This window comes from Bidens hawaiensis, unplaced genomic scaffold (genome assembly GCF_021521415.1).
Source record: "Bidens hawaiensis isolate Kalapana, Puna unplaced genomic scaffold, B.hawaiensis_p1.1 tig00055074_1, whole genome shotgun sequence".
Lineage (NCBI taxonomy): Eukaryota > Viridiplantae > Streptophyta > Magnoliopsida > Asterales > Asteraceae > Bidens > Bidens hawaiensis.
The window spans coordinates 39,934-109,052 of NW_027499944.1; the positions used below are offsets into that span (position 1 = coordinate 39,934).

Here is a 69,119-nt window from a genome sequence, read left to right on the forward strand (position 1 = left end):
TGGTGTTTTTAAAAAGGAACAATTTATAATGTGTTTGGCAAACACAAAAATATATATATATATATATATATATTAACTTTTTGAAAAGATAAAAAGAAGTTTTTCAAAAGCCTCAAATCCTAGTTTTTCAAATTGTTTTTTTAAAAAGTCAGTAAGCCTTTTTCAAACTCAATCCCAAACATGCTCTAAACTTTGCCAACAAGTACGCTTACGAGTTACGATTTGTGTTGAAAACTAATCTCTGGAAACACATTGTTTATCTGCATTAAGACGAAGGAGTCTCCAAACTAAACCACTACCATTTTTAACGGCTAACTAGAACTAGTTGTCAGGTGATATTAAAAGGTTTATTACTCCCCAAACACAAACCTCACATGAGCGAATAAACCATACCACCTCCAACGAGTTAGGGGGTGTTTGGGTGAGCTTTTAAAACTTGTTTATTTCATATTTGTTTTTTGAAAAGCAAAAGTAAAGCAAATCAAAAAACATCAAAATAAATCTTTTCAAAAATTATTTTTGTTTTTCAAAAAGCAAATAAGCAAAAAAAGTAAAAGTGATTCGCATTTCCATAACCTACTTCTACTTATGATCATCTGAGACACACAATCTTCTAACTAGGCTAATGCTTACCTACAAGTATTTAATAAGATCTACTCATCAAAGAAACAAACAAATCACCTGCAAGACCTCATCAAGCAGCAGCACATGCGTAAACTGATCCCTTTTCTTCGACAACAGCCTCTGCAAATGCCAAACCGCCACCATAACCGAATGCAGCTGGTCCATACAACTTCCCATCCTCTACCACAATGCCTCCTTCGCCTTACCTCCACTCCCAATTTGCGGCGTCCCGCTGCTCTGTATCCCCCAGGACCCACAAACCCCCCACCCCCCCCCCCCCCGACGCCGAAATCGCCATCATATCCAACGCCACACTCACGCTCTTCACACCTGTATTCTTATACTTATTAATCAAGCCATCAACCGTAAGCCGCAACTCCCCTAAATTATAAAAGACCCGCAACCCCGCACCGACCTCGGCCTGATTAAAGCCTTGGAGCCCCCGCTCCAACGCCGTCATTCCTTGGGTGCGCAGCCCCCGGCTTCGAACACGAGCTTCAGCTCCTCGTCAACCGACAGGATTCCTTGGGTGTGCAGCCTTTGCCCGGCTCTGTCCGCCTACGGCGGTTTAGCCCTGTCCGAAGCCCAAAAACGCCTCCTACATAAAGTTTTGGGCATTTTTATGTTTTTTCAGCACTTTTTATGTTTTTATTTTTGGGTTTTTGTTCGGCCCATGGCCCATTTTAGGCCCATTTCGTATTAGACTCTTTATTTATATGCTGGTTATGTAATTTCAAAAGACAGACTTTAATTTTATAATAATTACTTTTTCTCTTCATTTTCCCTGACCTTTGGGTGGGATTTTTATGGTTCTGAAGTACATCTCGGGTATTTGTTGAATCAACGTGATTCGATCTTCATTTTCGTTTTACCGCTGCATCAGTTTGACTGGTCAATGTGGGAGGCTTATGTTGCGGCTAATAAGTTATTCTCCCAAAAGATTATTGAAGTAATCAACCCTGAGTACGACTTCGTCTGGATACACGAATACCATCTAATGGTGTTGCCTCCCTTTTTAAGAAGAAGGTTTAACCGTCTAAGAATGGGTTTTTTTCTCCACAGCCCCTTTCCATCTTCCGAGATCTACCGAACACTTCCGGTTCGCGAAGAAATCCTCAAAGCGCTACTGAACTCCGACTGTATTGGTTTCCACACGTTTGATTACGAGCGTCATTTTCTTTCGTGTTGCAGTCGGATGTTCGGTTTGGAGTACCAATCGAAACGAGGGTATATTGGGTTGGATTATTATAGAAGAACGGTTGGGATCAAGATAATGCATGTTGGATCCACATGGGTCAAATCGAGTCGGTTATGAAACTTGCTGATATAGAGTGGCGAGTCGAGGAACTTAAGCGAGAATTTGATGGAAAAACCGTGTTTCTTGGAGTCGATGAGATGGACGTGTTTAAAAACATCAATTTAAAACTTCTAGCGATGGAACAGTTGTTGAAAACGCATACATCATGGCAGGGTCGTGCGGTTCTTGTGCAAATTTCAAATCCCGTCAGGGGTAAAGGCGGAATTTACTTGGATGAAATACAAGTCGAGATACAAGAAAGCTAAGCGCATCAATAATCAGTTCGGTAAACCTGGGTATCAACCGCTCGTTTACATCGACACCCCTCTCGGGATCAATGAGCGTGTTCCTTATTACAGTATAGCCGAATGCGTTGTCGTGACAGCGGTTCGTGATGGTTTGAATTTAACTCCTTATGAGTATATCGTGTGTCGTGAGGGTGTTTCAGGCTCGGATTCAAACAAGCCTAAAAAGAGTATGTTGGTTGTGTCAGAGTTTATTGGGTGTTCACCGTCTTTAAGCGGTGCGATTCGTGTGAACCCATGGAACGTTGAAGCGACAGCTGAGGGGATGAACGAGGCTATATCTATGAGTGAGCCTGAGAAGCAGCTAAGGCACGAGAAGCATTATCGTTACGTTAGTACGCATAATGTCGGTTATTGGTCTAAAAGATTCTTGCAAGATATGGAACGAACGTGTGCAGATCATTTTAGGAAAAGATGCTGGGGAATCGGTTTGGGATTCGGGTTCCGGGCCGTGGCCTTTGATCCTAATTTTAGGAATCTTTCGATTGATAATATTGTATCGGCTTCTGAGGCTCGGGCTCGGCCATGACGTCTCGAAGCTTCTTGGACAAGCGGAGCACGCGGACGGTGGACTGGCATAAATGAAGGGTGAGGTGTAGGTTGGAGAGCAGGATCGTTTTTGATCGAATCTGGCGGTTGGGTCAACGATCTCAGATCTGACCCTGTGGACGGAGGACTGGAGGGTGGAGACGGTTGAGCGGATGGCGGAGAGAGAGTCGTCGGCGTCCTTGACGGAGGAGAGCTGTGAGAGGAGGTCATCGTGGCGGGAGTGGACCTCGGAGCGGAGTTGCTTATAGATGAGGCGGATGCCGTCTTGGATCTTCTCTGCGCGGGTTGCTGCGGTGCCAGAGGGGAATGCGTTGGAGGAGAACTGGGTGGAATTGAAGTCTGTGGAGAGGAATTTAGAGAAGATGGGGTCGAAAGAGAAGGACTCTAGGAGGCTGCTGCTGCTGCTTGTGGTTGTGGTGTGTTTGAAGGTGGGGAGGCGTTGGACGGAGGTGCGTTGGACCGCCGGAGACGATGACATTTTTGCTTGCTTGGTTCTCCGGCTATTGTTGTTGCCGGAGAGAAATTATTGATAAAAAGACAAGCAAATGGTAGCTACTAGCTACCGACGGGAATGTGTTTACTTTACTGCCTGTGTGGAAAGGATTTAATGGTATTGCTGCGGTTTGGTGAGATTTTAAACTAAAATTCAAAACTTCAGTTTTTAGATTATTTAAACCGTTCAGTTTTGATTTTTTCGGTTTCGGTTTTTGCCACTTGAGATAGAAATTTTAGGCCAAAAAGAAAGTTGGCATAAAATACTATAAATAATTTTGTTAAAGGTTAACTGGTAGACTATAATGCATTTCGTCAAAAGTATTTGAGTGTATATTTATTAATTTTTTAAAATTATTTAAAATAAAAAACCAAAAATAAAAATCTACAAATTCGGTTCGTTTCGGTTTTGTTACATGCAAAAATAAAGCAAAACCGTCGGTATTTGTCTTGGTTTGGTTTTTTCGGTTTGAAGTTTTCGGTTTCTTGCATACCTATTAAATGGTACTTTGGTGTCAGTTACATTCATTACGGTACCCTCAGTTGGTAACTCCGAACATTAAGGCACTCTATTTAGTAAATTCGAGCATTACGCACCGAGTTGGCATGAAGTAGTTTGGTATTAGTTATGTTAGTTACAATATCAGTAATAAAACAAGAGAATTATATATTTAAAGATAAAAAGGACATATAAATAATCAAAAGTACCTTTGCAGCGCGAGGCTCTGATATTTATCTTCCGTTATAATTTGTAATTGCAAAAAAATGAAATATAAAATAAATATTACATATAGGGTGACTAAGAGCATGTTTGGGATTGAATTTGAAAAATACTTATTGGTTTATTGGTGTTTTTAAAAAGGAACAAGTTAAAATGTGTTTGGCAAACACAAAAAAAAAACATTTTAACTTTTTGAAAAAGTTAAAAAGCAGTTTTCAAAAGCCTCAAATCCTGGTTTTTCAAATGGTTTTTTGAAAAAGTCAGTAAGCCTTTTTCAAACTCAATCCCAAACATGCTCTATACTTTGTCAACAAGTACGCTTACGAGTTACGATTTGTGCTGAAAACGAATCTCTGGAAACACATTGTATATCTGCTTTAGGACGAAGGTGTCTCCAAACTAAACCACTACCATTTTTAACGGCTAACTAGAACTAGTTGTCAGGTGATATTAAAAGGCTTATTACTCCCCAAACATAAACCTCACATGAGCGAATAAACCATACCACCTCCAACGAGTTAGGGGGTGTTTGGGTGAGCTTTTAAAACTTGTTTATTTCATATTTGTTTTTTGAAAAGCAAAAGATGTTTGGTAAAGCAAATTAAAAAACTTCAAAATAAAGCTTTTCAAAACTTATTTTTGTTTTTCAAAAAGCAAATAAGCAAAAAAAGTAAAAGTGATTCGCATTTCCATAACCTACTTCTACTTATGATCATCTGAGACACACAATCTTCTAACTAGGCTAATGCTTACCTACAAGTATTTAATAAGATCTACTCATCAAAGAAACAAACAACTCACCTGCATGACCTCATCAAGCAGCAGCACATGCATAAACTGATCCCTTTTCTTCGACAACAGCCTCTGCAAATGCCAAACCGCCACCATAACCGAATGCAGCTGGTCCATACAACTTCCCATCCTCTACCACAACGCCTCCTTCGCCTTACCTCCACTCCCAATCTGCGGCGCCCCGCTCCTCTGTATCTCCCCGTGACCCCCAAACCCCCCACCCCCCACCCCGACGCCGAAATCGCCTTCATATCTAACGCCATGCTCACGCTCTTCACACTTGTATTCTTATACTTATTAATGAAGCCATCAACCGTAGGCCGCAACTCCCCTAAATTATAAAAAACCTGCAACCTTGCACCGACCTTGGAGCCCCCGCTCCAAGGCCGTCATTCCTTGGGTGCGCAGCCTCTGCTCGGCTTCGAACACGAGCTTCAGCTCCTCGTCAACCAACAGGATTCCTTAGGTGCGCAGCCTCTTCCCGGCTCTGCCCCCCTACGGCCGTTTGTCCCATTTGTCCAAAGCCCAAAAACGCCTCATAAATAAAGTTTTGGGCCTTTTTATGATTTTTCAGCACTTTTTATGTTTTTGTTTTTGGGTTTGTGTTCGGCCCATGGCCCATTTTAGGCCCATTTCGTATTAGACTCTTTATTTATATGCTGGTTATGTAATTTCAAAAGACAGACTTTAATTTTATAATAATTACTTTTTCTCTTCATTTTCCCTGACCTTTGGGTGGGATTTTTAGGGTTCTGAAGTACATCTCGGGTATTTGTTGAATCAACGTGATTCGATCTTCATTTTCGTTTTACCGCTGCATCAGTTTGACCGGTCAATGTGGGAGGCTTATGTTGTGGCTAATAAGTTATTCTCACAAAAGGTTATTGAAGTAATCAACCCTGAGGACGACTTCGTCTGGATACACGATTACCATCTAATGGTGTTGCCTACCTTTTTAAGAAGACGGTTTAACCGTCTAAGAATGGGCTTTTTTCTCCACGGCCCCTTTCCATCTTCCGAGGTCTACCGAACACTTCCGGTTCGCAAGGAAATCCTCAAAGCGCTACTAAACTCCGACCTTATCGGTTTCCACACGTTTGATTACGCGCGTCATTTTCTTTCGTGTTGCAGTCGGATGTTCGGTTTGGAGTACCAATCGAAACGAGGGTATATCTGTGACATTCATGACAAAACGAGGTACACTATATTCTTTACGTAACAAGTAAACGATAAATCGGTTAATTCGTAGTGCTTAAACGAGTAACCGACTGATACTAATTATGACCCGTATACATACTGAGGGGTCATATACGAGTTATATATATGTTATAGAGGCTAACATATTGATATTTAGGCCTCGGTACGTTTAAAACTCTTTAAACGAAAAAGGTTTCGTTTATCGATAAGCTATAAGCTTAAACGCAATCGTTAATATCAAAACAAGCATTGTAGCATCCGTTAAGCCGAAAAAGATTTATAAAACACTTATATGACATGTTCTAAGCCATCCGTGAAAATATTTTGGAATTTTACAACGAGTCAGTACGTTTTTCTTATTTTACAAAAACAAGCTGAAAACACACGTTTTTACGTTATTTCTCACACCCGAATTAATTTTTTTGCGAAAAACCGAACCCGAACTAAACTTGAAGTGGGCTTTTCATGTTTGGGCTTGTATGTATAATTTAATGGGCCAAAACAGCCCATTAAGGGCTTCCAAGCAGTTCCGATCGCCAGCTTTTATACCCCCACATGTTTTTCTTTTATAAAGCTTACATCCTAAGCTTTGTTATTCAATTTAACACACAACAAACTTTGAAGTCCAAGCAGCTCCCAACCTCTGCTCTATCAACTCCTTTCAAAAACCCTAAGGTAAGATTCAATTCTAACAAGTTTTAACAAAGTTTGATCCATATGATTATCATATAAACATTTTTGATTAGTGTTAAACATGTTTAACCATCCAAAAGCCCTAAAAATCAAGTAAAATTTTGTTTTGATGTTAAACATGTTTACAAACCTGGAACATATATTTTTTTGGTCAAAAACACGGATTAGAACATGAATACAACGTTTTTACAGTTAGAAAGTTCGGTTTGAACCCAAAACCGAAACCCTAATTATCAAGGCTGTTACATGGATGATTTATGCTTGGTTTGATGTTATATGATATGTAGATATACTGAGTTTGCAACCCGAGACCCGGAAAGTCGTTTAAGCTAGCAAAATTCATCGAAAACCGACAAGGTAAACCCTTAATACTCGTTTAGGGGCTGTTTGGTATTAGGATGTGACGTGCTTGTTGTTAGCTTGTGAAAATTTGCAGGGACATTAGGGATCATATAAATGAGTCCCTGTTCAAATTTGGTAATTTTTCGATAAACGGAGAATATTTGGTGAATTTATTCCCGTTTATGGGCGTTTATTTGGGAAAAATAGCAAAACATATTGAAAAATTATGAAACTTGGTTTTGGAGTTTGATATGGGATGGTAAGATCACTGGTAAAGTTTGGGAATCATTGGAAATGTCTAAGTATGGTTTGTGCAGCCATGGTTGAACCGAGTTTTAACAGCCGAAAAACGCACAAAAAGGCATTTTGTCAAAAGAGTTAGGTTCTGGAAATTTTGCAGGGGCTATGTAGTCACATTGAGGCCATTGGTAAAAATTATGGGATTTTTCGGAGGTCGTTTGATATAAACGGGCAATTTATTACATGATTATAACCTATTAAATGAATTTTTATAAATAAATAAATAATCATAAAATTACTGGAAATATTTTTATAAAATTCTCCATGTCTTAATGTATTTTTACATAAATTTACATAATTTATATGTAATTACATATTTAGTTATGATTTATTAAAGATTTAAATTATAATTGTTTTAACGAAACCGGCAGTTTTGTGTTTAACGGACTAACTGGTATGTCAAAATGTCAAAAGTGGTCAAATATCATATTTTTGAATGATATTGATAAAAACGAACTTTTTACGAGAATTCCGGACAATTCGGGTGGATTGTACGCGTTTTGTATAATCAAACCCGTGTGAAAACGGAAACGAACCCTGCGGTCAAACCAGACACCGAAACCTTAAAATTCTTTTATAAATCAAATCATTTTATCAATCAATATATTTACTTAAGTTTTATATGATCTTACCTAATCCCGAAACGTATAAACGATCAACTGAGCTAGGCTCGGAAAACGGTGAAACTGAGCCAAATCCAGTTTTAAACATTTCATAGTATACAACGTCACAATCTAAGACTATGGTCATGTTCTGGGCCTAACAGCTATACCCAGATTATCTATACAGCCCGACTTAGCTTGAACACTGTACTAGTATTAACGATACGATACCGTTTATAGGAATCAGGCTATAAACGAGACATCTGACTATCTGACACGTAATTTCTGTGCGAACTACAATAAGGTGAGTTTCACGACCCCCACTTTCTAAACTGTTTTACGAACTTTTGGGGTGAAAAGCATGTTTACATATACTGATATACTTGAAAACGTGTGATGATGTGGATTATCTAAGTACTAACACTTGACAAGTCCCCACAAACACAAGTGATTAACTTCGTGCCGGTGGCGTGTGGATAGTACTATCGGTTTGACAAACCCAACTGTGACAGAGCCGGTGGGGTAAGCCGGAACATATGTAAAACCAGTTGCACATTGTCATTATATTTACATACTGCTATGTGGTGTTAGACATAGTACATACATGGGGCAAATTGGCTGTTAAATGCCAACAGGAGTGCATGGGCAGGAGAGGCCATGCAGTGTTGCTCGTTTCGGTTTCACTTGTGGCTTGGTATAATACATCATACACAGACATATATACATACACACTGTAAACTTTACGAACTCGTGTACTGATTTCATTGATACTCGTGAAACTTGAAACTCACCAACTAGACGTAGTTGACCTGTTTTAACATGCTTTTCAGGTAAAGCAAAAGTGGAATGATTTGCTTACGTGCTTGGTGTTAGGAAGAAAGTTGAATAGCTGTGAATAGACGCTGATATAATACTGTATAAGAAGCTCGTAAACCGGTTATGTGTTTTTCACCTAGTTTGTAAACATAGTACCTACCAATGTAATATGATGTATTTTTGTGGTTGAATTTTCTTTATAAACAATGTGGTTGATACCAGTGTTATCTGTTACATTCCCGTATTACGCTTCCGCAACTACCTAGTCGGGGTGTGACAGAAGTTGGTATCAGAGCCATTGGTTATAAAGAATTAGGATGTCCCTTAGGATACCCTAAGATAACCATAGGCTCGATTAACTCTGGGAATAAAATAATATTAAATAATATACACGAATGATTCTCGTGATGAACGCGAAGGGACAAGTGGGTTATTATGGTCCGGAACGTAATAACAGGCTTGTTTGTACGAGGAAATTCGAGAAGAAGTCGATAAACAATCGAGTAGGTAAAAACAGCAACATATGTGTATAAAATATAATAATAAATAAATATTGGTGTATATAAATGATTATTTGTGCTTATGTATATAATACCTACATGTATTTTACTATAATTAATATAGAAGGATATTATTCTTACCACTAACCATTGTGCAGGAAAATGTCAAGATCTACTGATCGTGTACCTAATACTCTACCAACAAGGCCTGAGGAGGAAGAGGAGGATCCGGAAAAAGAACCAGAGGAGATACAAGAAGGTGCAGACGCGGTAATTCCTTACGAGGTACCCCCAAATCAACCCGACTTATCGGGTTACCGTTGTGACACCTACCCTCCTAGGGAATCCCCTAGGAATGTAGTAGAACAGGGAGCTACTAGTGTTTATCGTTCACCTGTTAGAGCACCCAGATCCCCTACTCCACCCGTACAGCATACACCAGTACCTCCACCCACTATTAGAAACCGTCGGACTGCTCGCATTTCAGTGCGTCCACCTGAGCACACCTTTTCCCCACCTCGATCTACGTACCATAGGGGAGAAACATCGCGTGTCCGGGTAACAGAGATACCTGTTCCTACTTGGGGTTTACCCGCCCCGGTACCCGAGCCACCTCGTCATTCTGATTCAGCATGGTTTGGTTTAGCGACTGATCAGCTCTTAGAACACTCACATACGATAAATAGCCTAAACCAGCATAGACACGATATGTATGATCACATGAGGTATATGCAGCAGGAAATCAGAATTGTACAAAGATCCAGTGCTGACAGTCACGGGCGTCAGGATCGAGCGATGATACTACTGGGGGCGTGTTTAGCAGTTAATGCGGCCCTAGTGGCTGCTGTTGTTTGGTTGTGGTTCCATGTCACAAAGAATGGATAGGACCTAGTAGTCTGGTCTTATGTATATAGTCTTTTGATATCCCAAGCAGCCTTTTGTTATAGCGTGTTGGGCTGGCTTGGGAGTTGTTTGTGGTTTTGTACTATCTCAAGCACTGGCCCTTATCGGGTTAAGTCTACATGTCACTTAGTGACAAATTTTGATACGCATATACAAGCGCTGGCCTATACCAGGTTAAGCCTATGCGCTAATTTTGGATGCATATGTACAGTAATGATTATAATTAATACAAACGTGTTTTCTTTGGCATAGTTATGTGTTGTGAAATTGAAATATTGTAAAGTTGTGCTGATTATAGTGAAACGATATTGATTATTATATAATTGATTATTTTATAGAATGGCCCCGAAGAAAGCAAACCCTTTGTCTGAGGCGGAAGTGGCCGCAATGATTGCTCGTCAACTACAAGCAGTGATACCAACAATTGTAGCCCAAGTCACTGCAGGCATACGTGCTAACAATACTGTTAATCAACCTACGGCACCACCACGGCCACTGTTAATACACCTCCGCCAGACACTAATGTAGCCCCGGGTGTTACTACCCCGGTGAATACTGATAATGTCATAAATAATAATAACACTCTCCCAACTATGAATGTCACTGGGAACCCAGAACCTGTTGTGCACCCTAATAATATCCCGAACCCTGTACCTGTTGTTAACACAACTAATAATAATAATAATAATAACCGAGAACCCTCGCGTCAGGAGTACTCATACAAACAATTTACATCATGTAAACCGATTGAGTTTAAGGGTATTGAAGGACCTAGCGGGCTGGTCAAATGGATAGAAAAGACCGAGTCAGTAATTAATATCAGTGAGTGTCCACCGAACCGCGTGGTCAAATTTGCTACCAGTATGTTTCTAGACCAAGCGCTGATGTGGTGGAACACAGTAGTCCAAATAAGGGGACAAGATGCTATTAATCGTATGTCATGGACTGAATTAAAAACCCTCATGTTAGAGCATTTTTGTCCTAAAAGTGAGATTCAGAGGTTGGAACACGAGTTATGGAATCTGGAAATGAAAGGAGCGGATCACGTGGGATACACGAATCATTTTAACGAACTGTCCCGCTTAGTTCCGTGGTTGGTTACACCGGAAGCAAAGCGAATTGAACGTTATATCTGGGGACTGACCCCTGCTGTGAGAAGTATAGTAAATTCAGTTGCCCACCCGACATTAGAAAGTGTTGTATCTCAAACGGGTGTCGTTACTTTTGATCTGATGAGAAGTGGAGTGATAAGAATGCCAGGTGAAACAACAAGTTTAAAACGAACTGATTACGGGACAAGAATGCAAGGAAACCTTCAAAACAAGCGGGTTCGTCCGAATACCCGAAGTTATGCCATGACCAGTTCTAATGTAAAACAAGAAACCTATAAAGGGACGTTACCCAAATGCAGAAGATGTAACTTTCATCATGTGGGTGATTGCAAACCGATCATCTGTCGAAAGTGTGGAAGAACGGGACACTATGCCCCCAACTGCAGAACCCCTACCAACATTGTTAACCGTCCACCGCAATCAACTCAACTCCCTCGACCTCAACCAAACCGCCCACAACTCAACCAACAAACCCCACCTACCACGAACCTCCGTGCCTGCTATGAATGTGGCGGTACGGAACTTTTTCGGAGATACTGCCCTAATTTGAACTCGAGCACAGTGAAAAGGCAGAACCAAGCACAAGCATCAACCTCCAACACAGCTAAGGGACGCGCATTTGTATTAGGACCGGGTGAAGCGCGTCAAGATCCGAATGTGGTGACAGGTACATTCTTAGTTTCGGGTCAGTATGCTTCAGTTTTGTTTGACACGGGTGCCGATAGAAGTTTCGTATCTGTTAATTTCTTACCTTTAGAAAATATGCCGGTTAGTGAACTAACAAAACCATATACTATAGAACTCGCTAACGGTAAGTCTATACTTGTTAACCGAATAGTCCGAGACTGTTCCCTTATCCTAAACGACCACCCATTCCTTATTGATTTACTTCCAGTGGAACTGGGAAGTTTCGATGTTATAGTCGGTATGGACTGGCTATCTAAGTATAAAGCTGAAATTGTCTGTAAGGATAAGACCGTTAGAATACCTCTTTTGAATGATGAAGCTATAATTGTTCAAGGTGAGAAATCGGGAACAGTACTGCTTCTCATATCTCAACTTAAGGCATTGAGATATTTACGCCAAGGTTGTACATTATACTTGGCGAGTGTAACAGTTAAGGAACCTGAGGAAAAACGATTGGAAGACATCCCAGTGGTACACGAGTATTCAGATGTATTCCCCGAAGAGTTGCCTGGTTTACCACCGACCCGACAAGTTGAATTCCGTATTGACTTGATACCGGGAGCAGCACCCATTGCTAAGGCACCTTATCGACTTGCACCTTCTGAAATGCAAGAACTGTCCAACCAGTTACAAGAGTTACTGGACAGGGGTTTTATTCGCCCTAGTTACTCACCGTGGGGAGCACCAGTGTTGTTCGTAAAGAAGAAGGATGGGAGTTTTCGAATGTGTATTGATTACCGGGAATTGAATAAAGTGACTGTAAAGAATAGATACCCCTTACCTCGAATTGATGACTTGTTTGATCAGCTCCAAGGTGCGAAGTATTTTTCAAAAATTGATCTTAGATCTGGTTATCATCAAGTGAGAATTCAGGAAGAAGACGTACCAAAAACAGCTTTCCGAACTCGGTATGGTCACTATGAATTTTTGGTTATGCCGTTTGGGTTGACAAATGCACCTGCAGTGTTTATGGACCTCATGAACCGAGTTTGCAAACCTTACCTTGACAAGTTCGTGATAGTGTTTATCGATGACATTTTGATATATTCGGGAAGTAAGGAGGAACACGAACAACATTTACGGGAAATCTTAAAATTATTGAGGCAAGAGAAGTTATACGCAAAGTTGTCCAAATGTGAGTTTTGGCTACAAGAAGTACAGTTTTTGGGACACATTGTGAACCATCAAGGGATCCAAGTAGACCCAAGTAAAATTGAGGCCATTAAGAATTGGCAAGTGCCTAAGTCACCAAGAGAAATTCGTCAATTCTTAGGACTAGCCGGGTATTATAGAAGATTCATTGAAAACTTTTCAAGTATTGCACAACCTTTAACTCTCCTAACTCAAAAAGATCGAGTATATGAATGGGGAGAAGAACAAGAAATGGCCTTTCAAACGTTAAAACAGAAGTTATGTGAAGCTCCAATATTAAGCCTTCCAGATGTAACTGATGAATTGGTGGTATATTGTGACGCATCTCGTAAAGGTTTAGGATGCGTACTGATGCAAAGAAAGAAAGTAATAGCATATGCTTCCCGACAATTAAAAGTACATGAAAAGAATTATACGACCCATGATTTGGAATTGGGAGCAGTTATCTTTGCATTGAAGATTTGGAGACATTACTTGTATGGCACTAAATGTACCATCTATACTGATCCCAAAAGCTTACAACACATATTCGATCAGAAAGAGCTAAACATGAGAAAAAGGAGATGGGTAGAACTGTTAAATGATTATGATTGTGAGATTAAATACCATCCGGGTAAGGCCAACGTAGTAGCTGATGCTTTAAGCCGAAAAGACAGAATCAGACCATTAAGGGTACGAGCACTCGGAATGATTGTTCAAAGTAGCCTAACCGAACAGGTTCGCGTTGCACAAGATGAGGCCTTGAAGGCAGATCAGCTAGAAAAAGAAGAACTACATGGAAATGAAAAGAATTTTGAGAAGAAAACCGATGAAGTATATTATTACAAAAACCGGGTCTGGATTCCAACACTTCATAAACTCCGAAAGCTGATACTTGATGAAGCACACAAATCCAAATATTCTATTCATCCAGGTGCTGATAAGATGTATAAGGACGTCAAAGAATTTTACTGGTGGCCTGGTATGAAAAAGGATATAGCCGTGTATGTAAGTAAATGTGCAACATGTGCAAGGGTAAAGGCGGAATATCAAAAACCTTCGGGAATGTTACAACAACCCGAAATTCCACAATGGAAATGGGAACAAATTACCATGGACTTTGTGACACACCTTCCTAAAACCGCTAGAGGACACAACGCAATTTGGGTAATTGTGGACCGATTAACCAAATCCGCACACTTTATTCCCATCCGTAACAACTACACCACCGAAAAACTCGCTCAAATTTACATCGATGAAATAGTATCTCGACACGGAGTACCTCTTTCGATTATTTCCGATCGAGACAGTCACTTTACTTCACATTTCTGGCAAGCAGTACAAGAAGCCTTAGGAACCCGAATCGACTTAAGTACGGCTTACCATCCCCAAACCGATGGTCAATCTGAACGAACCATCCAAACCTTAGAAGATTTACTTCGTGCTTGTGTACTGGACTTTAAAGGGAATTGGGATCAACACCTCCCGCTCATTGAATTCTCTTACAATAACAGTTATCACAGTAGTATACAAGCCGCACCTTATGAAGCTCTATACGGGCGAAAATGTAGATCACCACTATGCTGGACAGAAGTGGGTGATACTCAAATTTCAAGATCCGATTTAATTCAGGAAACCACCGATAAGATCCACCAGGTTAAACAAAAATTGAAAGCTGCCCGTGACCGACAAAAGAGTTATGCCGATATTCGCAGAAAACCGTTATCTTTTGAAATAGGTGATAAGGTATTCTTAAAAGTATCGCCATGGAAGGGTGTTATAAGATTTGGAAAGACTGGGAAACTAGCCCCGAGATACATCGGACCTTTTGAGATTATCGCAAAAATTGGTCCCGTAGCTTACCGATTAAAACTACCCTTAGAACTGAGTACTATTCACGACGTGTTTCATGTATCGAATCTGAAAAAGTGTTTGACTGATGAAACGACAATAGTACCACTGGAAGATGTTCAGATCAACGAAAAGCTCAACTTCGTAGAGGAACCGGTAGAAATTGTAGACGGGAAAACCAAACAGTTACGACACAACAAAATTTCATTGGTAAAAGTTCGGTGGAATTCAAAACAAGGACCCGAATATACTTGGGAACGAAAGGACGAATTCCGAAAGAAATACCCACACCTGTTCCCTAGAAAACCGATGACACATTAAATTTCGGGGACGAAATTTTCTTAACGGGGGGAGAATGTGACATTCATGACAAAACGAGGTACACTATATTCTTTACGTAACAAGTAAACGATAAATCGGTTAATTCGTAGTGCTTAAACGAGTAACCGACTGATACTAATTATGACCCGTATACATACTGAGGGGTCATATACGAGTTATATATATGTTATAGAGGCTAACATATTGATATTTAGGCCTCGGTACGTTTAAAACTCTTTAAACGAAAAAGGTTTCGTTTATCGATACGCTATAAGCTTAAACGCAATCGTTAATATCAAAACAAGCATTGTAGCATCCGTTAAGCCGAAAAAGATTTATAAAACACTTATATGACATGTTCTAAGCCATCCGTGAAAATATTTTGGAATTTTACAACGAGTCAGTACGTTTTTCTTATTTTACAAAAACAAGCTGAAAAACACACGTTTTTACGTTATTTCTCACACCCGAATTAATTTTTTTGCGAAAAACCGAACCCGAACTAAACTTGAAGTGGGCTTTTCATGTTTGGTCTTGTATGTATAATTTAATGGGCCAAAACAGCCCATTAAGGGCTTCCAAGCAGTTCCGATCGCCAGCTTTTATACCCCCACATGTTTTTCTTTTATAAAGCTTACATCCTAAGCTTTGTTATTCAATTTAACACACAACAAACTTTGAAGTCCAAGCAGCTCCCAACCTCTGCTCTATCAACTCCTTTCAAAAACCCTAAGGTAAGATTCAATTCTAACAAGTTTTAACAAAGTTTGATCCATATGATTATCATATAAACATGTTTTGATTAGTGTTAAACATGTTTAACCATCCAAAAGCCCTAAAAATCAAGTAAAATTTTGTTTTGATGTTAAACATGTTTACAAACCTGGAACATATATTTTTTTGGTCAAAAACACGGATTAGAACATGAATACAACGTTTTTACGGTTAGAAAGTTCGGTTTGAACCCAAAACCGAAACCCTAATTATCAAGGCTGTTACATGGATGATTTATGCTTGGTTTGATGTTATATGATATGTAGATATACTGAGTTTGCAACCCGAGACCCGGAAAGTCGTTTAAGCTAGCAAAATTCATCGAAAACCGACAAGGTAAACCCTTAATACTCGTTTAGGGGCTGTTTAGTATTAGGATGTGACGTGCTTGTTGTTAGCTTGTGAAAATTTGCAGGGACATTAGGGATCATATAAATGAGTCCCTGTTCAAATTTGGTAATTTTTCGATAAACGGAGAATATTTGGTGAATTTATTCCCGTTTATGGGCGTTTATTTGGGAAAAATAGCAAAACATATTGAAAAATTATGAAACTTGGTTTTGGAGTTTGATATGGGATGGTAAGATCACTGGTAAAGTTTGGGAATCATTGGAAATGTCTAAGTATGGTTTGTGCAGCCATGGTTGAACCGAGTTTTAACAGCCGAAAAACGCACAAAAAGGCATTTTGTCAAAAGAGTTAGGTTCTGGAAATTTTGCAGGGGCTATGTAGTCACATTGATGCCATTGGTAAAAATTATGGGATTTTTCGGAGGTCGTTTGATATAAACGGGCAATTTATTACATGATTATAACCTATTAAATGAATTTTTATAAATAAATAAATAATCATAAAATTACTGGAAATATTTTTATAAAATTCTCCATGTCTTAATGTATTTTTACAAAAATTTACATAATTTATATGTAATTACATATTTAGTTATGATTTATTAAAGATTTAAATTATAATTGTTTTAACGAAACCGGCAGTTTTGTGTTTAACGGACTAACTGGTATGTCAAAATGTCAAAAGTGGTCAAATATCATATTTTTGAATGATATTGATAAAAACGAACTTTTTACGAGAATTCCGGACAATTCGGGTGGATTGTACGCGTTTTGTATAATCAAACCCGTGTGAAAACGGAAACGAACCCTGCGGTCAAACCAGACACCGAAACCTTAAAATTCTTTTATAAATCAAATCATTTTATCAATCAATATATTTACTTAAGTTTTATATGATCTTACCTAATCCCGAAACGTATAAACGATCAACTGAGCTAGGCTCGGAAAACGGTGAAACTGAGCCAAATCCAGTTTTAAACATTTCATAGTATACAACGTCACAATCTAAGACTATGGTCATGTTCTGGGCCTAACAGCTATACCCAGATTATCTATACAGCCCGACTTAGCTTGAACACTGTACTAGTATTAACGATACGATACCGTTTATAGGAATCAGGCTATAAACGAGACATCTGACTATCTGACACGTAATTTCTGTGCGAACTACAATAAGGTGAGTTTCACGACCCCCACTTTCTAAACTGTTTTACAAACTTTTGGGGTGAAAAGCATGTTTACATATACTGATATACTTGAAAACGTGTGATAATGTGGATTATCTAAGTACTAACACTTGACAAGTCCCCACAAACACAAGTGATTAACTTCGTGCCGGTGGCGTGTGGATAGTACTATCGGTTTGACAAACCCAACTGTGACAGAGCCGGTGGGGTAAGCCGGAACATATGTAAAACCAGTTGCACATTGTCATTATATTTACATACTGCTATGTGGTGTTAGACATAGTACATACATGGGGCAAATTGGCTGTTAAATGCCAACAGGAGTGCATGGGCAGGAGAGGCCATGCAGTGTAGCTCATTTCGGTTTCACTTGTGGCTTGGTATAATACATCATACACAGACATATATACATACACACTGTAAACTTTACGAACTCGTGTACTGATTTCATTGATACTCGTGAAACTTGAAACTCACCAACTAGACGTAGTTGACCTGTTTTAACATGCTTTTCAGGTAAAGCAAAAGTGGAATGATTTGCTTACGTGCTTGGTGTTAGGAAGAAAGTTGAATAGCTGTGAATAGACGCTGATATAATACTGTATAAGAAGCTCGTAAACCGGTTATGTGTTTTTCACCTAGTTTGTAAACATAGTACCTACCAATGTAATATGATGTATTTTTGTGGTTGAATTTTCTTTATAAACAATGTGGTTGATACCAGTGTTATCTGTTACATTCCCGTATTACGCTTCCGCAACTACCTAGTCGGGGTGTGACAATATCAGGTTGGATTATTACGGAAGAACGGTTGGGATCAAGATAATGCCAGTTGGAATCCACATGGGTCAAATCGAGTCGGTTATGAAACTTGCTGATATAGAGTGACGAGTCATGGAACTTAAGCGAGCATTTGATGGGAAAACCGTGTTTCTTGGAGTTGATGACATGGACGTGTTTAAAACCATCAATTTAAAACTTCAAGCGATGGAACAGTTGTTGAAAGCGCATCCATCGTGGCAGGGTCGTGCGGTTCTTGTGCAAATTTCAAATCCCGTCAGGGGTAAAGGCGGAATTTACTTGGATGAAATACAAGCTGAGATACTAGAAAGTTGTAAGCGTATCAATAATCAGTTCGGTAAACCTGGGTATCAGCCGATCGTTTACATCGACACCCCTCTCGGGATCAACGAGCGTGTTCCTTATTACAGTATAGCCGAATGCGTTGTCATGACAGCGGGTCATGATGGTTTGAATTTAACTCCTTACGAGTATATCGTGTGTCGTGAGGGTGTTTCATGCTCGGATTCAAACAAGCTTAAAAAGAGTATGTTGGTTGTGTCAGAGTTTAACGGGTGTTCACCGTCTTTAAGCGGTGCGATTCGTGTGAACTCATGGAACATTGAAGCGACAGCTAAGGGGATGAACGAGGCTATATCCATGAGTGAGCCTGAGAAGCAGTTAAGGCACGAGAAGCATTATCGTTACGTTAGTACGCATATTGTTGATTATTGGCCTAAAAGATTCTTGCAAGATATTGAACGAACGTGTGCAGATCATTTTAGAAAAGATGCTGGGGAATCGGTTTGGGATTCGGGTTCGGGTCATGGCCTTAGATCCTAACTTTAGGAAGCTTTCGATTGATAATATTGTTTCGGCTTCTGAGGCTCGGGCTCGGCCATGACGTCTCGAAGCTTCTTGGACAAGCAGAGCATGCGGACGATGGATTGGCATAAATGAAGGTTGAGGTGTAGGTTGGGGAGCTGGATCATTTTGGATCGGATCAGGCGGTTGGGGTCAGTGATCTCGGATTTGACCCTGTGGACGGAGGACTGGAGGGTGGAGGCGGCTGAGCGGATGGTGGAGAGAGAGGCGTCGGCGTCCTTGACGGAGGAGAGCTGTAAGAGTAGGCCGTCGTGGCGGGAGAGGACCTTGGAGCGGAATTGCTCATGGAGGAGGCGGATGCCGTCTTGGATCTTCTCTGCGCGGGATGCTGCGGTGCCGGCGGACAGTGCGTCGGAGGAGAACTGGGTGGAGTTGAATTCTGGGGACAGGAATTTAGAGAAGATGGGTTCGGAGGAGAAGGACTCTAGGAAGCTGCTGCTTGTGGTTGTGGTGGGTTTGTGTGACACCCGGTAAATTCCCAATCCCATAAACCAAGTAATCAACCTAAATATTAGGTAATTATGTTATATGCGCCTTGCGCGAGCGCGCCATATTAGAATCAGCGCGTGCATTTGTTATGTGCGCCCTGCGCGAGCGCGCTATGTTAGAATCGGCGCGAGTATTTGTTATGTGCGCCCTGCGCGAGCGCGCTATGTTAGAATCGGCGCGGGTATTTGTTATGTGCACCCTGCGCGAGCGCACCATGTTAAGAACCTGTGTGGGCATATGTTATATGCGCCATGCGCGAGTGTATTGGTTTTATGTTTCTATAACTTAATGTTGTCTAATGGGCTGACCGTCTCGCATGATGCTAAGGCGGGTGCATCCCAAATCGTCTATGCGCGTGCGGAAGGGGAACTAACCTCCCCGTATGGCGGGAACATTGAGAGCTAGTTTGTCTGAAGCTCCAAGATGGAATTGACTTCAACATAACTGATCACTATGTTGAAATACCAAGACCACCTGGAGAATCTACAAATGAAACTCAATGTCCCTAACTGCGAGAAGGTTACGTGCCTACCCGCAGCAAAGAAATGTCCTTCACGCAGAAAGCTATGCGCACAAAGTGATACGCACAGAACACTCAGTCTATCCTCCAGACGTAAGGAGATTACTCCCGCCCAAAAGAAAACAGTAGCGTGTTTCAGAGATTTTCCACTTTTTACTGTACACTGACAAAAGTACCTGAAAAAGCACACTGTAACATGAAAAGTCAACTGTCAGCCACCCTATTCTCACCAACCCCAGACCTGCATGTCCTGACCAAATCAAATCAAAATCTTTTATCCACTACTCCACTTTTAAATAAATAATAATAATTCCCATACTTTATCATCATTACACCTAGATATGAAAAGATTACAATCCCCTAAAGCAAAGGATTGTGTTCCCTTGAGTTTGACTATAAATATGTAACCTAAGTTATCACCCAAACACACTTCAAACTTCTCTCTTAAGAACTGCAAACTTGCACTAATCATCTCCCAAGCATCCGATCCTGTAACTAGGTAAGCCGAGAATATAACCTTGAGATCTACCTTCCAACCCTTATATTCTCCTATTTCTTGATCTTAATATATATACTTCTTAATCGTATTCTAGACCTTCAATTCAAAGGCCAACACCAAGAAAACCCGAATCTCGATTAATCCCTTAACAAGAACCACAGGTGAGTCTCATAGCCCCTATTTTCACTATTTTCACTGTTTTTAAACTGTTTTCGGGGCGAGGGACACGTACTTAAATTAAAATTTATCATGTTATACTTACAAGTTATGCAAACGATTGTGTTTAAATTATGTTTCATGATGAGCAATGCAAACGGTTATCTATGGTTTACGATGTATGTGCGCCAGAATTCGAGTAAGTGATCACTTTACCATTGGAACTCTAAGGGTAGGGACTGCTGGTTTGATCCGCCCACTCGTAGGGGTCGCACCTCTTACACAGACGAGTGCCTAGTATGGTCATGGGGCAGTACTATGGGTTTGAGCCCGCTCGTAGAGGTCGCTCCTCTTACGCAGACGAGCGCCTTGTTTTCCGGCACAACGTCTGCGCGTAACCCGCAGGACGGTATTATTCGCTCGTAGTGGCAGCGCCACTTACACAGACGAGCACGATTTTTCAGAAGTGTCCGCGCGTAACCCTCGGGACAGTATTACTTGTTTCGCTCGTAGTGGCAGCGCCACTTACACAGACGAGCACAGTTCCCAGAAATGTTCGCGCGTAACCCGCGGAACGATTTTATCAGAATATGTTGATAGAACTATGTTTTACCAAGCATGTGTTTTAATGATGCTATCAGAATTATGTTTCAGAATGATTTTTATCAAGGTTATGATGCAATACGATTTATCAAGTTACTAAAACTTGTGAACTCACTCAGTTTATACTGATTCAAATGTTTTACGTGTCTTTCAGGAGATAACTAGGTAGCGCTTGGAGTCACACTTAGAGCACCTCACGCTGAACATCTAAAACTAGCTTTTTGGAAGATTTTAGTTCTATCCCTTCGATGCGCGTGGTTGTTCCCGCCGCGCAAGGGGATATGGCGTGGAAATCTTCAACAGTTTTTATACTTGGATGTTTTTATGTAATTTTTAAACAATGTAATGTATTTGTATTAAACATTTCATGCGCAATGAAAATCTTACTTTGAATGTTTGCAATGGCCCGTGCTTAATTATCAATTCCCACTCGCGCGCGCCCGGCTGTTTCCGCCGCTCAGGGCCGGGTGTGACAGATTGGTATCAGAGCACTGGTTATAGCGAACTAGGAAAAGAAGTTTTAACCTAGACTATAACCGTTGGGGAATCGCATGAAATACTTTTTTTCAAAGAAAATATTTTCAAAAGAAACTATACACACACTTAGGAACACGGGTCACGCAGTGTCTAGTGAATAAAGATAAAGAACATTATGTGCTCAGAGTACATGCGCTAAGTTTAATATATTTTCATTCTCTTTTAAAGCGAGAATGCCTCCAACCAGAGCCAAGGGAATTACCATGACACCCGAGGAACTCGCGGAAATAATCGCGCAGGCGATTGCGACACATGAGGCCAGCAAGGCCGAATCAAGTCAGGGTCGTCAGAACGAGACCCCAGAACCCGATTCAGGAGCCTTGGACAAAGGGTGCTCCTATAAGACATTTATGGCCTGTAGGCCTTGGCCATTCAAGGGTACCGAAGGGGCCATTGGGCTCTACAACTGGATTGACAAGATGGAGACAGTTCTCTCCATTAGCAGATGTAGTGAGAACCAGAAGGTCCTTTACGCGACCTGCATGTTCCAAGAAGCAGCTTCGTCTTGGTGGAAACTTCAAGTGAAGACTTTGGGGCGAGAAGTTGCTCTTCACAAGACCTGGGAAGAACTGAAGGAAATGATGATGAGAAAGTTCTGCTCTCGCGCAGAAATCCAGAGTCTGCAGCAGGAATTCTGGAACCACACCATGGTAGGAACGGATATCGACGCCTACAACAACCGGTTCAACGAGCTTTGCCAGTTGGTACCCGACATGGCAAACACGGAGGAAAAGAAGATCGAGAGGTATATTTTTGGGTTACCTCCTGTTGTTAGGGTTCCGCTCAACGCCGCAGCGCCTCCAACCTTTGATGAGGCGGGTAGCGCGGGCCATCACCCTTACAAGGGATACGGTCCGTGCGGGTATGTTGACTACGCGCGGAAACGAGCAGCGAACCTCTGACTCCAAGAGGAAATGGAACTCTCACCACCGAGGGTCCGACTCCAAGCAGCCACCGTTCAAGAAGCAGGAAAGCACAAGGGTTTACGCGATCCAAGCCGCGGAGCCATCTAGGAAAGGATACAGCGGGCCTTACCCATGGTGCAACAAATGCAAGTTTCACCACGAGGGTGAATGCGCGAGCGTCACGTGCGCCAAATGTAACAGGCCAGGGCACAAGAAGGTGAATTGCCGTGCTAAAGAAGCTGGAGCCAGTGACAACTGCTACGCATGCGGAAAGCCAGGGCATTTCAGTCGGGATTGCCCGCAAAGGGGAAACCAAGCTCGCGGGAGAGCTTTTGTGATCGGCGCGGGTGAAGCTAAAGAAGAGCCGAATGTGGTAACCGGTACGTTTTTGCTTAACGGCCATTTTGCATCTGTCTTATTTGATACTGGCGCTGACCTAAGTTTTATATCTGCTGAGTTTAAAGACTCCCTAGGCCTAGCAACCAGTAGGCTAGACACACCTTATACTATAGAACTAGCCAATGGTAGGCAGTTATGCGCAAGCGAAAGAACCGAACAATGTGTAATAGTCATGGGAGGTCACGGGTTCAATATTAACTTGTTGCCAATAGACTTGGGAAGTTTTGACATCGTGGTAGGTATGGATTGGTTAGTCGAGAACCGCGCGGAAGTTATTTGCCATGAGAAGCAGGTTCGGATCCCACTGTTGAACGAAGAAACCTTGGTAATTCAAGGGGAAAGAAGGGGAGTTGCGACAAAACTAATTTCGTGCCTAAAAGCGCGCAAGTGCCTAAGGAAAGGGTGCTACGCCTTCCTGGCGCATGTAGTAGAGAAGAAAGGAGATGAGCGAAGAGTTGAAGACTTACCAGTAGTGCGCGAATTTCCAGAAGTTTTTCCTGAAGATTTGCCCGGATTGCCACAGCCGCGACAAGTAGAATTTCGTATTGATTTAGTCCCAGGAGCTGCGCCAGTAGCTCGAGCGCCTTATCGATTAGCTCCATCTGAGATGCAAGAGCTATCCAATCAGTTACAGGGACTATTGGATAAGGGTTTCATACGCCCAAGCTTTTCGCCTTGGGGAGCTCCAGTACTGTTTGTTAAGAAGAAGGATGGTTCCTTCCGGATGTGTATTGACTACAGGGAGCTGAACAAGCTGACAGTCAAGAATCGGTACCCCTTACCAAGGATTGACGACTTATTTGACCAGTTGCAGGGATCCAGTTATTATTCGAAGATAGATCTACGGTCAGGATACCACCAACTTAGGGTCCACGAGGAAGATGTGCCGAAAACAGCCTTCCGAACTAGATACGGCCATTATGAGTTCTTAGTGATGCCCTTCGGGCTAACTAATGCGCCGGCTGTATTCATGGATCTGATGAACCGCGTGTGCAAACCATACTTGGACAAGTTTGTGATTGTGTTTATAGATGATATTCTGATTTACTCTCGGACCAAGGCCGAGCATGAGCAACACCTGAGATTGATTTTGGAATTGTTGCGGAAAGAAAAGTTGTATGCGAAGTTTTCCAAATGTGAGTTTTGGCTTAGAGAAGTTCACTTTCTCGGTCACGTTGTAAACGAGAAAGGAATACACGTTGATCCTTCCAAAGTCAAGGCCATCGAAAACTGGGAAGCGCCAAAAACCCCAACTGAGGTGAGGCAATTCCTAGGACTAGCTGGCTACTATCGACGCTTCATTGAGAACTTCTCCAAGATAGCTCTACCACTGACCGCGCTAACTCAGAAAGACAAGAAGTTTGTTTGGGGCGAAAATCAGGAAACAGCATTTCAAATGTTAAAACAGAAGTTATGTAGTGCGCCGATTTTGTCTCTGCCCGAGGGGACGGATGACATCGTCGTTTACTGCGACGCTTCACATCAGGGACTTGGATGTGTCCTTATGCAGCGAGACAAAGTCATAGCGTATGCCTCGCGCCAACTCAAGACCAATGAAAAGAACTACACAACGCATGATCTGGAACTTGGAGCGGTTGTCTTCGCGCTAAAGATTTGGCGCCATTACCTCTATGGTACAAAGTGTATAATTTTTACGGATCACAAGAGCCTTCAACATATATTTGATCAAAAGGATTTAAACATGAGGCAACGAAGATGGGTTGAACTGTTGAACGATTATGATTGTGAAATAAAGTATCACCCTGGAAAGGCGAATGTGGTGGCAGACGCGCTAAGCAGGAAGGAGCGAATAAAAACACTACGAGTCAAGGCTCTGAGGCTGACCATTCGCGCAGATCTCTTTACCAGCATCCGAGACGCTCAGCAAGAAGCCTTGAAACCAGAGTTTGTTAAAAACGAATGCCTTGGGGGTATGATTAAGAGTTTGGAACTTAAAGAGAACGGCAATCTATATTTCGCTAACCGCATATGGGTCCCTCTCAAGGGAGGATTGCGCGAGCAAGTATTAAACGAAGCTCACAAGACGCGGTATTCCGTACATCCTGGCGCAGACAAGATGTACCAAGATGTTAAAGCGCTGTATTGGTGGCCCAATCTTAAAGGCGCCATCGCGACGTATGTCAGTAAGTGCCTGACGTGTTCGAAGGTAAAGGCTGAATACCAGAAACCATCAGGGTTGCTTCAACAGCCAGAAATTCCCATGTGGAAGTGGGAACAAATCTCTATGGACTTCATCACCAAACTGCCAAGGACACCTGGGGGTTACGACACGATCTGGGTTATTGTGGATCGGCTAACTAAGTCAGCGCACTTCCTGCCGATCAAGGAAACCGATAAGATGGAAAAGTTAGCCCGATTGTATATTCGAGAAGTAGTTTCAAAACATGGAGTCCCAGTGTCCATCATTTCTGATAGAGATAGTCGGTTCACCTCAAGATTTTGGAGATCGTTACAAGGGGCTTTAGGTACTCGTCTTGACATGAGTACGGCATATCATCCTCAAACGGATGGGCAAAGCGAGCGAACAATCCAGACATTGGAAGATATGCTACGCGCGTGCGCAATCGATTTCGGAGGTAGCTGGGATACTCATCTCCCATTGGTTGAATTTTCTTACAACAACAGCTATCACACAAGCATCAAGGCTGCGCCATTCGAAGCTTTGTATGGGCGCAAGTGTAGATCCCCACTGTGCTGGGCTGAAGTGGGTGACAAGCAAATGACTGGTCCAGAATTGATCCAAGAAACAACAGACAAGATTTTTCAGATACGGGATCGCCTTAAGACAGCGCGCGACAGACAGAAGAGCTACGCAGATGTGCGAAGGAAACCATTGGAGTTTCAGGTAGGGGATAGAGTACTTTTGAAAGTCTCTCCATGGAAAGGAGTCCCCCGTTTCGGCAAGCGAGGAAAGTTGAATCCGCGCTACATTGGACCATTTGAGATCCTGGAAAGGATCGGTCCGGTTGCTTATAAACTCCGTTTACCCGCCGAACTCAGTGGAGTTCATGATACGTTTCATGTGTCCAACCTCAAAAAGTGTTTATCTGACGAAACGTTGATTTTGCCGTTGGAAGAGATTCACATCGACAAACAGCTGCACTTCGTAGAAGAACCTATAGCAGTAACCGATTGGAAAGAACAAAAGTTACGCAGAAGCAGAATCAAGTTAGTAAAGGTTCAATGGAACTCGAGGCGTGGGCCTGAATTCACTTGGGAAAGAGAAGACCAGATGCGCAAGAAATACCCACACCTCTTTCAGAACATGGCTTCTGCCAGCGACGTCTCCTAAATTTCGGGACGAAATTCTCTTAACAGGGGGAGAATGTGACACCCGGTAAATTCCCAATCCCTTAAACCAAGTAATCAACCTAAATATTAGGTAATTATGTTATATGCGCCTTGCGCGAGCGCGCCATATTAGAATCAGCGCGTGCATTTGTTATGTGCGCCCTGCGCGAGCGCGCTATGTTAGAATCGGCGCGGGTATTTGTTATGTGCGCCCTGCGCGAGCGCTATGTTAGAATCGGCGCGGGTATTTGTTATGTGCACCCTGCGCGAGCGCACCATGTTAAGAACCTGCGTGGGCATATGTTATATGCGCCATGCGCGAGTGTATTGGTTTTATGTTTCTATAACTTAATGTTGTCTAATGGGCTGACCGTCTCGCATGATGCTAAGGCGGGTGCATCCCAAATCGTCTATGCGCGTGCGGAAGGGGAACTAACCTCCCCGCATGGCGGGAACATTGAGAGCTAGTTTGTCTGAAGCTCCAAGATGGAATTGACTTCAACATAACTGATCACTATGTTGAAATACCAAGACCACCTGGAGAATCTACAAATGAAACTCAATGTCCCTAACTGCGAGAAGGTTACGTGCCTTCCCGCAGCAAAGAAATGTCCTTCACGCAGAAAGCTATGCGCACAAAGTGATACGCACAGAACACTCAGTCTATCCTCCAGACGTAAGGAGATTACTCCCGCCCAAAAGAAAACAGTAGCGTGTTTCAGAGATTTTCCACTTTTTACTGTACACTGACAAAAGTACCTGAAAAAGCACACTGTAACATGAAAAGTCAACTGTCAGCCACCCTATTCTCACCAACCCCAGACCTGCATGTCCTGACCAAATCAAATCAAAATCTTTTATCCACTACTCCACTTTTAAATAAATAATAATAATTCCCATACTTTATCATCATTACACCTAGATATGAAAAGATTACAATCCCCTAAAGCAAGGGATTGTGTTCCCTTGAGTTTGACTATAAATATGTAACCTAAGTTATCACCCAAACACACTTCAAACTTCTCTCTTAAGAACTGCAAACTTGCACTAATCATCTCCCAAGCATCCGATCCTGTAACTAGGTAAGCCGAGAATATAACCTTGAGATCTACCTTCCAACCCTTATATTCTCCTATTTCTTGATCTTAATATATATACTTCTTAATCGTATTCTAGACCTTCAATTCAAAGGCCAACACCAAGAAAACCCGAATCTCGATTAATCCCTTAACAAGAACCACAGGTGAGTCTCATAGCCCCTATTTTCACTATTTTCACTGTTTTTAAACTGTTTTCGGGGCGAGGGACACGTACTTAAATTACGATTTATCATGTTATACTTACAAGTTATGCAAACGATTGTGTTTAAATTATGTTTCATGATGAGCAATGCAAACGGTTATCTATGGTTTACGATGTATGTGCGCCAGAATTCGAGTAAGTGATCACTTTACCATTGGAACTCTAAGGGTAGGGACTGCTGGTTTGATCCGCCCACTCGTAGGGGTCGCACCTCTTACACAGACGAGTGCCTAGTATGGTCATGGGGCAGTACTATGGGTTTGAGCCCGCTCGTAGAGGTCGCTCCTCTTACGCAGACGAGCGCCTTGTTTTCCGGCACAACGTCTGCGCGTAACCCGCAGGACGGTATTATTCGCTCGTAGTGGCAGCGCCACTTACACAGACGAGCAAGATTTTTCAGAAGTGTCCGCGCGTAACCCGCGGGACAGTATTACTTGTTTCGCTCGTAGTGGCAGCGCCACTTACACAGACGAGCACAGTTCCCAGAAATGTTCGCGCGTAACCCGCGGAACGATTTTATCAGAATATGTTGATAGAACTATGTTTTACCAAGCATGTGTTTTAATGATGCTATCAGAATTATGTTTCAGAATGATTTTTATCAAGGTTATGATGCAATACGATTTATCAAGTTACTAAAACTTGTGAACTCACTCAGTTTATACTGATTCAAATGTTTTACGTGTCTTTCAGGAGATAACTAGGTAGCGCTTGGAGTCACACTTAGAGCACCTCACGCTGAACATCTAAAACTAGCTTTTTGGAAGATTTTAGTTCTATCCCTTCGATGCGCGTGGTTGTTCCCGCCGCGCAAGGGGATATGGCGTGGAAATCTTCAACAGTTTTTATACTTGGATGTTTTTATGTAATTTTTAAACAATGTAATGTATTTGTATTAAACATTTCATGCGCAATGAAAATCTTACTTTGAATGTTTGCAATGGCCCGTGCTTAATTATCAATTCCCACTCGCGCGCGCCCGGCTGTTTCCGCCGCTCAGGGCCGGGTGTGACAGTTTGAAGGTGGGGAGGCGTTGGACGGAGGTGCGTTGGACCGCCGGAGACGATGACATTTTTGCTTGCTTGGTTCTCCAGCTATTGTTGTTGCCGGAGAGAAATTATTGATAAAAAGACCAGGAAATGGTAGCTACTAGCTACCGACGGGAATGTGTTTACTTTACTGCCTATGTGGAAACAAAATAAAGTATTTAATGGTATTGCTGCAGTTTGGTGTGATTTTAAACTAAAAATCAAAACTTTGGTTTTTAGATTATTTAAACCATTCAGTTTTGATTTTTTTGGTTTCAGTTTTTGGCATTTGAGATAGAAAATTTAGGCCAAAAAGAAAGTTGGCATAAAATACTGTAAATAATTTTGTTAATGGTTAACTAGTAGACTATTATGCATTTCGCCAAAAGTATTTGAGTATATTTTTAGTAAATTTTTTAAATTAATTAAAATAAAAAACAAAAAATAAAAATCTACAAATTCGATTCGGTTCGGTTTTTGTTACATACAAACATAAAGCAAAACCGTCGGTATTTGTCTTGGTTTTGTTTTTTCGGTTTGAAGTTTTCGGTTTCTTGCATACCTACTAAATGGTATTTTGGTGTCGGTTACATTCATTACGGTACCCTCAGTTGGTAACTCCGAACATTAAGGCAATCTGGTTAGTAAATCCGAGCGTTACGCACCGAGTTGGCATGAAGTAGGTTGGTATTATTTATGTTAGTTACAGTATCATAACTAAAACAAGAGAATTACATATTTAAAGATAAAAAGAACATATAAATAATCAAAAGTACCTTTGTAGCGCGGGGCTCTGATATTTATCTTAAGTTATAATTTGTAATTGCAAAAAAATGAAATATAAAATAAATATTACATATAGGGTGACTAAGAGCATGTTTGGGATTGAATTTGAAAAATGCTTATTGGTTTATTGGTGTTTTTAAAAAGCAACAAGTTAAAATGTGTTTGGCAAACACAAAAAATAATATTTTAACTTTTTAAAAAAGTTAAAAAGAAGTTTTTCAAAAGCCTCAAATCCTGGTTGTTCAAATGGTTTTTTGAAAAAGTCAGTAAACCTTTTTCAAACTCAATCCCAAACATGCTCTAAACTTTGCCAACAACTACGCTTACGAGTTACGATTTGTGTTGAAAACGAAACTCTGGAAACACATAGTATATCTGCTTTAAGACGAAGGTGTCTCCAAACTAAACCACTACCATTTTTAATGGCTAACTAGAACTACTTGTCAGGTGATATTAAAAGGCTTATTACTCCCCAAACACAAACCTCACATGAGCGAATAAACCTTACCATCTCCAACGAGTTAGGGGGTGTTTGGGTGAGCTTTTAAAACTTGTTTATTTCATATTTGTTTTTTGAAAAGCAAAAGATGTTTGGTAAAGCAAATCAAAAGGCTTCAAAATAAAGCTTTTCAAAAGTTATTTTTTGTTTTTCAAAAAGCAAATAAGCAAAAAAAGTAAAAGTGATTCGCATTTCCATAACCTATTTCTACTTATGATCATCTGAGACACACAATCTTCTAACTAGCCTAATGCTTACATACAAGTAATTAATAAGATCTACTCATCAAAGAAACAAACAACTCACCTGCATGACCTCATCAAGCAGCAGCACATGCGTAAACTGATCCCTTTTCTTCGATAACACCCTTTGCAAATGCCAAACTGCCACCACAACCGAATGCAGCTGGTCATACAACTCCCAATCCTCTGCCACAACGCCTCCTTCGCCTTACCTCCACTCCCAATCTGCGGCGTCCCACTCCTCTGTATCCCCCCGGGACCCCCAAACCCCCCACCACCCGACGCCGAAATCGCCTTCATATCCAACGCCACGCTCACGCTCTTCACACATGTATTCTTATACTTATTAATCAAGCCATCAACCGCCGGCCGCAACTCCCCTGAATTATAAAAGACTTGCAACCCCGCACCGACCTCGGCCTAATTAAAGCCTTGGAGCCCCCGCTCCAAGGCCGTCATTCCTTGGGTGCGTAGCCTCTGCCCGGCTTCGAACACGAGCTTCAGCTCCTCGTCAACTGACATGATTCCTTGGGTGCGCAGCTTCTGCCCGGCTCTGCCCGCCTACGGCGGTTTGGCTCATGTCCAAAGCCCAAAAACGCCTCCTAAATAAAGTTTTGGGCATTTTTATGTTTTTTCAGCACTTTTTATGTTTTTGGGTTTGTGTTCAGACCATGGGCCATTTTAGGCCAATTTCATATTAGACTCTTTATTTATATGTTGGTTATGTAATTGCAAAAGACAAACTTGAGTTTTATAATAACTACTTTTTCTCTTCATTTTCCCTTACCTTTGGGTGGGATTATTAGGGTTTGGAAGTTCATCTCGGGTATTCGTTGAATCAACGTGATTCGATCTTCATTTTCGTTTTACCGCTGCATCAGTCTGTCCGGTCAATGTGGGAGACTTATGTTGCGGCTAATAAGTTATTCTCCCAAAAGGTTATTGAAGTAGTCAACCTTGAGGACGACTTCGTCTGGATACATGATTACCATCTAATGGTGTTGCCTGCCTTTTTAAGAAGACGGTTTAACCGTCTAAGAATGGGTTTTTTTCTCCACAGCCCCTTTCCATCTTCCGAGATCTACCGAACACTTCCGGTTCGCGAGGAAATCCTCAAAGCGCTACAGAAATCCGACCTTATCGGTTTCCACACGTTTGATTACGCGCATCATTTTCTTTCTTGTTGCAGTCGGATGTTCGGTTTGGAGTACCAATCGAAACGAGGGTATATCGGGTTGGATTATTACGGAAGAACGGTTGGGGTCAAGATAATGCCTGTTGGAATCCACATGGGTCAAATCGAGTCGGTTATGAAACTTGCTGATATAGAGTGGCGAGTCGAGGAACTTAAGCGAGAATTTGATGGGAAAACCTTGTTTCTTGGAGTTGATGACATGGACGTGTTTAAAGCCATCAATTTAAAACTTCTAGCGATGGAACAGTTGTTGAAAACGCATCCATCGTGGCAGGGTTGTGAGCTTCTTGTGCAAATTGCAAATCCCGTCAGGGGTAAAGGCGGAATTTACTTGGATGAAATACAAGCCGAGATACAAGAAAGTTGTAAGCGTATCAATAATCAGTTCGGTAAACCTGGGTATCAGCCGATCGTTTACATCGACACCCCTCTCGGGATCTACGAGCGTGTTGCTTATTACAGTATAGCCGAATGCGTTGTCGTGACAGCGGTTCATGATGGTTTGAATTTAACTCCTTACGAGTATATCATGTGTCGTGAGGGTGTTTCAGGCTCGGATTCAAACGAGCCTAAAAAGAGTATGTTGGTTGTGTTAGAGTTTATCAGGTGTTCACAGTCTTTAAGCGGTGCGATTCGTGTGAAACCATGGAACGTTGAAGCGGCAGCTGAGGGGATGAACGAGGCTATATCCATGAGTGAGCCTGAGAAGTAGTTAAGGCACTAGAAGCATTATCGTTACGTTAGTACGCATAATGTCAGTTATTGGTCTAAAAGCTTCTTGCAAGATATGGAACGAACGTGTGCAAATTATTTTAGGAAAAGATGCTGGGGAATCGGTTTGGGATTCGGGTTCCGGGTCGTGGCCTTAGATCCTAATTTTAGGAAGCTTTCGATTGATAATATTGTTTCGGCTTATATAAAGGCGAAAAACCGGGCGATTTTGTTGGATTATGACGGGACCGTGATGCCTCAGAATTCGATTATTAAGACACCGAGTCGAGAAGTTATTTCAATTCTCAATACGCTTTCGGGTGATAATAATAATAAAGTGTTTATTATCAGCGGACGAGGTCGAGAAAGTTTAAACAAGGCATTTATACCTTGCAAGAGGCTCGGGATTGCAGCCGAACATGGTTACTTCATGAAGTTTGTTTCCATGATACTGATAAAGTTGGATTTAATTTGTGATAGGGAAATGGCTGGGTGACGGGTCAACATGAGAACTAGGCCTGGAAAACCGGGCAGGTTTGGGTCAAAACGGGTCATTGTAGAAAAAAAAATTTAATTTGGTTTGGATCAAGACGGACATCCCTTTGGTTTGTGTCCGAACCGGCCATTTGAAAAAAAACATCATTTTTCATTTTTTAAAAAGGCATCAGTTTGTTTCATGTCAAAACGCGTCACTTTATAAAAAAACATCAATTTGGTTCGGGTCAAAATGGGCCGTTTAAAAAGGCATCAACTTGGTTCGGGTCAAAACGTGTCACTTAGAAAAAAAACATCAATTTGGCTCGGGTCAAAATGGGTTGTTTTAAAAAAAGCATCAATATGGTTCGGTTCAAAACGGGTCATTTTAAGAAAGCATCAATTTGGTTAGGATCAAAACGAGTCGTTTTAAAAAAGCATCAATTTTTCGTGTCAAAATGTGTCACTTTACAAAAAACATCAATTTGTTTTGGTTCAAAACGGGCCATTTAAATCATCAATTTGGACACTTTTAAATTAATAAGTTTTATAGTAGTTACAGGTTTTGACCAATGGCTAATTTAACTACACACAAATTGACCCGTTGACCACGATTTATTTTTGTTCAATCAACCACTCACTCCTTGAAACATAATAATGTCATGACAAGTAATCATAGAAAACGCGTACGTATTATGTGTCGTGTCAGGTGGCCGGGTGGCTTGGAATGGGAAACATGCGGTCACAGTAATGATTTTGGATGGATGCAAATGGCTGAGCCTGTGATGAAACTATACACCGAGTCAACGGACGGGTCTTCAATTGAAACCAAGGAAAGTGCATTGGTGTGGCAGTATCGGGACGCGGACCCGGTGTTCGGGTTTGCTCAGGCAAAGGAGATGTTAGACCATCTCGAGAGTGTATTGGCAAACGAACCCATCGCGGTCAAAAGTGGTCAGTATATTGTTGAAGTCAAACCTCAAGAAGCCAGCAAAGGTCTTGTAGCAGAGAAGATATTTAAATCAATGGCTGAAAGCGGGAAGCAGGCTGATTTTGTTCTTTGTATCGGTGATGATAGATCTGATGAAGATATGTTTGAGATTATTGGTAATTCGATTTCAAGAAACTTGCTTTCGGTGAATACCAATGTGTTTGCGTATACGGTGTGACAGAAGCCGAGTAAAGCCAAATACTATTTGGATGACACGAACGAGGTTATTTTGATGCTTGAGAATCTTGCTGAGGCTACAGATTCACCGGTCACATCTGAAGATGAGGATGAAAGTGAGTAGTAGGTCGTGTCTGTGTCTAAACGTGTTTTTTAAACGCGCATTATTCTTAATTGGGTCAGGATTTAAGGTTGTGGATTGAGGTGACTTGGTGTTGGTTCGGTTCATCTTGTTTGGTCTGCTTTTGTTTGGACATAATCTGAAAATTCATTTGTTTTGAGGAAGGTGGTTAGTTTTGTAGGATTTGTGTTTTGTTTCCTAAGATCCAATTGTATACTTGCATGTTTTGAAATTCATCTCAAGTTAATCACACATGCCCATAATATATCCTTATCCATTTGTATACATTCAAGACACACAGCAATTAAAATGGAACCAACAATTTACCATATCGATCTCGAATTTTTCATTCTTAAAACTTGGTTCCGGTGTAAAAAATGCTCGGTTCGGTACCATAGCCAAAATACGGTAAATACCGGTACCGTAACCAACATGTACCGATCCTGATTTTCTTACTAATCTTGATACCGGTATTGATTCCGAAGTTTTCGTTTCGGTACCATTTTCTCATCTCTAATTTGCAATCATGGCATGAATTTTAAGTTGTGGCACTTTCATATATGGGAACATTCAAAGAAACTCTTAATGTCCAAAATAACATGACTCAAAGGATTCGGTTAGAACACAAAGTTAGTTCCCCGTCAACAAGCCAGGCAGTCTCTCAGTCTCTTAACTATACTCTTAAAAAAGATTAATTTTTCAATAAGGTCGAGATTTTAACTTGTTATCCAACCTGCATCAAGATAGCATAAAACATCTAGCCTCATGAACAAGAAGCAAAATTGGTCATTTATATGAATAAACCACTTCAAGATAAAATACTTACAATTTATCACAAAATACCAACAATGGTATCATACACTTATAGGGCTTGGACCCACGAAACAACCCGATTTTCAACAGGAATTTTAACACATTTCGACAGGATCGTCTGAAACTCATCGCCACTTGTTGGCTCTTTCTAAATAAGAACCTCCATAATCTTGCCCATTGCTTCGTGGTTGTTTCTGAAAAGAGTTCAGCGTGTCGTGCACAGTAACTCAACGACGCCGAAAAACGATAACTTTGTTTTCAGTAGGATCGTTTTTGCCATTCAAAAGGGGGGGTGACGCAACTTGTTGCCCGCTCACTTGCCCCTCTATTGTAGTTGAATTCTTTTATTATAATATCACATGATGATGTTTCTTTAAAAAAAAAATTCATACGCAGTGTCAGAAAGATTCTTTATGGTTGCATCAATCTTCAGCAAGCTTTTCAGTCATGGAGTTTCTAGCCATCCATAAGTGTTCATGGACCGAGTTCCGACATGCCAAATGTAACTAACATCTGCAATTATGCACAGAATCAGTTAACCAACTCCCTAGCACATATTCACATTTCCACACTTGGGTGTTATAGCATTATTTTTTAAAAGGGTTAATTAAAAAAAAACATTCTACTTTGTTATTTTTCAATAGAAAGTGCCCCAACTTAATTTGATGCACTGAAATCCCTCAACTTGTAGAAAAAGTCGCTATTTTTTGTCAAAACATAAAAAGGTATGTTAAAGTCCTTAAACCTGTCTAAAACAGACGTAATTCAATCAATCATACCTATTAAAATGCACATACTTGTGAATTTTTATTTATATAATGACTTGTTAAATCTTAAATTACTCAAATTTGATAAAATGCATGTACTTGTAAACTCTTAAAATTATTAATAAAAAATTGATAGTGTTGGTTCATAAGTAACAAACCATGTTGGTTCGTTCTTAAGTTAGTGTGCCAGGTTCATTTCGTGTTGTTCCTTTGGAGTCCCATAAACATGAAAACCCATGAACCCTCACTATTGGTTGGCGGGTCGTTTAGTCGAATGTGATTTTTGATGACTTGATTAGAACTAGGTTTAAAAGCTAGAGTTGTTTTCTTCTATCAGGACCAGGTTTCACATATCCAAGGAAGGCGGTAGTAATGTGAATATTAGAGAACACCCTTTCTATAGGAAAAAAAATCACATTAAAACCTCGTACTTGAATAACACCACCTTAATTTGTCCACTCAATTTTTCAAAAAAAAAAAAAAAAAAAACAGTATAAATCCAATGACATATCATCTTAAGATTTCCTAGAAACAACAGTATTCTCCGTTATAGAGGACCCAAGACTCGACATAAGAGAATAAACAGGACTAAACTCCTTATCACCCCTTGCCCTTACATTCACAGCATGGTCATCAAGAGTCACTTTAATACCCTTCCATATCTGATCCTCCCCTTGCGAATCCAGCCACAACGAATACTGCAACGGACTAAACTTATTCCTCTGCATCGGCGACTGCAACTCATCCGGCGCTCGAGAATAAAGATGATGAAGTACAACACTCAATGGCAAATCTTGAAGCAATGGTGACCCACCAAGCTGTGCCGTTTCAAGAAATATAACCGGCCTAAACGCCCGCAGCGCCCGATACGGTGCACCGAGTTGCTCGACCGGGAACAAGTTCTGACCCACGGCTAGTTCCAGCTCAGCCATGTCCTGAACCATTCTCAGCTTGCCCGACTTGGATAACGGTCTGACTAGAGAGGCGTGTCGGATGAAGAATATTAAGACCCGTGAAGCCATGGTCCGGACGAGTCTGGTGCAAATGGTTTCGGTCCCGACTGAGATGACTTTGGCAGATGACGGTAATAGTTTTGATAAGAACTCGGTGCGGAAATGGGAAATGTGTTTTTGTAATTCTTCCATGTAAGGTGACAAGTTGTTGTCGGCTGAGGCAAAGTTTTGGGTGTGGATTTGAAGGATGCATGACTCGAGGCGTTCGAGCATGGATTGGAATAAGGGTGTGACGGATTCACAGGCGACTTCATATATGGTGTTGAGTAACGGGGATAATATGTCGGAAGCGATTGGCGGGAGGCCTTTTGTCATGGTGGATATGGAACCGTGGATGTCTTGTAAGTGTTGGCAGAGTGTGAAGTTTTTGAGTTGGGCTGGCGTAGCTGGGCCAGATATTTGACGAGCTTCTGGGCCTGTTGAGATCTGCAAATCAAAAGTTTGATTATGATTAGTTGATCCTTACAAACTTCTGGCAAAAGAAACAAAAAAGTGTTTGCAGGTTGGCCCAAACCTTTACCCAGCCTGCCTACTTTGCCACTACTAATATTTATATTCTTGGCATTTAACTCCCAACTAATGAGCATGTTTTCATTTTTTTTCTCTAAATATATATTTTGCTACCCTAATACTTCATTTGTAATTAAATGTCATTTTCATATAAAAAATAGCAAATAAAAAGCAGGTCTTGTTAGTTATCAATTATGATGTTAAAAGACACATATTTAACACTAAAATGTCAAATATGGACTCCTCTTAGAAGACTTTTGTAAATGAACCGAACAAACACAAACGAAGCACATTTGCTTGTTTAACTTACAAATAATCGAGCACGAACAATTAAACTAACAGCGTTTTCTAGTTCATGTCCGTTCAATGTGTTTGCATTCGTTTATGTTCGTTCGTTACTTGTATAAACGAACGTGAACGAAGTAACATAACTGAACATAGATGAAAGAACGTAACTAAGGTAATTAAAAGTAAGTAGATGTGTACAACAATGTGCTGGGCCTAACAAGTTACTGAAACTACACTAATCATAATGGGCCTAAAAATCAAGGAACATAAATGAACGAACTTAAACAAATGTAAACTAACAAACACAAACAAATTTAAATAAATGAACGTTCAAGAACATAAATGAACGAACAATACATGCATTCATGTTCGTTCGTTTAACTGAATGAGTGAAAAATATTTTTCGTGTTTGTTCATTTAACATAACCAAACTTCCTGCCGAACAGTTTAATGAACATTTGGTTCATTTACAGGCTTACTTTTTAGTGCGTGTGAGAATGTTATTTAAATCATACAAACAATGGCTAGAAAAGATTAACTTATTCTACATTTTACAACAAAAAAAAAGTTTATAAACGAGTAACTAAAAATGACAATTCGAAGTGTTTATATTCTGAAATATTATACTGAAAAACATATTTGTACCTGGTACTCAGCTAGTTGAGCAAGCAAAAGCAGGACTTTGCTGATCTCACGCAGGACAAGAAGAGTCAACCGTGCATCCAACTGAACTGCTTCAATTGCACCAACCATTTGATCTCTCCCTTCTACTGTTATAGCAGGTAAAACCCCATTAACGTCCGTGTCGCGTGAAATTCTTTCAACAAGATTTTCAATCATAGACAAGAGTTTTGGATAACCAATGGTAAATATCTCTTTAACAAAGCTTGATGCTGTGAAAGTAGATTTCATTTGGTTTGTAAGTGATTTGACAATTGCTTCCCAAACACGAGCGGTTAAGATAGGGTCACCATCCTAGATAGAAATAATAACAATTGTATACAGTTATACCCTTGTGTATATGATTTAAACAAGAACTTAAAAGAGTCGTGTATAGTTGGTCATAGAAAAATGAAAAGAAGCTTACAAAAGCCAATTCCTTGAAATAATAGCATTTCTTCACATGTGCTAGAAATGAAGCATCTTTTATTACTTTTGTTAGGTTTAAAACTATGTACTCCTTAAAACATTATTTTTAATCAGATTCACATAGGACATATTGCATTTCAGATTAATGGTAAAACATGATCCACAATAAAGACACGATTGACGAAACTGGCTTCATCAAAAGCAATTTCTAATAACAAACTTTCATCAAAAGCAATTGATATCAAACCTAACTAAAATTCACATTCCTTGATGGTATGAAACATTAGTTTTGGGTGTTTAAATTTGCCTTTGAAAGTGATTCGTGTTTCCGTAACCTACTTCTATTATGATCATCAGAGACTGTATGTAACATAAAAGATTATAAAATGCATACCGTTATTTGCACCATACACTCAACATCATCTAAGGTAAAGAATACATCCAAACACCATTGCCTGCAGGCCATTTCGTTACTATAAGTTACTTAATTGTAATTACTCAATGTCACATAATCACTTCTATAAACAATCCAAACACCTTTATATTTGCCATGTACATCAAGAACATGTTTGCTAAAGAACACAGTGACACACAATCTTCAAACTAACCTAATGCTTAGAAGTATATAATAAGATCTACTCATCAAAAAAACAGTGCCAGCAAGAATGAAAGAAACAACTCACCTGCATGACCTCATCACGCAGTAACACATGCGTAAATGGATCCCATTTCTTCGACAGCACCCGCTGCAAATGCCAAACCGCCACCACAACCGAATGCAGCTGATCCATACAACTCCCCATCCTCTGCCACAACGCCTCCTTCGCCTTCCCTCCACTCCCAATCTGTGGCGTCCCGCTCCTCTGTATCCCCTCGGGACCCCCAAAGCCCCCGCCACCGGACGCCGAAATCGCCTTCATATCCAACGCCACGCTCACACTCTTGACACCTATATTCTTATACTTGCTAATCAGCCCATCAACCGTCGGCCGCAGCTCCCCTAAATTATAAAACACCTGTAGCCCCGCACCGACCTCCGCCTGATTAAAGCCTTGGAGGCCGCGCTCCAAGGCCTTCATTCCTTGGGTCCGCAGCCTCTGCCCCGCTTCAAACACGAGCTTTAACTCCTCGTCAACCGACACGACTCCGGACAGATCATTTTCGGTGCATAGGCGCAGAATCTCGCTGTGTAGCTGAGCGGCTTTGGATAGATCGAGCTTCTGAGGCTCGGGCTCGGCCATGACGTCGCGAAGCTTGTTGGACAGGCGAAGCACGCGGACTGGATTAAATGAAGGGTGAGGTGTAGGTTAGAGAGCTGGATGGTCTTGGATCGGATCTGGCGGTTGGGGTCTGTGATCTGGGATCTGATCCTGTGGACGGAGGACTGGAGGGTGGAGACGGCGGAGCGGATGGCGGAGAGAGAGGCGTCTGCGTTTCTGACGGAGGAGAGCTGGGAGAGGAGGTCGTCGTGGTGGGAGAGGACCTCGGAGCGGAGTTGCTTATGGAGGAGGCGGATGCCGTCCTGAATCTTCTTAGCGCGGGAGGCGGCGGTGCCGGAGGAGAACTGGGTGGAGTTGAAGTCCGGGGAGAGGAATTTGGAGAAGATGGGGTCGGAGGAGAAGGAGTATAGGAGGCTGCTGCTGGTTGTGGTGGTGGGTTTGAAGGTGGGGAGGCGTTGGACGGAGGTGCGTTGAACCGCCGGAGATGATGACATTGTTTCTCCGGTGGGGGTGATATTATTATTGTTGCCGGAGAGGTTTTATATTGATAAACAGACAAGGTACCGACGGTGTGTGGAAACAAAATTTAAATTATTATACTATATATTAAAGGATAAGGTCCTGCTACAGTACAGAGGGTATATTTGTAATTCTTTTGTTTTTGTCAGGTTTCTTTGGACACTTTACACACCGATTCCAATTTCCACCTGCATATTGAATGCCCATCAAATTGCTTCGCGACTTTCACCATTGGCTTTCCGTTACGAGTCATTAGATGATGTTGTTGGCTGCCGACAGGAACGGGGAAGCGGTGGTGCTGGTTCAGGTTGCTGCTACGACGGCAAGGGAAGAGGTACGTTGCGTTGGTTATGGCTGTCGTGAGGTTCGTTGCTGCTACTTACACTGAAAATGCGAAAGGTCAGCGGTGGCAATTCTTTTCTGCATTAGATATTTTCTTATCCCTTGGTATGAGGCGGATGAAGTTGGTCGACTCTGTCTCCTTATTGCTTAGGTTTTTTATGTGGGTTTTGGTGTAAATAAATTGGGATAATTTTAAGTTTTCCTACTTTGTTCTTCTATTGTCAAGCTGTTTTTTAGGGTTACTAACTGGGGTTTCCCATGTACTAATGTAATGTAATAAAAAACATTACAGCTTAGGTGAAGGTTTGGAAGTTGTGATCAGTAAAGATCACACCTCGGGCTAGCTGGTTATGGTTTTGTTGTCTTTGGTTATCCTGCTGTATATATGTGTAGCTGAGAGAGTCATCTTGCAAGTGCTTTATATAAGTTCAGTTTGGGTTTATTCATGATGATGTTGTGGTTAAGGTGCTTTTGACTTTTGTTGACTGCACTATGTGACATTTTTGTTAGTTTCTGATGATCCTTGGACCTTGGTATTAATTATGATGTGCTAATTTTGTAGGAGAATGGTTAATAAGCACAGAAGTCTTGACATTGCAATATGATAGTTGTTACATCGAAGTTTTTTTTTTACTTTGCACATATGTATCAATAATCATTTTAGTTATATTCTTGATGTAGATGACCACGGGTATCAACAATAACTCCAATTTAGAAAAAGAAATGTGTCAACTTTGAATGACTATATCTATTGTAATAATATGCACGGGTTATATTTTTCTCTATAAGGAATCATTTCGAAAACTGTTGTATCTCTAATGGGTCGATTTCGGTTATTTTTTTTATCTCTTAACGGGTACATTAGAGTTATGTTTTATCTTTAACGGGACGAATGTGTTATCTTCTATCTCTAATGGGATGAAACCGAGTCATTTATTATCTCTTAACCGGTCAAACTCAGGTTATGTACAATCTCTAACGGGTTGATTCGGGTTACGTTTTATCTCAAACTTATACCGACCAATTTCCTTTGCGTACGTTTTGGACATACGATAGTAAAAACGCATACCTTGGACAGCTATGGCCCAACGCGCCTAGGATCAACTAGCTATATATTAAAGCAAATGCGCGGTGACTCCTGTAGCAAGGGCGATTTGGGAATTTCAGCAAGGCTTTTTGCTTTCCACGTGCCTCAAGTTCATCTCTTTCGGCCTTTTGCTTTCCACGTGCCTCAAGTTCATCTCTTTCAGCCTTTTGCTTTCCACGTACGACGTGTGTGCAGGTGCCATAGAAAGAGGCACGAGCAAAAGAATATCGCCGATTATCTCCAAACGAGTTCATCTCTTTCGGCGATCAAAGGGGCTGATTTTTCTCGGCCTCCTTCACACGCCATGCCATTGAGTATGACTCAGATAGAGCTCTAAAAGAGCAAACCAAATTAATTAGGATCTCAATTTACCGTATTGCAGGACAAGCAATGGTGGTGGTTCAGGTTGTCGTCAGATTAGTTGATGCTACCGTGGAAGGAAACGGCGAACCGGCGCTGCTGCTTCCTTCTTCTTTGCAGTAGGTTTGTTTTCTTCTCCCTTTCTATGAATTTGATCTTTGTGTATTCAGATTGGGTCAGAATAACCAGTCATTTAGAATTAGATTCGTCAGTTTTGTTTATCTTTTAGCTATATGCAAATGGCGTGATTTAGTTGTTGTAGCAGAGATTTTGGAAATTATATATTGGTTGCTGCAAAGGCTCATTAAACTTGAAGGTTACCAAGTATTATTCTTAACTAATTGATGTATTTTGTTTTAGATATAAGTAGCTTTAATATTAGCAGCAAGCTGCAACCACTACTCTAAAAGTAGTGAGCTCTGAAACAAAAGCGATGCGGGCCGCGTTACTTAAGACGACAGAGTTGGGTACTAAGGTAAGAAGTAATGGCCAAATTAGCATAATATATAGTCTAATTTGGTCAGTACTTCTTACCTTAGTACCCAACTATGGAATAAAACAAAAAAAACTTTCACTTAGCCCTGTTTCAATAATTTATTATCTTGTAACTCATTGTTTGTCGTTGTAAAAGTGGCTACTTGTGTAACTGAATCAGTTACAACGGAGGAGAAGTCTCAATATATGTATGAAACAAACCCTAGAGAAACCTATCTTGGGCCTACAGGCCATATACTGATAAACCCTAATTATAAACCAATAATAACTATAACAGTCATTATTAACGTTAATGGTTTTCTTTCTACATTTGCATCCATGTTTAGTATGCTTTTGCTATCATTCAAAGTGTGTACTGTGTGCCTAACAAATGCCAGTACCTTTCTAAATATTATAATTCCTAAACAACAATATAGGAAAACAAGAAATAATAAAGTTGTAATATCCGGAAAAAAAAATAGCAATATTAATAATAATAATAAATTTGGAAATAATAAAATAGTGAATGTCCGAGTCACTTATTAGAAGTGTTATTCCGTAAAACCGATAAAACATAAATGGCGGATAATCAAAGATCACTTTTACTAACTGGTTATAATGATAATATAAACATGATGATTATTGTGGGTTTGTGTTTCGTGAGGCTAATATCTAATATTTGAAAGTTAATAAAAAATTGAAATTTAAATAATACAAAACATCATCTATTGGAATTTAAAAGATGTTGACAAATTCAAATTTTTCCAAGCTCATCTTCTGCAAACTAACTATCAAAAGAATCGGATTATGAATATGTTCACCGCTCCTATGTTATCCGGCTATATGTATATGTATATATATCTATATCTTAAGCCAAAAATATATATATATATATATATATATACATATCATCTCACGAAAACCTACATGCTATCATATTTCGGTTTCGCCGCGACCTGCAACCACCGTAGGTATTCGTCACCACCAGCCACAACCATCATTCCAGTAAAAACGATCACTCGCGGACGTTTCTGATAGTCATACACTGTTTCTTCCTGCCGCTGCCATCTATGTCAGAGTCCGCCATTGCCGCTCGCCAACGTTACAACCGGTTGCTAATCGTTGAGTTCTTTCTAATTGCACCGGTCACCGTTTTCCCTCCGCGTCACGTACCACCACTGTTCAAGTTCCGCCTTCGATTTGTTCTGTTAAGAGAAACCGATTTAGTCGCTGTCACGTTTACGTACATCACCGACTTGTTCGACAACTCAGGTAACTGTCCGCTCCTTCTCTTCTGGTCCACATGCCTAATTAAGTTGTTCGAATACGCCTATGATTCGTTAATTTGTTCCGGCAATGAAAAACGTTGTTTAAAATGAAACTGCACTTGAAATTCTTATTATAACTCATGCATGATACAAGAGTCTGTATGGTCTGTTTAATTTCTTCTAATTGGTTGTAAAAAAAAATAGTGTCAACCATATTATTTATTATAGTGTCCATGTTGTGTTTGTGGATATAGTTGGCTAAAGTTAATTGAAGGTTTAAAAGGAATTGCTCTCATCTACTACGTATATTTTTAGATCAAATTTGGGAACATAGATATTTTAATAAAATAATAAAATGTAAAAGTTTTGACGATTATCTTAATTAAACAAATAAATAATAATTCAACTTTAGTCAGTTTATTCACGTTTTGCTCTTATAATTATGTAAATGTTTAAAAATTTAGAATTTGCAAAGTAATACTTGTTTTTAAAGCTTTAACGATCTTACATAATCACCGAAACTAGCATATGACTAAACACGTTTATTTTAAATGAATTCCTAAAGTGTCATTCTGGGGAAAATCAACGAATCATCCATCGTGATTAAGTTCGTACATCTATATTAAAATGTAGCCAAACCGTAGGTTATCGTAGGACGTGTGGACAACTTAGATTTTTACTTGGCTTTGCTTTGCTTCGTTGGATAAGGTACGGATTCTGTTTCTTGTTACTTCATAGTACGGTTTCTGTTTTTGTTACTCTTAGTATTAATTATAGTCCGCTACTTTGTTGTACGGATTCTGTTTCTTGTTACTTCATAGTACGGTTTCTGTTTTTGTTACTCTTAGTATTAATTATAGTCTGTTACTTTGTTTTACGGTTTCTGGTTTCTGGTTTCTGTCACTCATAGTATAATTATATTCCGTTACGGTTTCTGTTTTTGTTTACTTATGGTATTGACTCTATTCCGTTACTTTGTAGTACGGATTTTTGTTACGCGTCAGTTATATTTTGAGTTCAGTTATTTTATATAATATATTTTAGTTTTATGTTTTAGTACTCTGTTACCCGAGCAATTTCTGACTTGTCGTTGGGGCGTCAATGGCATGGCACTTGTCGTGACAGTGCGTAATTAAAGTTCACGGCGTCTCTAACTAGTACTTGTGAAGTATTAGGGCCACTTAGGGGCATATGGATCGATCCTAGTTCTGTTCTGATTTCTGACTTCTGATTTCTGGGGGATGGAACAATGCGTGTACGCCACACGTATCATCTCATTGGTGCATAGATTAGCTAACAGTGTACCCCTCTGTTTCTGTTTCTGTTTCTGGCTCTGGGTGATTTATGTGTACACGACGTATTTTATGGATATATTATTGTCGTGTAGCTTGATATATGTTTCTGCATATGTTTCTGTATATGTTTATTATTATTGTTTTATATCTGAATCTGTTATTTAGTATATTGGGTTATATCAGTATCTGTATTAGTATTATATTTAGTATCTGTATTAGTTCAGTTATGGTCTAGTGTCAGTTCTATTTTTGTTGCTTTTTCGTAAGTTCGTCTTTACATGTACTATTGTTCTTTCCGTTACTGGGCAATTTTTGGCTCAGCCGTATTTTCCTTGTTGTGTTTTTCTTATTTGTTTACAGGTAATAGGGGACTCGGGGAAGTTTGTGACGAGAGAGAATATTGAAGCTTAAGCTTTTAAAGGACTATTCATTTTCAGTTATTTGAGTAAATATAATTTGACTTAGGCTTCTTCGAATTTTGATTTGATATCTGTAATAGTGACACGTCAGCCCGTTCCGGGTTGGGGTGTTACAAAAGTGGACTCCTTTATTCAGCTATTATCTATATTTAAGACTTTATGATGAGAAATAAACAATTTCACAAATTGACAACAGGTGAACAATTTGTTAACTAACATACATCATCAAAATGGCCCCTGCAAAAAAAGGCAAAGCTAAAGCCAAGTCAGCAGAGGCACCACCAACAGCACCTTCTAGTACCAAATTTCCCGCATGCATGCGTTTCATTCCTCCATCGTCCGTTGCTGTCACCATACACGCAAAGCCTGGTTCTAAAGTTGCCACCATCACAGGTCTTTTATTTTATTTCTAACAAACTATATTTCCTTGCTATATTTCTAACTAACTGTTGTAAAATTAGATTTGGATGATGAGGCTGTAGGAGTACAAATAGATGCACCAGCTAAAGATGGAGAAGCTAATGCTGCACTTCTTGATTACATGAGCTCGGTAAGCCTAAGATTGGATGGTCTTTTTATGTTGTAAATAATTAACTTTATACATTAACGATTCCATAGTATTATCAAAAGACGTTTTTCTTGGAACCGTATAAGTTTGTAATTTCTTAGCTACATCTTGAAAGCTGCTTTTGGATATATGATGCACAATATTTATGTTTTCTTTGTATTTTCTTTTTCTTATGTGTTTCTTTATATTCATTATTTAGTTTTGTTATCGGATATAGGTTATAGGGGTGAAAAAGAGGCAGGTTTCATTAGGAGCTGGCTCAAAATCAAGGGACAAGGTTTTAATAGTTGAAGGGGTATCACTAGAAGCCGTGCACAATGCTCTCGATAGGGTATTACATAATCCTTGATGCGGTAAAGCGACCCAAGGTTTGTATACTTATGCTTGCAAACTTCTTGATTATGAATGTCAACAAATTTCCCATTTGGAATGACGGTCAACGTCATGCCCAAACATTTATGTGTTAAATAGCTTAGGGCCGGGTGCCTCGTGTAGTTTTATGCATTTTTATGACTTTCAACCTTCATTCAACCCGTTTTTTTAGTTGAATATTAACCCCTTTGATCGTTAGGTATGAAATATAACCCAAATCAACTTAATTATAGACAAATTAATTATAATATCGTTTACTTTTTGTTACTCTTCAGATGCCATACTTGGTATGCCATTGAGATTGTGCAATGCAAGCTTGTCTTGATTTAGAGAATAAGTTGGGGAGGCAGTGCATCGTCTATGTCGAGAGAGAGATCGACATGTGGTTATGGATTTCGATCTTAAGGTTTGGTACTTGTTCCATACGAGTGGTGGGGAATTTATGTATTCACAGTTTGTTAATTATATATGATGGGTTTTATATTTATTATAAAGTTGAAGTTGCAAGTTAAAAGTTGTGATTCCTTATATTTGTGGTTTATAAAAGCTGGGATGTTTAGACAAACAAAAACTAGCCTGTAAAGTTTGCCTTGTATTAGACTAGGAAGAAATACCGGAATAGTTGAGTATCATCACCATCATCATCGTACTCAGTAAATTTCATCAATAGCAAATCTATAGTAGGGTCTGAGGAGGGTAAGATGCATACAACCTTATCTCTACCCCGTAGGAATAGAGAGGCTGTTTCCGGTGAGACCCTCGGCTCGATAGTAGTTTTGCATCAAGCCTTGGACATAAGGCACATAACACACAACCATTTGGACACCGACTGATTGTTGCATATATCTTTGTCTTTCGGCCATTAACCATTTGGAATAGTTGAGTGTAGGTTCAAATTATTTGTCAAATGTAATTAAATTTTTGGAACATAGATATGACCGGTATAACCTATTTTTCTATATTATATTATTAAGCATAAGTGATTAACGAAATAGTCATTTCACAATTAGAAGACAATGACAAAAACGTCATTTAACAATTGGGCAGAAAACGTAATTTGTCATTACACTGTTTCGTTTTAGAAGCGTTGAGTACAAGATTATTAAGCATCCGCCATTTTGAAATTACTATTAAACCCATTGGGATACAAGGGGTTTACTAATCCCACTCTCCATCATCGTAACTGGAATTCACTGAACCCCTCATATTTCATCCAATCCTTCAGTTACAAGTCGTGCCCTTCAATCCTTCTGTTATATAATAGAGGCCATTAAACAGTGGACGTTTATTATTGAAATCGTGGGGTGATTGATCAACATCAATATCGAAACCACTCTCCAATCAAACCTGCATTAAAGAATTGTAATCAAGCACCGAAACCCCTGCAATTATTACTGTGCAATCAAACGTCAATCAATGGCTGGCGGTTATCTTCAGTGGTATAAGTATGGCCGATGGCTGATCGCAATTATTCAGCCCCCACAATTGTTAATATCTGTAAGTGTTTTATAATTTCTGCCGGGCTTTGTATGAATACATCTCCATTATAAATGACTTCTATACAAGGATCTGTTACTGTTATTATGGCTAAATGTTCAATTACAATGAAGGAATGATATCGAGTGTCTTCGTTTTTATTCTTCATTCATATTACATTGTCATGTAGCCTTTTTTTAGTTGTTAGGCTATTGATTCGAGGGGTTGATGAAATGATTTGTGTGCACTAGAAAGCAATAAAAGGCAACAGCCTAATGTAGATGTAATATGCCCATGCGGCCATTGCTTTTTATTCTGCGAATGATTCTTTTTTTTAGTAATTTTGTTAATGTTATTTGGATTGGGATTACATATTATACTTCACATAAATGATACAACACCACAGACCACAGCTGTAATATTTAAAAACGCTCCATGATTTAAAAACTCTTCTAACGTTGGGCCATCTCTAAGTGTCTGCAGTGAGATTGGAACTAATCACGCGAGATGCATGTGCCCGGGAAAATAGGCCGACTGTTGCGCCCACTCTGGCTGCGACTGCGAACCACATAATGACATTTGTAATATAAAATTAATAAAATTTAAGGGATATGGTAACCTTTTCTTTATTTGTGCAGTTACATGCCATTTGAGCATGAAACATTGCATACCTTTACAACTTTTGTTAATACATTTACTTTTCTACCCTTGGTCAATATTTTTTGTTTTGTTTGGATCTTAACTGTTTCCGAAACTTTTATACAGATCGATTGATCTTGTAGAAAGCCTATAATAGCCATGGATGCAACCTTTGGGATGGAGTGTCTGCTTTTGAAGAATACTGTTCATTTTGGTCTTAAGTTTGATACCTTTCTTGTTAATACGCGCGATAAATGTTATTGGTATAATTCTTTTGATGACACAACTTGTTATTTGTAGTAATAGATATAGATTATACAGGTTTATTTAATATTTATGATGTAATGAAATTCAAAATGAAAAGGAACTTATCGGGTCAACTCGGCCCAATCCATCCATTAAAAACAGCTCGTTTTTGGTAGTTTACTTAAATCACCTTTGTCCCACCTTGCTTAACACTAGGGGTGTAAACGAGCCAAACCATGAAGCAATCAACCACCTGGTTTCAAAGGCTTTGTTTGGACTACTGTACTTATTTTAACGTGTAGGAAGTAAGTTAACCTTTTGGATTAATCAAATGTCTACTGTATTTAGTATGAAAAAAATGTGGAAAACGGAAGGAAAAAATGTTTAGGGTCTATTTAGCTATAGACCTGGTTGTATTAGGAAATGTAATCCTTAAATATGTGCACTTATGTTGTTAGTCGGTCTGTTTATACTATATGTACTCTGTTCTCCCAGGATAATCGGGTATTACAAATTTAGTACCTATTATGTTTAGATAGTCAACTGTTAAGTCAACATGGTGCAACTTCAAAATGTAGCAGCTGGTGTCGAGTTTGATTTCAGACACATGTTCAACTAATCCGGTGAACGTGAAAAACTGAGAAATTGCTGCACATTTTAGCTCTAGGTTGCTTCGTTGATAACCAAGGGCATTTAAGTTATGTTAGAAGGCTTTAATTAAATTGTTCTTTGCAATTTGACCATGTAAAAGTCAGACTTACCAAATCAGTTGTGACAAGTAAAATAGTGGTTGTTTGATAAATGCAACAATTAGTATGAAATAGTACTTTGTTTAAATTTCTTGAAAATCAACCACAATTATGTAAACCGTATTCGAGTATAACACACTCAAAAGCGTCTGGCATTCATATCCTGCAGTTTTATTTTTCACTTATGCACGAACATGCTGTGGATTTGTATTATGTAATAATAATAATTTGCCAGCAGGTCATACTGTTAACATCTTTGAACATTTAGTCATTTATGTAGCAAACTTGTAATTAACACTTGCTTCTTATTTATGTGCCATGTCATTTGTTTCCGAAAACATCCTACCCTTTAACGTTAAAAAACAGCAAAAAAGAAAAAAGAAAGGAATACATAAAAAAGAAAAATAATAAGGGAAGAAAAGGTAAAAGAAAATGCAAAAATGTCGACAGCAAAACGTAAGATAATTTATCATTGCTATGTATGGTTGTGTGGTTACCTCAGTTGACTTAGTTTGTTGAAAATTTAGAGATATTGCTATTACCGTAACGAAGCAAACCGTTGCCATCGAATTCCCATCATGTGCCCACAGGCAGTGAGATTGTTTTGATAGAAATTACACGTACCGTATCGAATCAGTAACTTAGCTTTATGTTATGAGTTAATTCATTCCAATTCTCATAACAATGATAATATCCACTTGCAAATTTTGAAGAAAAAATTATCATTATTGATTGTTATATGTGCATCTCTTTCACCCATGTACCTTGGATTTTTATTCGGTACTTGGGTCTCCAGCAAATTAGAAATCAAGAGTGGTTATTATAATATATTAGTCTATTGTTAGTATTATCAAATTTTTATTCTGGCTATTTTTATAGAGTTTTAACTTTTAACCATTCTTATTCTATGCTCAGCTTACAGCTAGCGTGCAAGGAGTTATCGTCCACGCATAACACATGTAAATTGTTAATTTAATAAATTTGTGTTAATAGTAAGCTTAAAACTAACTTATAAGATTCTCATGTAGTTTTATCATATTTTCTCCGAGAACCAAGAGCTGAACAAAAGTTTAAGGACATTAGTAATGCCTATGAGGTAACATTCTTTGGTCACCATACGAGGTGGCAGTTAAAAACGAATTTGTTTGGGTTTTCTTATATTTGTAACGGTTCGAATGTGTAAGATCATGAACATATAGCTCATAATGAAACACCCGCAAGTAGGATTGTATAAACAAATTGAACATACACAAACGGAGGATGTTCATGATCGTTTTTATAACTTCCGCATAACAAACAATTGAGCACGATCGATTAAACACCTAGGGTTTTTTTGTTCATGTTAATTTATGTTCGTTCGTTATAGTATAAACGAATGGTTCATGAACGTAAACGAACAAAAACACAAATGAACGAACATAACAGGGCTAAACAAACGAATTTCACTTATTATACTCATAATGCATGATCAGTTATTTTTAAATAATGAGTCAATCAATTATATTCATAACCGTCACATTATTTGTTTTCCATGTAAGTGTGATCATCAAAAAACGGTTTTAATTATTATACTTATACTTATCATGTCACTTCCATATTTCTCCCCCTCAGATGTACTATCTTTTTGATCCGTTACCCAACGGATTCGACCCTACCACAAATTCATCTCTTATAGTTTGAAATCTTGATTTTTTTATGACAACATTTTGGTGATCAAAATTTCCAATCAAACTCATTCCTCCAATCTATACATACCTTTGGGACAAAAATTCTGGTCAATCGACACATATGTTAATGTGATATATGTCATATGGGATAACATCTCAAAGGAAATACACAATGATCCATCAAATGTATGCAAATGTGATTTTATATCATTTTGTTGGGAAAGATTACTTTTTGGGCATTTAATTAATGCATCTTAGGGGGTGTTTGAGATTGCTTATAACTTGTTAACTTTTTGAAAAGTAATAAGGTGTTTGTAATTGCTTATATTGTAAGAGAAAAAGTTCCAAAAGTTATACTTTTGTAACTTATAAACTTATTGAAAAGTTATAAGGAGGTAAAATAAGGAATCCCAAACACTCTCTTATTGTTTATTTTGAATGTTATTAGATTTCATTTTTGTTTTCTTGTATTTAAGTTTATATATTATCTTGTTTTGAATTTTGACACACCATACAGGATCCATGTGAAAGATGCAGTGGGACTATGCATAAAAGTTGGTGTGAAGGTAAGAATGTTGATGGTTTATAATGTGTTTGTGTCAGAAAAGGTCCTGAACAAAATAAATATCGGTTAAAATGGACCCTTAAAAAGATATCGGTTTGATAGTTTACATCTAAAAAGTGTGTTTATGTTTATGCTCTATGTTTTTAGTTTGCTTCTTTTTTATTTTTTTTTCTTTCTAAGTTCCACACAACTATCCACCGACACGATTCGCTTAGCTAACCAAGCATGTTTGCAGACTGAAATAGTACCATTTATTTTTCTCATACAAGCAATACTTGGTATAAAAGTCCCACTTCACTCTTGATTAAAAGTAGATAGTTCACTCATGATTAAAGTTTTCTTAAAACTTTGCTTAAAGTTTCATTAATGAATTTATGTTTTACGCATCTCTAACCATATTTGGTTTCATGACTAAAGTAGTAGCATTGCTAATAGTCCTTTTCTTTTGTATTTGTCCAACAACTAAGACAGGTGACAAATCATACAAACGTCGGTTCTAAGGCTCTTGCAAGTTGCTATTATCTTTTGGGTAAGAAGATATGTGTCATTTGCTTTGAAAAACCTAGGCTTATATATTCAAGTTTGGCGAGACAGTTAAAAGATTCAAAAAAAATCTGTGAAAGGATATTAAATATTGTTTTGGTATTAATGTATGTTGTTTATCTTTTGTTTAATCTTGAATGTATAAAGCGAACTTGAACCATTTATAGTTCATTTCATTTATTATTTTTGTGTTATTCCCCACGTATATGCCGCATAAAAACCTCCATGATGGTAAAGAGTTACACTTATTTGATGAACAACGTTTTCTAATGGTAAATCTTTTGCTTGTTCATTTTATTTTGCTTTTAAGCCGACTTGTTACGTGACTTTTTTTTATCTTTCCTTCATTTTAGTAAATTAGTTTAAGAAAGACATACCCTACGCGTCGCGTTTTAAGGCTCTTGATGAATTAGGTTATTTGTAGGAAAGCCTGTGCGTTGTGACAGGACGCCACGGCCCACGAGCATTTGGTAGGCAGGAAGTCAGTTTGTTATCGTACCGCTTTAGAACAGGTATTTGTTTTTTAAAATAAGTTACTAATAAACTAATGTAGCAATTCATAATAACAGCTTTCAAAGTATTTTGTAAATTGTTTGTAAACAAAAAATATATTAAGGGATATATTATTTTAATAATATATTATATTAGTAAATTAGTTAGTCAAAATTTTCAATTTCCTTTTTCAACTTTAAACATCTATCACGTTTATTTTAAGTATTTATATAATTACACAAAAGTTTATACCGATACTTGTGAATTATTAGATTTGTGATGTTTTCATCATACCACACTCCTACTAAATTTGGGTACTTCAGCAGTTGAATTGAGTAATATATCAAATAAGTGATTTTTTAGCAAACCGAGTTAACTATTATATATATATATATATATATATATATATATATATATATATATAATGTGCAGGTGTAGTTCATTGCAGTTTTATTAAAGATCAGGAATGAAATTGCAGAACATGGGTAACTTATCACTTGTAATAACCATTGATTCCGGTAACTAAATTTAATTTGAAGTTGTACTTAAGATTATGTTGTTATTGTGTAGCTATTCATATAAATAATAACATGTTGCATCATCTTGTTGATACCATAATAGTTTCTATCCTAGAAAGCAAAAACAATATTATCATCAATCACTTGCTACCAGTTCTATTCTAGAATGCGGTGTCTTGATAAAGATACTACAAGCACACAAAAAAACATGTTATTACTAATTAAGTTGATCCGGTACCTTTTGTGAAAGTAATTTTCCTGTTAATCCAACATTTATGATTTATTATATGGAAAAAAATTGAGTTTTCATTTAATGATTTCGTTTACTCATGTTGGCAACAGTGGCTACAGTTGGAAGAAATGCACCCAGGTTGGAAATCTTAGTCGTATGACGCGCATTGTGAATAATGAGAGTTTCATTCACAAAGTTAGGAAATAATGAAAGTTTCATTCATACACATAAGTTTTTTTTTTTTTTAATTTTTATTATTTTATTTTTAGGAATTCTTTGAAATCCGTTATTGTTTTATTTTTATGTGTTTTTCAAAAATCACAAAACCCATAAACTTACTTTGTTAACAAATATTACACAAAAAACGATGCATCGAATATATATATATATATATATATGCCTACGGTATTTTAGTGCACACCCCACACAGAAAAATTCCAACAAACCAGTTGCACATGCGGCCTTGGTTTAAAAAAGCGCGCCTGAGGCGAGCCGAGGCGAGAGGCGACCTAAGGCGAGAGCTTCATCGCTGTTGCCTACTCAAGGCGAGCAATGTTCAAAAGGCGAGAGTGAGGCGCTATTTTTAGGCAAAAAGCGGCCTGAGGCGAACCCGAAGCGAGCGCCTTACGTAGAGATGTCGTTTTTATGCATCAAAATGTTGTAAAACATGTTTTTTAGGTTGTACATGTAGATAATTTATATATTAAATCATATATAACATCTATTTATTGCTACATTTAGAGTTAGGATGCTAAAAACATAAGATATATATTTAAAAAAATTATATAAAAACCTTACGCCTCATATACGAAAAGCTTTCGCTTTTTGCGCTTTGCGCTTCGCCCTTCAGTTTTAGACCTCATCGCTTTTGTTCGCCTCTCGCTTTTTAAAACCAAGCATGCGGCAACGTACTCACACTGATAACCCATTACACACCACATCAAACGCTACAAACCAACACGAGGAGATAATTTGTGTGAGCCCGCAGCGACGCACTGACACTTATGCTAGTATAAATAATTTGAAGGTTTAGTGGAGCAAAATGCATATAACTAATCCATGATGCTATACAGGAACGCCCCTTTTTAGAGGTGTTTAGTGAATGCACCCCATTCTCTTGTCACATCAGTCATTATAACTGTTATAAGAGCATATAGATCTGATATGCAGTTATATAACCATGGCATACTTGTGTACAGTTCATGTATACACTTAAATATATGGTCGTGTATTCGTATACAAGTGCATGCCACTTGTAGGCGTGTGTAGGCCTGATATGTGGCCCTTGTCTTTCTTAATGATCTTCGAGGTATAATGATCACCTTGAATTACGTAGATAATGAGATATGATGATGTGAAATTAGAGTACGTAACACAAACAAATCATCATCATCATCGCACTCAGTATATCCCACCAATAGCAAAGCTATGGTAGGGTCCGAGGAAGGTAAGATGTAGACAACCTTACCTCTACCCTATAGGGATAAAGAGGCTGCTTCCGGTGAGAACCCCGACTCGATAGTAGTTTTGCATCAAGCCTTGGACATAAGGCACATAACACTCAATCATCGGGACACTGACTGATTGGTGCATGCACCCTTGTCTTTCGGCTATCAACGCCACCACATGATACTTGATTAACCTTTCGCCACTTTTAACGTTATTTTCACGAGATTAGTAAAAATAACGTCAAAATTAGTGCAATTTCACTTTTGCACACCCGATGGTTCTGTTGGGTTTTAGCAAGATTATGAAAGTCCAAAATAACCATTTATTAAGGAAATCGCAGCGGAAATAAAGTTTTAAATCTTGTTAACCATTACACATAAACCCTTTATGTTAAACCCAATCCAGGATCCATATACGAATATGCATGCTATCAAAACACAACCATAGGGTGTTAACATAAATATACCTTCAAGTCTAGAAAACCGAAGGGGATGAATGAGGTTGAATGACAAGCTTCCAATAAAGGAAACCTCAAGCTTGTATACCCGAACAAGCTCCAACAAACACCTTGGTTGCTAGGGTCCTAACACTTGATGCAAGAACAAAAACCTTTTTGTTCTTCTTCTTCCTCTTGTTCACGGCTCCAAGTAGATAGAGAGAGAAGAGATGTGTGTGTGAGAGAAGGTGTAAGAATATTGATACAACCAAGAATTATGATCTACCAATTCTACATCTTGCATGTATTGGAAGAAACAAAAGGAGGAGAGAGAGGAGGGAAGGTTTTTCCCACCCAAAATTCAAATCACCTTTTATTAATTACCATTTATTTACTTATAATGTTTATGTTATAAAACATAACATAAGTAACATGTAATATGTTATTTAACTAATTTAAATATCTCTCAAAATATAAATTATCCATATAATTTATTTAACACCCTACTGCAAATATTTAGAAAACCATTTTTCAAATATTATAAGTGTTGATATTTATTACTTAGATCATATCTAATAATAATTATCGTGGCGTTTGTCTAGCATGTTATTGGGTATGACCCGACTTGGATCAATACGTACTAGCCACATCAACTCTAATATGTGTCTTGGGCAGATCGATTCCAGCAATCTCCCACTTGCACAAGATACATATCAGATTGATGCAAATAGCAAATACCGCCTAAAAACGGTTTACTATCTCTAATACGCATGACGAAGTGCCATTCAATAACATCATCCCCTTCAAGTCCCATACTTGAAAATGATTTAGGTGAAACTATCATTTATCCTTTTGCCACAAATGTCATGTTAAATCCAGAGACACAGAGTGATCATTCTCTGTTTATTTAACTAATCAGGCCTTAGACATTTAACTCTCAACGAATAAGAGGGACAAATCCCCTATTGACTACATACGTCTCTCACTATCACCTTGTACTATACTTGAGCTTAGCCTTATGTACTGACATATTTCAGAGCAGCGAAGAACTAAGTCAAAGTTTAATAGTTGGCGAATATCAAGACCCAATATGTATCTCAGGTCGGAGGATACTATGATGTTCGCCTTTACTCAAATTTACTTATGATCACAAATCACAAGGATTCCATGCAATAAAATTGAGGGCGGGTCATGTCCCATATTTATCCCATAAATATCTATGAACCTTGGCAGCAAACCCTTTGCTATATTCATACCTCATGAATATCTACCAATCCAAGTTCATAATAGTCTTACTTTCATATTTGTTCCCACAAGTATGATCGACTACGGACGTTTAGAATAATCTAATTATTCACGGATTTAAACATGCTAAAATGGAACATAACTCAAGAACATGACCATAACCAAAACCATATGATTGAGTTAAAATAAAATTGTTCCGATATCCAAATACAAAATTTGATCAAATCCAATCACTAGAATATCGAAGTCCTAAGGCGCAAGTATGAACCTTATGCTTCGGTCTTTCAAGGAGCTTCGTGAGTGGATCCGCAATGTTTTGATCAGTGTGAACTTTGCGAATACATATCTTTCCTTTTTCAACTTCATCCCTTATGTAGTTGAATATCCGCTCAATGTGCCTAGTCTTTTGATGTGCACGGGGTTCCTTGATTTGAGCAATCGCACCCTCGTTGTCATAAAAGATTTCTAGAGTGTCCTGAATGTTACGGACTACCCCTAGATCGACAATGAACTTTCTAATCCATGCAGCTTCTTGAGCTGCCAAGGAGGCGGCGATGTATTCTGATTCAGTGGTGGACAAGGCTACCACATCTTGTTTTGCGCTCTTCCATGATGTCACACCCCGATCGTGATGGCGGAATAATCGAGGCGCGGCGACTAAGTCGTGATTGTTGAGCACAATAGTATAAAAGTCTAAATGCATAAACATAACCAAAATGTCAAATATTACACCATCCAGGTAACATGAAACAAATTGTTTTAATACAAAATATCAAGTTTCCAAACAACTCCTAGACTAGCCTTCATCTCTCTAAGGCCTCTAAACTTGCTAGGGATTTCTTGCTGCATTATTTCCTGAAAACATGTAACAAACTGTCAACTACATAAAGTAGATGAGTGAATTCATAGGTTTAAAGAAAAAGAGTTTATACACAAACATACTAGTATAGGTTGTAGGGGTTTATATATAGGGTGTACCTGCGGCTAACCCACCACTCCTACAACTTATACTACTATGTTTGGATATAATACCCGGTTTTAAGATGGTTTGTAAGAAAAGGGTCTCTTGGTTTTCCCAAAGAGGTTTTTGTAGTAAGTAAAACATGAAATGTTCTCCTGGACTCTCAGCGGGCTTATTATTCTCCCATTAGAGTCGTTTGTGATAAGATTACTCAAAGATTTGTGGTCTCCCAACGGTACATGTAGCACATAGCAGTTAAGCATAAATAAGGACATATAGATTTGAGCATGCTAAGTTTACTAGATAAACCAACACCAAGATCCCACTGTTTACTAGTATCCAAGATGATGGTGAATAAATGATGATGATGATGAATGAAGATGAAACTCAATGATCACACAAGACTTGATTGATCCCACGCAAGACTTAAACCAAGACTACCTCGTTCTTGTCATCCAGGACTCAGCTAGGTTCTACCGAGAGTAGGATAGACTCCCCAAAGAATCCTGGGTTCCCTTGGTCCCTACCGAGACTAGTATAGGTCCTCAAGAGTTATGGATTTCACCGAGACTAGTATGTAATCCCATGAGTTACGAGTGCCACCGAGAATAGAATGCCACTCATGGTCGCGAGTTCTACCGAGAGTAGAATAGACTCTCGCGTCCAATTCAACTCATGATGCTTTGATCTCTAGATTTCCATGCTGACACAATGACTATGATGATATGAATATGATTCCCATTCCCATGATGTCAATGTTCATAGAATTTCCCATACTCATTGATTTCCAATGTTCTTAGATCTCCATAAGTTGATGGGTTTTCCCCATGTTCATAGATTTCCAAAGTTTATAGATTCTTAAAAAGCTTGTGGATTTCCGCACGTGTGTAGAAATCCAAAAGTTTATAGTTTAAAGAGTGTTTGCATAAATGATTTTATCCAAACGTGTAAAGTTACCATGTTTCCACCCCATAGTTTTGAAAAGCTTAAATAGGGGCTATGAACTCACCTTGATCTCGGGTTAGGATGGTGCTACAATAGATCTCCTTAGCCTAGAGTTGAACATATATATAAGGTTAACAACGTGCTATAAGTCTAAGAAAACGAGCTTACGCGGCCTCGAGCAAAAACTGGGTTTTAAAGACGAAAACAGCTTGGTTCTGGCTTGATTCGATCGAATAGGAACACGTTCGATCGAATAGACACACATTCGATCGAATCTGTGGCACACTCGATCGAACTAGAAACACATTTGGTCGAACCAGTTGGAAAAACTCGTTCGGTCGAACATGGAACTTGTTCGATCGAATAGACACTCGTTCGATCGAATACGAAACTCATTCGGTCGAATGAGTTGGAGACCATTCGGTTGCTTTCCTATTCGATCGACTGGACTGATTCGATCGACTGGTTCGATCGAATGAGTCTGATTCGACTCCTTCAAGCTGGGCGACGGAGAAACCTACGGGTTTTTCAGATTTTCCAGATTTTTGACCCAAAATCGAAGTTTTTGACATGGAAATGCTCGGGATTGAAAGGGCTATCGATTCCTAGTGATTTTAAACACAAAAGCCTGCATTTTGACACCAAAACAAGACGGTTTTTGACCCGAAAACTCTAGAAACGAAAATGGGTGTTTTTGCTCGATTTGAGGCCGAAAATGGTTATGAAAATGGATGATTTTCAAGAAGATCTTACCAAGAATAACAACAAACAGATTTGTGGACTCGGATTTGAAGTTTGAAGACTTTCTCTCTCTAGTTTCTCTCTCTAGAATGAGAGTGTTTGGGTGGGAAGTGTTGGTGGAAATGAAAGAGATGGTGTAAGAATACTTGATTTTCCGCTTAAATACTCGGGTGACTCGGGTTCGGGTTTAGGCTACCGACGGGTCAAGACTAGTCGAGTTCATAAGTTTTTAAACAAACTAAAACTTTTTCAGCAAAACTTTTATAAAACCATTTTCCGAATAATTATTTGAAATCTTTTTTTAATAAGAACATTTAATTTTTCGAAAGCATAAAAATTAATATTTTTCAGGCGTAAATGTCGTTTTATAAAATAAACATTTTAAATGATAAAAGCAGATTTTTCCAATGATATGGGTTCCGAACTTATCGTCCAGAATCCCAAAGTCTATAGTTTCCGATGATTTCACGATCCTAGTTTACCAATCGAATTTCAGGGCGTTACATCCTCCCCAATTTAGAGGAATTTCGTCCCGAAATTTAGAACTTAGTATAGTTGATGCAATGATGTTTTAGATCAAATGATCCCATGATGACCACTATGCGCCACTACCCCTAATTTTCGTCTTGGATACCACCCAAATCAAGTTGAAGGGGTTTATATATAGGGTGTACCAGCGGCTAACCCACCACTCCCTCAACTCCACTTGGGTGTTTCTTTCGACTCCTATTAGTTCAATGACACACAGGACGACACACTATTTTCCACTACAAGGCATCACCTTCAAGCTTTACATCAGACATATTCATTTCGGATTGAAGGGGTTTATATATAGGGTGTACCAGCGGCTAACCCACCACTCCTTCAATCTCCAATGAATAATTCCCTCAATAACTCTTGAATTTAACGCCTCACAGCTGCCACGCTAACTATGAGTCCCTAATTCCAAGTCTCGCTTCAGACATAATCAACTTGTGCCGAAGGGGTTTATGTATAGGGTGTACCAGCGGCTAACCCACCACTCCTTCAACATTCATTGATTAATTCCCTACACGAAGCTTGAGTTCACGACTCATAGTTACACAATAGCATATTGTTTATACACGTATACACCTGTGAACTTGATGTAATTATATTCCGGACTATAATTACGAGTTCACCTTGTATCAATGTATAAACTCCATTGTGTGCGGCTAGAAAAATCGACACGACACCACACACACACACACAACCATGCTTCATGAATGCTAGAATGATGACAAATTTTGGCTCAATGATACATAGTTTACCCCAATGTTTACATGATTAAGTATGTACAACTTGTGTTTTCCAGCACGAGTCATGGGTAGCCAAACTTGGTGTTATGCAAATAAGAGAATATTTATAAGCAAATAGGAACAACATGATACTTCATTGATTGATATTGGTCCCTGATTACATGATTACGATTACATAGACTCCAAGATTTCTAGAATTACAAAGATGATGACTATGCGAACAGATGAGGGTATTCCTCCTTCATCTTATCCTCTCGCTCCCATGTGAACTCGGGTCCACGATGGTTGTTCCAACGTACCTTGACTATGGGTATCCGGCTTCGCTTAGTCCTTTTGACTTCTCGATCTAGGATCTCGACAGGTTCCTCAACAAAGTGTAGTTTGTCGTCGATGCGAACCGTGTCGATCGGGATTTGAGCGGTCTCGACAACGAGGCACTTTTTGAGTTGCGACACATGAAAAACGTTGTGAACACGGCTGAGTTCTGGAGGCAATTCCAAGCGATAGGCTACGGGTCCGACCTTTTCGATGATCTTGAAAGGTCCTACGTACCTTGGAGCAAACTTTCCCTTTTTCCCGAAGCGAACAATGCCCTTCCAGGGGGAAACTTTGAGCATTACGCGATCGCCTATTTGGAACTCCAGAGGTTTGCGGCGTTTGACAGCGTAATACTTGTGTCGACAGCGGGCGTCCTTAAGTCTTTGCTGGATGATGGCGATACTGTCAGTGGTTTCCTGTATCAGTTCCGGGCCGAGGATTTGAGAATCTCCGGTCTCGGACCAACACAGTGGAGAACGACATTTCCTGCCATAGAGTGCCTCGAATGGTGCGCATTTGATGGTAGCATGATAGCTGTTATTGTATGAGAACTCTGCAAGAGGAAGGTGAGTCTCCCAGCTACTACCGAATTCAAGGATACAGGCTCTGAGCATATCCTCCAGGGTTTGTATGGTCCTTTCGCTCTGTCCGTCCGTTTCAGGATGATAGGCAGAGCTAAGTTTCACACTTGTCCCAAAGGCTTTCTGAAATGACTTCCAGAACCTTGACGCAAAAGAGGGGTCACGGTCAGACGTGATGCCCTTAGGCACACCGTGACGGGTTACGATCTCACGAATGTAAATCCGCGCCAGCTTCTCCGTAGTGTAGTCCTCGCGGACAGGGAGAAAGTGGGCAGACTTGGTCAAGTAATCCACGATAACCCAAATCGTGTCATAACCGCTGGGTGTCCGCGGGAGTTTGGTAATGAAGTCCATAGCGACTTCGTCCCACTTCCACTGCGGTATGATCGGTTTTTGTAACAGGCCAGATGGTCTCTGATGTTCAGTCTTGATCCGCGAGCATGTTAGGCACCTACCGACGTACAAAGCTATGACTTTCTTCATACCCGGCCACCAGAAGTGAGACTTGAGATTCTGATACATTTTATCACTGCCCGGGTGAATAGAGTATCTGGATTTGTGCGCTTCGTTCAGGATAAGTTCTCGAAGTGGTTCAGAGTTTGGAATCCACATGCGATTTAAGTAGTAAAGTATACCATCATACTTGGTTTCAAACTTCCGTTCGGCACCGCAAGATAGCATATTTTTGAGATCACCACCAGCAATCGCTTGCTTTTGAGCTTCAAGAACCAAGGAGGGAAGATTGGACTGAATACGGATCGCATGCAACTGGGTCCTTTCCTTGCGACTTAACGCGTCAGCCACTACGTTAGCCTTTCCAGGGTGGTAGCGGATTTCGCAGTCGTAGTCACTTAGGAGTTCAACCCATCGACGTTGTCGCATGTTTAGCTCCCTTTGGTTGAGGATGTGTTGTAGGCTCTTGTGGTCGGTGAAGATGACACATTTCGTACCGTATAGGTAGTGTCTCCATAATTTTAAGGCAAAGACCACAGCACCCAATTCCAAGTCGTGGGTGACATAAATCCTCTCATGACTCTTGAGTTGGCGCGAGGCATAAGCGATGACCTTACCGCGTTGCATTAAGACGCAGCCTAGACCTTGGCTCGAGGCGTCGCAATAAACAACAAAATCATCGTTACCCTCAGGAAGTGACAGGATTGGTGCATGACAGAGTTTATGTTTCAATGTTTGGAAAGCCTCTTCTTGCTCTTGATTCCAAATGAATGGTTCCCCTTTTTGAGTTAACATTGTGAGAGGCAATACGATCTTTGAAAAGTTCGAGATGAATCGACGGTAGTACCCAGCTAAACCAAGAAATGAACGAATTTCGGTTGGCGTTGTAGGCGCTCCCCAATTTTTGATGGCTTCAATCTTGGCAGGGTCGACATGAATGCCTTCCTTGTTAATGATGTGACCTAAGAATTGAACTTCCCTTAGCCAGAATTCGCATTTGGAGAATTTGGCGTAGAGTTGCTCTTTCCTCAGCAGATCCAAGGTAAGCCTGAGATGAAGCTCATGGTCGGCTTTAGAGCGGGAATAAACGAGAATATCGTCAATGAAGACGATAACAAACTGGTCCAGGTATGGACGACAAACGCGATTCATGAGATCCATGAACACCGCAGGGGCATTCGTCAAACCAAAAGGCATGACTAGGAACTCGTAGTGTCCATAACGAGTTCTGAAAGCGGTTTTCGCGATGTCGTCCTCCATGACGCGTACTTGGTGATAACCTGAGCGTAGGTCGATCTTGGAAAAGTAAGTGGCTCCTTGCAGCTGGTCGAAAAGATCGTCAATCCTTGGTAATGGATACCGATTCTTGACCGTGAGTTTGTTAAGCTCACGATAGTCTATGCACATCCGGAAAGATCCGTCCTTCTTCTTGACGAAGAGGACTGGAGCTCCCCATGGAGATGAACTAGGGCGAATAAAACCCTTGTCTAGTAGTTCCTGTAGCTGGCTCGATAATTCCTGCATTTCTGACGGAGCCAAACGATACGGAGATTTTGCCACGGGGGTTGCACCGGGAACTAATTCGATGTGGAATTCGACTTGTCGGCTAGGAGGTAGTCCGGGTAAGTCTTTAGGAAAAACGTCTGGAAATTCACGCACAACGGGGACATCAGAGAGCTTCTTCCCCAAAGATTTCTTGATGGAGGCATGAGCTAGGAAGGCGAGACACTTCTTTCGAAGGCATCGCCGAGCTTTAAAGCAGGAGATTAATTTCAGACATCTACCTGATCTTTCTCCTTGAATAATTATGGACTCGCCAGAAGAACAAAGAACGCGAATGAGCTTCTCAGCACACACCACTTCCGCGTGGTTGATGGACAACCAATCCATCCCAACAATTACATCGAAACTTCCTAATTGCATAGGGATGAGGTCAATGTTAAGAGACGTCTGATCAAACGTAAGCGTGCAATTGCGAACGATTTTGTTCACTTGGGTAGACTCTCCGTTTGCCATTTCGACAGAGAAAGCGGGGTCTAAGACAGAGGTTCCTAGATTAAGCAATGGGACCAACTCGCTAGAAATAAAACTCCTATCTGCACCCGTGTCAAATAGAATAGAAACCCAGAGATTGTTAAGGATGAACGTACCAGTAATGAAGTCAGGATTTTGGCGAGCTTCAGCAGCGCCAATAGTAAAGGCTCGGCCTCGGGACGGAGGAAGATTTGCAAGACGAGGACACCTGCTCCTGAAATGGTCCGTGGCTCCACACTCGAAACAGCTTCGAGTGTTGCTGGGTTGGGAACTGCTGCTCTGTATTGCCAGTTGATTACCTTGAAATTTGCAGCGTTCCGCTAGGTGCCCCAAACGTCCACAGTTCGTGCATTTCCAGCACGGGGTTCCGGCAGGGTGAAGAAATTGGCAAGTGCCGCACTTGGGGTGAACCCCAGTGTACTCCCTCTTTGGCCTTCCAGAAGGGGTGGGAGCAGGAGCGACAGAGCTGATTGGGGTTGCGGGAGTAACCATCGCGTAACTGCTAGCCTTACGCTTTTTGATGCGGTTGATCTTTTTGGATGAGCCCTCAGCGGCCTTGCCCGTACCTTTGGCTAGGACCCCAGTCTTAACCTGGTCCTGGGTCAGTCGGGCAGCTAGTTCAATGGCCGCTTGTAGGGTTGATGGGTCAGCCCCGATAACGATTCCACGGACAGTGTCAGGTAGGCCATTGATGTAAAGCTCAATAGCCCGGGAGGGAGGGGTGACCAAGTGTGGTACGAGAAGGGAGAGCTCGTGAAAACGCTCCGTGTACCCTTGGTGATCAGCGCCCTTCATTCTGTGCACCCAAAACTCAGCTTCAAGTTTCTGCACCTCACTGCGAGGTACGAACTCGCGGGTAACCAAAGCTACAAATTCCGACCAGGTCATGGCCAAGGCAGCCTCACGCCCGCGGGTTCTTATCTCGTTGTTCCACCAGGTCAGCGCGCGTTTAGACAACATGCTTGCCGCGTGCGTGACTTTCAGTGTCTCAGGGCACGAGCTAATAACAAAGGCAGCCTCCATCTTTTCGATCCACTGGAGGAGACCAACGGCGCCTTCTGAACCGCTGAAGCTGGTGGGTTTGGTAGCCATGAAGTCCTTGTATGGCTTATTTGCTGGTTCATTTGCGTTCTGAGCTGGAATTTGGTTGGCCCCAGAGGTTCCTTCTTGCCTCAGCCCCTGGCTGATGGCTGTTACCATGCCTGGTAACACAGCCGCGATCTGCTGGGCTATAAGGTTGGCTAGATCAGCGGAGTCCAAGGGGGCGGGTGCACGTCTGGGAGGCATTCTTGACAAAACGAAAAAAAAACGAGCGTAAAATAGAATCAATGACACGCCAAAGATTAAGAATAGAGGACATAGATTATACCAAGAACACAGAATGACATGGCTCAAGAGATTAACAGTTAATATGCAACACATAAGCACGCAGCACGTATATAAGTGTAGACATGTGATTGTGATGCATGAGCTATCTAGAGTCAAGGATCCTAGGTTATAGTCTAGGTCGGTTTCCTAATTCCCTATAACCACTGGCTCTGATACCAATCTGTCACACCCCGATCGTGATGGCGGAATAATCGAGGCGCGGCGACTAAGTCGTGATTGTTGAGCACAATAGTATAAAAGTCTAAATGCATAAACATAACTAAAATGTCAAATATTACACCATCCAGGTAACATGAAACAAATTGTTTTAATACAAAATATCAAGTTTCCAAACAACTCCTAGACTAGCCTTCATCTCTCTAAGGCCTCTAAACTTGCTAGGGATTTCTTGCTGCATTATTTCCTGAAAACATGTAACAAACTGTCAACTACATAAAGTAGATGAGTGAATTCATAGGTTTAAAGAAAAAGAGTTTATACACAAACATACTAGTATAGGTTGTAGGGGTTTATATATAGGGTGTACCTGCGGCTAACCCACCACTCCTACAACTTATACTACTATGTTTGGATATAATACCCGGTTTTAAGATGGTTTGTAAGAAAAGGGTCTCTTGGTTTTCCCAAGAGGTTTTTGTAGTAAGTAAAACATGAAATGTTCTCCTGGACTCTCAGCGGGCTTATTATTCTCCCATTAGAGTCGTTTGTGATAAGATTACTCAAAGATTTGTGGTCTCCCAACGGTACATGTAGCACATAGCAGTTAAGCATAAATAAGGACATATAGATTTGAGCATGCTAAGTTTACTAGATAAACCAACACCAAGATCCCACTGTTTACTAGTATCCAAGATGATGGTGAATAAATGATGATGATGATGAATGAAGATGAAACTCAATGATCACACAAGACTTGATTGATCCCACGCAAGACTTAAACCAAGACTACCTCGTTCTTGTCATCCAGGACTCAGCTAGGTTCTACCGAGAGTAGGATAGACTCCCCAAAGAATCCTGGGTTCCCTTGGTCCCTACCGAGACTAGTATAGGTCCTCAAGAGTTATGGATTTCACCGAGACTAGTATGTAATCCCATGAGTTACGAGTGCCACCGAGAATAGAATGCCACTCATGGTCGCGAGTTCTACCGAGAGTAGAATAGACTCTCGCGTCCAATTCAACTCATGATGCTTTGATCTCTAGATTTCCATGCTGACACAATGACTATGATGATATGAATATGATTCCCATTCCCATGATGTCAATGTTCATAGAATTTCCCATACTCATTGATTTCCAATGTTCTTAGATCTCCATAAGTTGATGGGTTTTCCCCATGTTCATAGATTTCCAAAGTTTATAGATTCTTAAAAAGCTTGTGGATTTCCGCACGTGTGTAGAAATCCAAAAGTTTATAGTTTAAAGAGTGTTTGCATAAATGATTTTATCCAAACGTGTAAAGTTACCATGTTTCCACCCCATAGTTTTGAAAAGCTTAAATAGGGGCTATGAACTCACCTTGATCTCGGGTTAGGATGGTGCTACAATAGATCTCCTTAGCCTAGAGTTGAACATATATATAAGGTTAACAACGTGCTATAAGTCTAAGAAAACGAGCTTACGCGGCCTCGAGCAAAAACTGGGTTTTAAAGACGAAAACAGCTTGGTTCTGGCTTGATTCGATCGAATAGGAACACGTTCGATCGAATAGACACACATTCGATCGAATCTGTGGCACACTCGATCGAACTAGAAACACATTTGGTCGAACCAGTTGGAAAAACTCGTTCGGTCGAACATGGAACTTGTTCGATCGAAATAGACACTCGTTCGATCGAATACGAAACTCATTCGGTCGAATGAGTTGGAGACCATTCGGTTGCTTTCCTATTCGATCGACTGGACTGATTCGATCGACTGGTTCGATCGAATGAGTCTGATTCGACTCCTTCAAGCTGGGCGACGGAGAAACCTACGGGTTTTTCAGATTTTCCAGATTTTTGACCCAAAATCGAAGTTTTTGACATGGAAATGCTCGGGATTGAAAGGGCTATCGATTCCTAGTGATTTTAAACACAAAAGCCTGCATTTTGACACCAAAACAAGACGGTTTTTGACCCGAAAACTCTAGAAACGAAAATGGGTGTTTTTGCTCGATTTGAGGCCGAAAATGGTTATGAAAATGGATGATTTTCAAGAAGATCTTACCAAGAATAACAACAAACAGATTTGTGGACTCGGATTTGAAGTTTGAAGACTTTCTCTCTCTAGTTTCTCTCTCTAGAATGAGAGTGTTTGGGTGGGAAGTGTTGGTGGAAATGAAAGAGATGGTGTAAGAATACTTGATTTTCCGCTTAAATACTCGGGTGACTCGGGTTCGGGTTTAGGCTACCGACGGGTCAAGACTAGTCGAGTTCATAAGTTTTTAAACAAACTAAAACTTTTTCAGCAAAACTTTTATAAAACCATTTTCCGAATAATTATTTGAAATCTTTTTTTAATAAGAACATTTAATTTTTCGAAAGCATAAAAATTAATATTTTTCAGGCGTAAATGTCGTTTTATAAAATAAACATTTTAAATGATAAAAGCAGATTTTTCCAATGATATGGGTTCCGAACTTATCGTCCAGAATCCCAAAGTCTATAGTTTCCGATGATTTCACGATCCTAGTTTACCAATCGAATTTCAGGGCGTTACACATGAGACAGCACCACCATTTAGAACAAAGACATATCCCGATTGTGATCGAGAATCATCTCGATCAGTTTGGAAACTCGCATCAGTGTAACCCTTTACAACGAGTTCCTCCTCACCAGAGCCAAATATAAAAAATATATCCTTAGTCCTCCTAAGGTATTTCAATATGCTCTTAAACCGCCATCCAATGGCTGGTTCCCGGATTTTGTTGGTATCTACTTGTCATGCTCAAAGCGCATGACACATCCGGTCTGGTGCAAATCATGGCATACATGATGGATCCTATAGCAGACGCGTATGGGATTCCATTCATTTTGTCTTGCTCGTCCTTTGAGCTTGGACATTGAGAAGCACTCAATATTGTTCCTCTTTGAACAGGTACCAAACCTTTCTTAGAGTTGTCCATCTTGAACCTTTTCAAGATTTTGTCAATGTATGCACTTTGATTCAAACCTATCAACCGCCTTGATCTATCCCTATAGATCCTTATTCCCAGAATATTGGTGGCCTCACCAAGATCCTTAATGGAAAAACAGCTTCCAAGCCAGGATTTTACACCTTCCAAGGTTGGAATGTCATTTTCAAATAGTAATATGTCATCGATGTATAATACCAGAAAGTTAATGATGCTCCCACTAGCCTTTTTATAGACACAAGCTTCGTCAGAGTTTTTGATGAATCCAAATTTCTTCACTTCATCATCAAAACGGTGATTCCAACTTCTAGATGCTTGTTTTAATCCATAGATTGATTTTCTTCAACTTGCATACTTTATTAGGATGTTGTGGATCGACAAAACCTTCGGGCTGAATCATATAGACATCTTCATTAAGATGCCCATTTAGAAAAGAAGTTTTGACATCCATTTGCCATATCTCGTAGTCATAATATGCGGATATGGCA

At 39.9% G+C, this 69,119-nt stretch overlaps 1 protein-coding gene and 4 pseudogenes across 2 annotated transcripts; 4 read left to right on the plus strand and 1 right to left on the minus strand.

The window, feature by feature from the left end:
* Window positions 1-812: 812 nt before the first annotated feature.
* On the plus strand, window positions 813-2,755 carry LOC143600919 (putative alpha,alpha-trehalose-phosphate synthase [UDP-forming] 7 pseudogene; annotated as a pseudogene).
* A 268-nt stretch (window positions 2,756-3,023) lies between these two features.
* Window positions 3,024-19,230, plus strand: LOC143600920 (putative alpha,alpha-trehalose-phosphate synthase [UDP-forming] 7 pseudogene; annotated as a pseudogene).
* Window positions 19,231-19,403: 173 nt separating this feature from the next.
* On the plus strand, window positions 19,404-34,326 carry LOC143600921 (putative alpha,alpha-trehalose-phosphate synthase [UDP-forming] 7 pseudogene; annotated as a pseudogene). Its single transcript, XR_013147567.1, has 3 exons — window positions 19,404-19,661; window positions 31,295-32,829; window positions 33,578-34,326. The product of XR_013147567.1 is annotated as a putative alpha,alpha-trehalose-phosphate synthase [UDP-forming] 7 pseudogene (transcript).
* A 1,926-nt stretch (window positions 34,327-36,252) lies between these two features.
* On the minus strand, window positions 36,253-40,351 carry LOC143600922 (conserved oligomeric Golgi complex subunit 5 pseudogene; annotated as a pseudogene).
* A 5,392-nt stretch (window positions 40,352-45,743) lies between these two features.
* On the plus strand, window positions 45,744-47,183 carry LOC143600917 (uncharacterized). The gene is made up of 4 exons (XM_077078464.1): window positions 45,744-46,014; window positions 46,083-46,171; window positions 46,407-46,557; window positions 46,837-47,183. The coding sequence occupies exons 1-3, from the start codon at window positions 45,852-45,854 to the stop codon at window positions 46,536-46,538; spliced, it is 384 nt and encodes a 127-aa protein (XP_076934579.1). The 5' UTR covers window positions 45,744-45,851; the 3' UTR covers window positions 46,539-46,557; window positions 46,837-47,183.
* Window positions 47,184-69,119: the final 21,936 nt, after the last annotated feature.

What these genes read in the sequence shown, in the direction of transcription:
- LOC143600917 (XM_077078464.1), top strand. Translation starts at nt 45,852, where the DNA reads ATGGCCCCTGCAAAAAAAGGCAAAGCTAAAGCCAAGTCAGCAGAGGCA. An exon ending in TAAAGTTGCCACCATCACAG is followed by an intron (nt 46,015 to 46,082) that starts GTCTTTTATTTT and finishes TTGTAAAATTAG; the next exon opens with ATTTGGATGATGAGGCTGTA. An exon ending in TTCTTGATTACATGAGCTCG is followed by an intron (nt 46,172 to 46,406) that starts GTAAGCCTAAGA and finishes TATCGGATATAG; the next exon opens with GTTATAGGGGTGAAAAAGAG.